This window comes from Phocoena phocoena, chromosome 11 (genome assembly GCF_963924675.1).
Source record: "Phocoena phocoena chromosome 11, mPhoPho1.1, whole genome shotgun sequence".
NCBI lineage: Eukaryota > Metazoa > Chordata > Mammalia > Artiodactyla > Phocoenidae > Phocoena > Phocoena phocoena.
Window position 1 is genome coordinate 49,413,919 of NC_089229.1, and position 72,089 is coordinate 49,486,007.

Sequence of the window (72,089 nt, forward strand, 5' to 3'; positions counted from 1 at the left end):
TTCCAATGTGTTGCATTTTGCAGCCAAAGGCATCAGAGGAGTTTTACTTAATTAACTGGAAAAAAATCAGCTAAAACCAGAATATCCTTTTCCCAAACAGTAAAATGAACTGTTGTCGTTATTGTCCATTTTCCATTTCACAGAAGATTAATTAAGATTTCAAAAACAGATGTGAATCTGGGGTGGCAGTAGTTTGAAAATTGGGATTCAATATTTAAGATAGAGCTAGAATCAACATTTACTGAAAATTTTAAGCTCTTTAATATCAAAATATTTACTAAGCATAATATACCTAGAGATTGGCAGTTAATTTTAACAACTGAAATTTTTGGTAAAATTTTTGATTTGGGCAGAAAATGTTATTTCAACTTCTAAAAAATTGTCAAGTATTTGACATGTGGCTAAACACACCTTACAAGGTTTATTAGTTAACCAGTAAACTGAATTTTTCAGTGACTGAGGATGTTGTATATTTCATCGTTTTAAACTTCAATCATGCCTATATAATCATATTCATATATCTGAGACTGAGCTAGATATAAAGATATCCCTTAAAACTGGTTACATGAGATATGCCCATATGTTATTTCTTTACCATTTACCCAACAAAAGTGTAAAAAAAACAAAAAACATGATTTGGTTACTTATGGTTACATAAAAATTATATAAATATTCAAACATTTGTTGAAGTCTCCATACTCCAATATTTTAAGAATTCTAATTCCCAGGGGTTAAGCAAATTTAGATATCATTAATGAATACATGACCACATTTAAAAAATCATTCAGTGCTACTGATTGAAAATTTTTAGTTTAGTCTTTGCCATAGCAAATTTCCTTTCTGCCTTAGTTTCATAAAATAACCTAACCTAAAAACACAACCCCATACTGAGCTTTAAAAAGAAATTGGGGGGCTTCCCTGGTGGCGCAGTGGTTGAGAGTCTGCCTGCCGATGCAGGGGACACGGGTTTGTGCCCCGGTCCAGGAGGATCCCACGTGCCGCGGAGCGGCCGAGCCCGTGGGCCATGGCCGCTGGGCCTGCTCGTCCGGAGCCTGTGCTCCGCGACGGGAGAGGCCACAGCAGTGAGAGGCCCGCGTACCACAAAAAAATAAAAAATAATAAAAAAATAAAATAAAAAGAAATTGGGTAGATCTAAACAATTTAAACGTTCTCAAGAAAATCAGAGAGCAGCTGTTCTCTTACTATTGTAGATCTCCTGAGGAACCTACATATGCAGAATCGCTAAGCAGAACTTCCTAATATTTAAAAGACCAGTAAGCAGTATGAGTGGCAGATTATGACTGAACGCCACACCTTGCAACTTCCATTCCAATATCAGGACATTACCACTAGAAGTATGAAGTTAATCAGTATGACTCAGCATTTAAAATCTGAGTATCCTACTTTCACTAATTTTGTTATTTATGTGAGTATATACATATAATATGTATTATATATATATAAACACTAAAACCATATCTACTACTAGAAAAGAGCAGAATCTTTCTTTTTTTAGAAGATAGAATTTCAGCTATATTAGAAAAGTTAGCCATTTTGCAAGACTCAAAAAAACAAAAAAAAAAACTGTAAGCCTTTTAGAAGTTAAAGAATGGAGAAATCCAATACATGAAAAGTATATGGATTTAACTTCAGACACTTAACTAAGACATTCACACAACATATGCATGTCAGTCTCCTATACGGTCCTAGAGCCTGCAGTATTGTAATTTATTGTGAAACGATGTAACCAAATACTTAAATATATCCACAACATCTATATCACGGTAATGCATAGTACATAATATACCAACATCTCAAAATAAATTTCTATTACAGTTTTATGCAAATTATGGTATGATTATCACCTGCCACATTCTGAAATGGCACCAGCTTCATGTAATGGTCCATGTCCTAATCAAAATCCTTACTGGTAATGATGTCTTATGCATTATCATCTGAATATCTGAAGTCAAGCTGTTAATCTAATAACCACAGTATGTTACCAATTAAAATCACCGCATATTTGGATGTTAAAGCAGGTTAAGTAATACAGCAGGAAAAATACTTCTAATTCACAGTTTCAAAAATAAAGGGTGCAGTTTTCAAATATCTGAATGCTTAAACTTGGTCACTCAATTTAACAACTGCCTCCTTCAATACATGTAAACTATGTTTGCACAGCATTAGGAGATGTCTTTTATTTCAGAAATTAGTTCTTACTGTTACAGGAGCACCACAAATTTGAAGGAAGAGGCTACAGTGTGAAACGAGCTCACTGAAGGATATGTTAAATAAAATCTTAACTACAATATAAGGTACTGTTTCCCCCAAGCACAGACCCTTTAATCAGGAAAAGTAGTCAACGCTTACCGAATACAATATGTAAATTAGCTCTCCAAGAAAGGGGGAAAATCTAACTCAACTAAAAGAAAATACTATTATTAGCTAACAAACCTGTGACAGCCAGCTTCAGAATTTTCCTAAAAGTAAAATTCAAAAGCATATAGTTATTTGACTCTTTCGATAAGGAATGTAGAGATACAAAGGAAATGAAAGAAAAATCTGGCTTTAAGAATTTCTGAGTGGAAACACACGCACACAAATGGGTAACTGAGAAAAACTGAGTACTTAAATATTCAAATTTTAAATGTATACGAAAATTTATAATAGAAAAAGAAGTGGCGAATTGTTATCATGACTTGACTTGCTGAAAACATCTGCAAATTCACACTGGCATTAAGAAAACCAAAGTTTCAAAAATTTACTCCTCTCTCTTTCTCTCCAGATATGTTTTCTGTGCAAAAATAAATATCTGAAAATTGCACTAATACAATAATACTTATTTTTACTTTTGTTTTATGAATAGTCTGCACATGCTGCCTTACAGACAATACGTATTTGTAAACTTGCTCATGCAAAATTAGTGTGTGCAACAGGGATACTGTCGATCCCCATACCTAAAAAAATGATATTACCTCTTTTAAACTGCCAGCCCCTCCGAAACGTAACAAATCTTACACAGATATTCTTGTCTGCCACAGCTAAAAATCAATTTGTGTTGCTGAAACAAAAAGTTATACAAGAAAAAGAAACATGGTTTTTTTTGTCTTGCAGAATTTTTGATTTTTAAATAAGAGAAAATTTATAAAAGAAAGAAAATTCATGGTCACAAAATTTTAACATTTTAATCCTAAACATTACAGGGTAAATAGATACTGGACCCTATCTCCATCAATCCTAACTTTTAGATGTCATTTTAAATGTTGCCCTAACCACTAAAACATTAGTGGTTTTACAACCTCTGGATTATGGAAATACGTATTTCTGAAATAAATGCTACAAAAACAACAATGGAAGAAAGTCAAACTGTCTCCACGAAGGAAAAAAAAAAAAAGTGGAACATTTTGAAGCTTTACTTCTCTTTCCATGTCTTATGATTAACCTGTCAATTCAGTGCATCATATGGTCAATGTAATGGTCCCCAGGTTGAACCAACATCTAACTAGTGTCCATTGATTCCAAGTTAGTGGATGATGAATCTTTTTGGATACTTTCAAAGATGGCTGCCAGCTCAGGGTTAGAACTGATCTGTGACTGGAATTCACTCATCAGTGGACTCTTCTCTGCTTCTGGAATGGTTAGCAGTGCTGCTACTGCTCTCATGGCAGATCGCTTTAGTTCATCTTGCTTTTCAAACTCCTGCTTTACTGAGTTTGCTTTTACCTGTAACAATGAGTAAATTTATATTACATGCTATAAAAGGCAGTTCTTATACAAACAAACAATTTAAGCACATATAAATAAATTTAAGCACATATAAATAAAGCACAGCTACTCTTTCATAGATCCAAAAGGCACATTATTCTTCAAGCAGAGTTGCTCTGAAACTTCTTTTTAGTAGTAGCTCTGTATCTCCTTTTAAGGGAATATTCTATACAAGGCCCATTATAAAAACCAAGAGTGGGATCTGCTTATTAGCAAGTCCTACTTTGTCCTCTATCAATCAATCAATCAAGAAACTACCCCTCTAGCTACCTTGTTTATTCATTATTCTTCAAACATGTCATGTACTGACATCTCTGTGCCTTAATTCATATAATTATTTTTGTATGAAAAGTCCTGTTTCACCTTCTGGACCTAAAACAATCCTGACTTCTCAAGGTGCATTTTAAATGCTGTCACGTGCATATGAAGCCTTCTGTGACCCCCCCACCCCCTCCTCCACCAGAATTAAACATTTCCTCCTCTTTTGTGGCCCTATCACACTTTAACCCATATCAGTACTTTAAAAATATGTGTCAGATTGTTATAACAAACGTTTGAGAATAGCATTTAACAGTACTAAGCTTTCTAAAACATCCACGTTTGAAGGAAGTGAGGAATAGGAATAATAAGTTAACTTTTGAAACAAACTGCTACATAAGGGTGCTAGCATAGTTAAATTTGGAAAATCACAGTATAGAATCAACTAGGGATCCTGAACATACTAAGTCTGGCCTAAATCAATGACATCAACATTACCTTAGTTGTACATGTAGCACGTAATGGCTCAACAAGTCGGTCCAACCTCTGCAGTACTGCACTTGGACAAAGGGTAGAGAGTCTCACCAACATTAAAAATGTTAGCATCTATTATGAATAAAAGAGACAAAATTTAGATTTTGCATTATTTTCTAAAGACAAATCCCAAATTCTGACAAAGCTTTTGAAAGGAAAATGACTAACCTGTACCATTAAGTTTCATTTTAATGTAATCTGCCATTGGAATCACACAGAATTGCCTCAAATCTTGTCTAAGGAATTTTACCCACAAGTACTAGAGTTACCTTTATCTATCATGATAGATGGTCACGGTCCTAGAGTACAGAACTAAAAGAGTGGTTCTCAATCCTGACCACACAGCACAGCTGGGGAGCTTAACAAATATACGTATTTTTACTTCACTCATCGGGATAGGGCCACAGACTCAGTATTTTTTATAAAGCTCATGTGCACCAGATGGAACAATCAGTGAATAAGAAAATAATTGAACTAGAAGAAAAGCTTTATAAGAAGTTTCTACTGTCTTTGCAAATTTCACTAAAAAAACAAAACAAAAAGCCTGCTTATTCAGATTAATCCATAAAGTCCAGTAACCCATAATCTTTTCTCTTAGACCATAAACTGTAGAAATAAAAGGATCCTATTCTTTCAGGGCTCTTTTCATTGAGTTCCGGAGGGGTCAGGTTATTCCATATTACATTATGGAAACGTGAAAGCTGGAGTTCTGATAGTATGGATGAGTTACTGCTCAACTACCACTTTTGCCCTGCTTGACCAAAGGTCCTGACTAGAAGAAAAAGATTTTTCAAATCACCCTTTTATAGTTGACATTTTAAACGGACTTAAGCAAACAGGAAAACAAAAAGCAGTTATGAGCAAAGTTCATGCTCTAAACCTAAGAAGCATGAAGTATAATTTCTCTATGGCTGCTTTTACAGATTGCTTTGTGTATTTGAAAACAGTTCTTCCTCTTATCCTTTAACGAAACTCTTGATATTGACGTCCTCCTCCAATAAAAAGGTTTCTGGATTTTTCCTGTATGTCAACTGATGTCACACTGCATCGCTATTACTTTTGCATATTAGTTTATAACACACTAAAATCATGACAAGCAAACCAATCTTTCTCACTTAATAACAAGAGTAGATTACAAAGGTGAAAGTCACTAGCGAAGTCTTCTTCTAAAACATTCTATAAACAGGCACAAACATCTTACCTTAATATCATAATGGTCCTTCAAACCATCTTCAACATGATTTAGAAATTCAAAGATATCAAGTCTATCCAGACAACTGTCTAGAAGTGTGTACATACACTCAAAAGCTGCCTTTCTAATATCCAGGCCGTCATCAACTGTATGCTTAAATGGACCCATTTCTACCTGTTGAAATAAAACAAAATACGTAGATACACTAGAAAGTAAAAGACAAGCTTAGGTAAACAGTGCAATCTAACTTACCTCTCTTATAAGCTCCTTTCTAACTTTTGTTTCATTATAAAGATGTGGAAGAACAGTATCTAGAAGATCCCTTATTAATGATGGCTTATTATGTGCTGCTGAGTTGAATGTGACCAAGGCCACTCTTCTTACATTCAAATCTGGGTCTTCCAAAGTTTTTAGGAAATCACCTGAAAAATTGAAAGAGAAGCAACAGAGTTATGGTAAGCTTAAAATATGCATTATATTATTTTCCTAAATTGACAGTTTATTATTGTTCTTCAATGTGGGTCATGGAATATGATGAAATCCTAAGTGAGCTATATAATTTCTTTTGACAACAGGTAAACTATTATGTCTGAATGTGAGTGGACTTAACTGATAAACCTATTCTCAGCACCTTTAAATGCAAAAGGTAAGGAGTGAGAGCCCCAAAAGCTCCCCATTACTTTTATAGATAGTTGATTTAACAGGTGGGTGACATAGAAAAGTGATGGAGCCAGCAACCACAAGAACTAGTAACTTGAATGATTCTCCTTAAAATTCAAAATTAGTACTCGCACTAAAAAAGCACCAACAAAAATGGAATTTTTTTTCACTCATTCAAAAAACATTTATTGAGCATTTATGGCATGAAGCAGTGGGGATACAGCTGTGGACAAGTCAAATAAATTTATGCTCAGATGAAGTTTACATTATATTTACTTTAAATTTTAAATTCCAAAAGTGAAATTTAAAAACCTGAGTTCAAAAGATAAGCAAGGTGGGGACAGATCCACTGCTTGATAAAGATGGAATACTGTTAACAAGTATATAATTTATCAGATGACGGAGAAATGTGCCTCCCAAAGCCTATTTTTATCTTTAACAAGAAATAGATAAGAGGTCTAAGAATACAAAAAGGAAGAAACTGAAACCTACTGTAGGACAAAAAGCTAAAGAAAGCACCTAGCCACTTTAAACACAGATATAAGTCTGGTTGTTCTTCCACACAGGGGAAAGAAATTATAGTGCAAAGATCTTTGGAGTCATACAGACAGTGATCCACACTGCTTCACTTGTCAACTGTATGACCAACTTCTGGCAAGTTACTGTAGGCAAGAGCTTCAGTTTCCCAGTTTATAAAATGAGAATTTTATACGTACATTACTGAACACAGTGTCTGGTACACAGGTGATATTCACACAGAGCTACTCATCATTATGTCATCTCAACCCTACCATAAGCAATCTTTTAGAATACACAGGGGAAAAAAGGTATGAGAAGACTTAAATGTATCACAACAGCAATATGAAGAAATGGGAGGGGGAAAAAAATACTTCAGACACCATAGGTTGGTAAACTCAAGGTTGAACACCACCCAGGAAAGTTCTGACTACAAAAAAGGTTAAGAGGTAGCTTGGGTTCAAAAAGAATTTAAATGTACCAGACTAAACCTCCTCACCTCTGTTTGCTTAGAATTACTATCATGGTGAATTGCTTTCAGTAAAGCACAAACAGTATTGCTATTATGATAGACAAATGGTGACGTGGTCTAGGATCAGTGGTCCCCAACAACTTGGTCTAGGAATTTCAATTTTAAACAAACAGAATGATAATCATCTGACTGAATAACTATACCAATGATGCACACTGGCTGACTGTTGTCAACCTAGAAAGATGTCTCTAAAGATCTGGCACAGGTCTCTTCCTTTGCTGTATCTTGTACAATGACAAAAATGTGAGTAAATATATCAAAGCAAAAAGAGGCGAGGGGAACAAAGGCAAGAATCTTCTGATAGAGACTTTCTTTGAATTAATTCTAGGTCTCAGCGTTGGCACCCATTTATCCCCCATGTCCCCCTTACTCTGAATTGGTAATCCCTTTCGGTAGTTCTTTTCTTTTAGACTGTGTTTTTTAAATGGCATGAAACTGCAAAGCTTCTTTGCCATATCCCTCTATCCTCTCTGCTGGTATCCCCATTCTTGTCTTCAAGAAAACACCAGAGAGTTTAGTTACTAAAAGCTCTAGGAAAACTGATGATGAAAACAACACAGGGAAGTTATAAAATCATGGAAAATAACACTAAAAGCTAATTCTTGTCTTCATAGAAAGAGATGGCCCTTTTCTTTCTTGGATAGCTCCTCTTAGGTTGGTAGAACTAATTACCACAAGAATTATCTTTTTTATTCTTAAATTTCTACCTTAAATTTAAAAGCCTCCAAAGATCCCCTTGGGAGCTGGAGAGATACAAGTAATAACGAAGAACTGGGGCCATCACAAGCTCAAATGTGATTCATTTACAACTGGGAAGAACTTCAGATTAGTCAGATAGATCATATATCTTTTTCCTTTACCCATTAGTTTACTTTACGTCATTCCCAAAATATGATTATCGAATGTGTAAGTTGACTTTAAAGACATCCTAGCATATTTACTAAATTTCAGCTATTTGCAAAATTATTTTTTTTATGAAAGAATTACCAGACCCTTAAAAGCATTTTAGTTCCTTGGTGATATATTTAGCTATTGAAATGATTCGTTTTTTGACAGTTAACTAGTTATTCAGTATATTCATCTTCATTTCCACTTACCTATGCAGTTCTTTAATAGGGGGTCAATAGGCTGTGGATGATCAGAAATAGTAAACTTCACAGCTGTAACCACTGAGCTTCGGGCATATGATGAGCCTAATTAAAAATAAATTTTAAGTCTATTGGTATTTAAGTCAACTAAAATCCACGGACACCTTTATCATTTTCAAACCACTTCAAATAACACCAGGGTCTTTAATTCCTTAAAACTCCCTTTGGTTGGGCTCCCCTGGTGGCGCAGTGCTTAAGAACCTGCCTGCCAATGCAGAGGACACGGGTTCGAGCCCTGGTCCGGGAAGATCCCACATGCCACAGAGCAACCAAGCCCGTGCGCCACAACTACTGAGCCTGTGATCTAGAGCCCGCGAGCCACAGCTACTGAGCCCATGTGCCACAACTACTGAAGCCCGCGTGCCTAGAGCCCGTGCTCCGCAACAAGACAAGCCACCGCAGTGAGAAGCCCGCACACCACAAAGAAGACCCAACAACACAGCCAAAAATAATAAAAAAACAAAAAAAAACCTCTCTTTGGTCAAGAGGGGTATTTCTTATTACTTCCAGGATACTAATGAAGCAAAGTTTACTCATCTTATGAAACGTAATTCCATTAGATTTCAAAAGGAACAATTTCTACCAGGAAGGAGGCAGCCTGCGCGACCAGCAGTCGAGGCTCTATCCCTCACAAAAGGGAACTGGTTAAACCACTACATGACTGTGAAGATTTTTATTAAAAATGAAAGCAATTTCTAAGGATGAATAGCCTTTATTATCTTCTCCTGGGACAACAGGGGTTGACACTGGTAATCTGAAAACTCTTCTAGAATCTTTCATTTGAACCAGGTTAGTTCACCAATTTTAGTACTGTAATTAATTCTAGCAAGCTCCTCTGGCTACATTAATTCAAGAGACATCTGTCCCACGTTAAGACAAGAGTAACATTAAAATACATTAAACACTAGAAACTACAACAGATTTATTTAATCATTATCTAACTACACTCTCTTTATCCTTTTAAACAACAAGGTGTCCTTTGAATATGGCTCCATATCAATAACATAAGGCAATAGGTTCTACATATAACAAGATACAGAAATGTTTTAACTTCAGCATTAGCAATCTTTCCAGGCAACAACTGCTAATAAACAAAATTTTTTTAGATAAGAAAATTTAGGTACCCACCTGATATTAAATACCCCTTAAGCCGTGGAAGGAGAGTTTCTGGATCAATTAGAGTGAGTTTGCCTAGACATTCAGCAACAACATTTCTGGTTCCTTCTTCTGCACACTCACAGTGCTTTAGCAATAAGGCCCAGATGTTTTCAACATATGGTTTAAGGCCCACCACTGATGCAGAGCTAATAATTTCCTTCAAGGAATGAAGCAGTAGATACTGCCTTTTGGGTTGACTGGTTATTTCTTGTAAGACAAATGGTAGATATTCAGGAAGGTTGCCCACACTAATGCTGCCTAATGCATAGGATGCAGCTGATTTGACTTCTTCACTAGGAGATGAGAAGGCTTCTAATATGACAGATTTTAGTTCCAGCTGCCCACTTAAGTCAATATGATGCCCAACTTCTCCAAGAGAAAGTAGAGCTAAGAGGCGAATAGAATCTGTAGACCTCGAGTTCTTGACATCTTGAATAAACTGACCCACTACAGCTGGTCCTTCTTTAGGGCATGCTCGAGTAAGAGCAGCTACACATTTGGCAATGGAATAATAAGACTGCTTATGAGTAAGAGCTGTGCTCTGAGAATAAACTGGACCAGTCAGCATGCGCAACAAATCCATGTATCCTAGATTATTTGTTCCAGTGACAACCAGAGCTTGGAAAAAGTCTAGCATGGCGCTAAGAGCTCCCCCTTGCAATAAAGGTGATCTAACAAGTCCAATAAGTTCATTGAGAATGGATCCACTTATCTTTGAAAGGGAGGAGGGATACACTTTTGCCAGTGTGGTAAGAAAACTGATAGCCATCTGTGAAACATGCATATCACTTTCGCTGATAAGAGGTGGGAGCTCATCTAGAACTGCATCAATCATGGCAGCTGTCAGGCTATCACTATAGTTTTTAATTAGAATATCTAGAGCAGAAAGGGTACCCAGTTTCAAAGCTCTTTGGTTTTTCCTGAGAAATGAAGCAAGGATAGGAACCCCTTCTCCCAGGACGGGCCTCAAATCTATCTTCAAAGGCGACCCAGCAATCAGTGTCAACGCCTTCACTGTAGTTAACCGCGTAATCTCATTCTTCAGTCTCTCCAAGAAAATCTGAAGGGTATTAGGCAAGTCAGAGCCCAAATTGTCTCCAAGGTTGCAAATAATTTGTCCCATACAGGAAATAGCCCTTTCCTTGACTTCCTGATCAATGTCAGCTGCTTTTAACCTCTTAATGGTGCAGGTAAATAGATCTTTGATGTAAGGAGTCGCATCAAACGAGGAAGGCTGATCTAAAGGACGAATTACTTTGACAAGCTGTTGAGTAACAAGAAGCGCTTCAGATGTAATCTTGTAAAATGGATCTCCAACACAAGCCACCACTGGAGGGACCAAAGCTTGAACATGAGGATGGAAGACTTGAGGAGAGTGGTTACAGAGGATTACATACAGACAGGATAAAGCATCAATCTTCAAATTTGATGAGCTTGATTTATCATTCAGTGAGAAAATAATTCCTAAAACCCAACCAAAAAAGAAAAATCCAGTATTTTTATCCATGGCACCTTTATGAATTTAAAGCTAGTTTTAAAATTTAAAACAAATCCCTAAAAGACTGCTGAAGTTCCCACTATATATTATCTCTAAAGCAGTCGAAATTCCACAAGCTATGATAAATATTAAAGTAAAAAATTTTAGGGTACGATTTTAAACTTTTAACTTTAGGTATTCAATGGTTCTGTAAAAAAGTTAGTTACATGTGCAAAGTTGTCACAAATTATCCTTTTCAAGGAGACAATTATTTAAGCTTATCTAAGTCTTAATAAAGTCTATAATAAGTCCCAAAAGTGATTTACTATTTCTTTCATACCTGGTACAAGTACAGGAATGTGTTGTGTTAGGGCCCCAGGTAATACATTTACCAGTTCAGTTAACATGTTAAAACAACACTGTCGGGTCTTCACACTTTTTTCTTTCATCTGTTTGTGCAGAGCTTTAACAATGTTGGGAACCTGTAATTATCAAGTGCTCATTAGCTGGTTCAGCTACTGGTACTTCCTCAGTACACTTAACACAAATTACAGGGGCTGGGGACAAATGGAAGAATTTTTTTGGTCAAATTCCTAATTCCACTAACTGTCAACAATTTGTACAATACAAACTTTGTTGCATCTACTATATATGTTCTCTTGAAACTATATTTGCTTGATACTGATAAATAAGAGAGCAGAGAAAAGCTATCATTAGCTTTCTACAGAGCAACAAAAGTCTTCCTTGATTAATTTTACTTATGAAATGCACAAGACTAAATAGAGATCTAAACAATAAAATAATTTTCAACCAAAACTTTAGGAGCATAATTTATAAATGGTTTTGGAAACTGAAATAGCACATACAAGCAATTAAAGAAAAAAGACAAATTATAGAAAAGAAACCATTAAATGGGTCCTTGTGTTTGCTTTTTGTTGGCTGTTACAATGAAATCAACCTCACTTCAAATGTAGTTACAAGTGGCAGGAACAAGATTCAAAGACATCTGCTTCTAAACTTCCTAATGTCAGTCAGTAAATCCTAAACAGGGAATTTACCAATAAATCTTATGGATGCCAGGATACAGACACATACCATATCGAACAATGATGTGAGAGAACTAGAGGCAAAAGAAAACATCTATCTAATTAATTCACCACAGCATCATCAAAATTTCCTGTGATTTTTATCTGCTTTCCATATACTTAGTCAATTGCTTATGTCCTCCATACACTTTTTCTTTTCCTTCTACAATCAATCTTCAGTGTTCACCTTTAAGTTCACCACAAACTTTTAAAATTTTTACTACTTGAAAACAAGATAGATATGGCATGTACATCCCCTCCTCTGGTTTAGTTGTTTAGTCCCTCTCAACATCTGTTTTGTAATCTACAAAAATGGACAAATATGTACCCCATAGGGCTGCTGTAGAGACTGCATATAAGATAGGAAAATACCTAGCATGTACTAAATATTCAACAAATGGGGGCTATATAGAGCTAACATTTAGGATCTTAGAAAAGATGTCCTCAAGTGAAAAAAATATGCGTTTTATCAATAACAATAGCTGGTATATATAAATACTATGTAGCGGGCTTCACTGTATGTTTACATAGATCATATCATCTCAACCCTGGGTAGACAGTTCTAAGTAAACCCTTACTACAAATGAGAAAAGTGAGCCTTAATAAAATGTCTAAATAACTTGTCCAAGATCACACAGCTAAATTAGGAGGGAAGGAAGCTATGAACACAAGTTGTCTAATTCCACTGCCCTAAGACTTCTCCATTAATCAAAGATAAAGACTACTTCACTGAATCTTAAAGCTCATATTGTTTAGCCAAGAAGAATCAAGAAAACTTCAATCAGAGTAAATTATTTACAAGTAATGTAATATGAGCATCCATAAACTACTATACAAACACATCCCAGAACTGTTTCTCTAAAGCTATTCTGGAACTCGTATTTCCATATAAAAACGCCACTTTAAAAGACCACATTTATTAGCATGACTTTTAAAACACACTTTTAAACTGACCTGACTCTGAAGCATTGTTAAAGGTGTTTCTCCCTGTTCCATTGCATCAGGGTCACACAGCCAACTTTGCACAGGACGAGTTTGCTTCAAAAGAGAAAGGTATGCATGAAAAACATCTGCCTTTACATTCTCTTCACGCTCTTTAAATCTGGATATCAGTGCAGGAGAGACGGTCTTGTAGAATTCTGGAAGCATTTCATGCCTTGTGCTAACTACAGCATCCAAGCACTTAGCAGCTGCACGTCTCACTTTCCAACTCATGTCATCATCGTCACTGTATTCATCATCACTCCCTGAAGAGAAGTTTTCATGTTAACAGGCTATTGATCATAAGAAAAGTTTAATATAGAAAGTGAACTGATATTCATAACTAAGATAGTTTTCTAACTTTCCACTAAGATATACAGCAATAGATAGGCTTAAAAAGAACTAGTACTTAAATCGGAGGCAGAATTTACTTATAAAAATTTACACACAAACAAACCTCTAAAGAAAAATTATCTGATTGCGTTTTTAATTTGTTAAACATTTTCTCATTTATGGGTAATGAGCTGCTTATTAACTCTTTAAAATCATTTATTAACATATTAAACTTCTTCAGATTATAAATATTTGTAAAATCATAAATGTCCCAGCCTTTTAAAATAATGTGAATAGAAGTTCAATTCAAAAGGTTCACTTGACACTACAGGAAAACCAAACAAACAACTGGGGAGTTTATAAGATAAACTATAAAATAAACTTGTGATATAGATGATGTGATAAAAAGAATGATCACCAATCCCAGGTCATGCTGTGAAACTAATTTTTCAGGGGAGAAAAAGAATCCTGACATCAGCTTTCTTTGTGACTACAAGGCTTTTCACTAAATTTGTTGATGGGCTATTAGGAACGAATATGCATATTCTCAACCTTTCAAGATATTATCTTAATACAGCTTAAATAAACTATACTTTCTCAATTATAACAAGAAAATTCTGCCCACATAACAGAGCACCAGCTTCTCCAAACTCCTGTTAAACATTAAAGCAATATTCCAAGCATAAGCATTAACAATTCTCTCTCACTTACTATTCTTGCTAACTTTTGTGTGCGTGAAATCTCCAAAAATTATTTCCTTCTAACAACATCAAGCCGAATCAGTTGGGTAACATGAAGTCAGGAGGATGGCCTACATATTAGCAGTTCTCAGGACAGTCTAAAATTACTAACAATAATTTCGTTATTCTTAGATATAAGAACTATAGTCCTGAAATGATTCCTCAGTGGCAGAAAAAAGATATCATCACTTCTTTGGCTTATATTCCAATTAGCTTAGTGACAGCTAAATGTAGCCAACTATGCCTTGGAAAATTTTCCAATCTCCAGAAGGCTTACTTAATTTCATCTTAGCAGTTTATAGTAAAACCCAACCAAATACTGCTAAACCAAGGCGTTTGATTTATTCACCAATACCTATTTGAAGAAAAATTATAGGGTACTACCAAATAGATTATTTTAAAGCACATAAATAAATGAAAAATTTCCAATGGCAACCCAACTATAGGAATTACTTTACAAAAATATACTTAAAGGTTATAAAAAATTAAACAGCTTAATTACGAAAATTATGTTGGTTTTATAAGTTACAATAACACTATGATAAAAAGATATTTATTAGGTATAATCCATGTACCTGATAAAGCAGCTGAAGGACCTGGTTTGTTATTCAACATTGGTACTTACCACACTAAAAAAACCAACAATCAAAAAATCTGGAACATAAAATGCTACTCCTTTTTTCAAAGGATATTCCTATTATAAGCTAAGGTTTCCCTTCGTTAATATAACACATTTACTGAGTGTCTAATGTGTGTCAAGCACTGTCCTAGGCACTGGGATAAAGCAACTGATAAAGAAAGACTAAAATAAAATCTCTTCCTTCATGAAGCTTACATCCTGGTACGGTAGAAAATAATTTCAGTGTATCAGAAAATGATTAGGTGTAATGAAGAAAATAAAAATGCTGCAAAGGGAGATAGATCTGAGTATGAAGTAAGGGGAAAGCCCTGAGATGGGAGACTGGATGAGGAGGGTGTGTAAAAGAAGCGATCAGGTATAACCCCAAAGTTTTTGGCCTGAAAAACTAAGAAGAATGGAGGTGCCATTCTGAGATGGAGAAGTCTAAAGAAGAAACAGGTTCGGGCAAGCAGTGGGGGAAGGGTGGAGAGAAGATATTTTAGACATCTAAGCAGTAAATCAGTTAAGCAGTTGCATATATGAACCTGGAATTCACAGGAAAGGTCTGGGATAAAGGTAAAATTTGGCTTTTCAGCATATTGATATTAAAGCTAAGAGACTAGATGAAATCAACAAGATCATAAGAACATAACAGAGAAGTCAAGGACTAAGCCCGGAAATACTCCAAAGTATAGTGGTCAGGGTGATGAAGAGGAACCAGCACAGAGACTGAAAAGGAGTAATCACAAAGATAGGAGGGTGTGGTATCCTGGAAGTTAAATACAGAAATGCTGCTGAGAACTGAGGAATAGGCAGACTCAAACATTTGAGGTCACTGGCAATCACTGAAGACTGGATTTAAGAGAAAAGAGGAAAAAAGGAGTTGGAGAGCATTCATTCTTTTGAAGAGTTCTGTTGTAGTGTAGAGAAATTAGGCGGTACCTGCTTGACTCTAAAATGGGATTAAGAGAGGTTTTATCCACCCTTTTTTAAAAAAAAAAGATGGATGAAATTACTACAGACTTTAGAGCAAAGTCATTACCTAAATTCATTCAAAGAATCAAACTTAAAAGTATAACTAACAGGAAATCCACCGATGCATATACCTAATAACTTAAACATTTCTATTATGATTCTTTTAATACTAGCAGAAACAACTAAACATGAGCAACCCTGTGTCCTTGAAGTGCTACTCCTTTCCAGAGTAAATACCACAAATCACAGCACAATGACATCAATCGTACGAGCCTCAGAAATGCTTAAATTATTCATGAAAGTTAAATGGAGCCTCAAACAATATTTAGGATTTCTCATTAAAGTAACTATGTATGAAACCAACCAAACTGCTATGAATGTTATCTATAGGTACAATTTTTAAAATAACATTCATTTCCCTCCTTACAAAAACACTTTGTAGAAAATGTGAAAAATAAAGAACAAAAGTCACTTATAATTGCTTGCCAAGAGAAAAACACTAGTTACATTTTTTTCACCATATTTAATAAAATAAAACTGGGACAGTAATTTTTGCTACCCACTTTTCATTCAACTTATTAACTGCTTTAACAGGAACATGATTTTGGACATGCTGCATAGCAGTTCAATACATGGATGCCCCATAATTTTTTTAATCAATTTGCTCTTGTTGAATATTGTGGTTATTTCCACTTTCACTATCATAAGCAAACAAACAAACAGCACAATCTGGGTAAGAATCACCTCCATCTATAACACTGGGTCTTTCATGAAAATGTAACAAATTCCTTCTACTTAATTTGAAATACCTTGGTCATCATCATCACCACCATCTGCATCCATGGCATTTTCATCTTCATCTTCATCATCATAATTATAATTTGGATCATAAGTAAGATACTTAAGACATATATTTATAATGGTAGAAACATGAGGATATACTTCCTTAGGACATCTGAAGAAAAAAACAAAAGCTGCCTTGAATAATTATACTTTTCTCCTTGATTCAGTATCTGCCAATTTTGCTTTATTGCCAGATATTTTCCCCTTCCCTTTAACATAGTATAGGAAAGTGGTTTCCAGCCCTCAACACCAATGATCCTTCATCTTTCCCTCCCACTGACTTCATGTTTTAAAAAAGATTTACATTTCAAATTACTCTTATTTAATCAATTTTAAGATGAACTCCACACCCCCACACACACTTTAACATCTCTGAAGTCAGATGATTCCTATAATAAATGGTATGACGTAGTTAGTGTGGGGTCACACAGAGAAATCTGTATACGCTCTATCTTCTCAACACACGGCTAGAACACCAAGCCCAGATAAATGTATCTTCAGTAACTAGGATTATTGGTGAAAATGCCAGTGTACATTCATCTAGGCTTGGTCTTCTAACTTTATGTTGAGAAAAGACAGAACATATAATAAATGCCCAACAATAAAGAAATAATTTGTATTTCTCAATTAAAGGGACAGAAATGCATCCCACAATTTCTGATTTTAACAATTTGATATGACTATAAAAGCTCCTTATCAAAAACCATGAGTGGCAAATAACTGCTTATAATTACTGCAAATAACAACAGTGAAGTCTCAAGACACTGTGCTACTACACTGTCAACTCTAGCCAAAAGCAAAAAAAAAAAAAACCCCAAATCTCACTACTTAGCCAGTGTGGCCTTCTTGTACATAAATACAGTTTTTATTATTAGAACCAAGGTTCCAAAACTGAGAATCACTGCCCTAGCAAAATGGCTGTAACACATCTCAAAAACTGTTGAAGGGAGATGAAACTCACTAGTATACATTTCTGACCAGATAATTAATTTATCCTGGTACTCTCTCAGGATAAAGACTACATCATTAAAGTAAACTGAAAGACAATTATAAATACCTTTCCCAAGTTCTTTAAGAAAAGTCCTAACAATAAGAAGGAAACATTTCAAACTAAATGTAAGGATTGTATTTTAAAATAAAGATGATATTCACTTCAAATACTGTATTGGTTATCAGTTATTATTTAATAAAAACTTAATTAAAACACATTTGAAATCCAAAACTCAATCCCAGCTGTCATTAAAACCCATTTCTCAAATGTCATGAAGAACCTAGGGATAAGACAGGAATGGAGGCGCAGACCTACTGGAGAGCGGACTTGGGGATATGGGGAGGGGGAAGGGTGAGTTTTGACAGGGCGAGAGAGAGTCATGGACATATACACACTAACAAACGTGGTGGGGTGGATAGCTGGGGGGAAGCAGCCGCAAGGCACAGGGATATTAGCTCGGGGCTTTGGGACAGCCTGGAGGGGTGGGAGGGGGAGAGTGGGAGGGAGGGAGATGCAGGAGGGAAGACACATGGGAGCACATGTATATGTATAGCTGATTCACTTTGTTATAAATCAGAAACTAACACACCATTGTAAAGCAATTATACCCCAATAAAGATGTTAAAAAAAAAAAAAAAAAAAAAAAAAAAAAAAACCCATTTCTCCTCACCCACCTAATCTACATCTTAATTATTACTCTATTCTTAAGAAAAATTTTTATTTGAAAAATATAGATCTTAAAAACTTGCCTTCTCACAAATGATTCAAAGGCTTGAATGCAGTACTCTCTTAATTCATCGTCATCTACATTACAAAATTTTACCACCAAAGGAATTATCTTCTCAAGGTATTCACCTAAGAAAAGCATATTAGTTCTTATAAACATTCGTTAATATTTTTTAAAGAAAACTTTTCAATACATAAATATTTCTTACCTATTCTATGACCAGCTTGCCTACTAATAGCAGCAATACATTGTATGTAGGTTCTTGTTGTTGACATGGAATCATTTTTGGACAACTCTGACAACAGATGTTCAATAAGATCAACAAAAACTATATTTCCACAGCTCATAACCAGATGGCCAAGAGCAATAATGGTTCTTTTCCTCACTGCAAGTCTAGGGCTGGTCAACTGGGGGAGCAGACAGGTCAGAATTGAAGGATGGAAATTAACAAGAAGTCCTCCTTGCCTTAAAATAAAATAAAAAGAAAACAAATAAATACAAAATGTCCAAGTACTACTGAAATGTCTGCCCTCTGACCACCTCTTGATTACCCCTTCTCCCTATTGTCTTTCCTCTACAAATCTACACACTAAGTTTCAACGATCTTGTTGGTCCAACCCTCTCTTTCAAATCATTTCACATATGCAGTTCAATGACTCAATAGCAGTCAAACGTCTGTGTCCTGCCAGGACAGTGCTAGTGATCAAGTCACACACAGGACAAAAGGTCTAACTGAGGGGCTTCCCTGGTGACGCAGTGGTTGAGGGTCTGCCTGCCAAGGCAGGGGACACGGGTTCGTGCCCTGGTCCAGGAAGATCCCACATGCCGCGGAGCGGCTGGGCCCGTGAGCCATGGCCGCTGAGCCTGCGCGTCCGGAGCCTGTGCTCCGCAATGGGAGAGGCCACAACGGTGAGAGGCCCATGTATCACAAAAAAAAAAAAAACAGGTCTAACTGAATTTTCACTACTTATCAAATTAAGCATAAATTCCTCACCCTCCTCAACAAGACTCCAATGTATCAAAATGATCTCCTACCACTTTTCTATTCATTCTATATTCTGGAAAATTAGAATACAATGTTTCCCAACTCAAGACTACTTACATATTCTGATATATTCTATGTTTAAGCATAGACACCTGTGCCCTACCCACTTTTCAAAACTAAATTCAAATGCCACTGTTTCCATAACAAACTTTCTTGGATCTTTCCATTTTAAACCCCCAAATACACTATACTCTCCGTTAATATTTAGTCCAATTCTGCCTTACATTATAGCCATTTGTGTTCTTACCTCATATAGCAAAGTATAAGCTCTGTGTGGGCTAGGATGATAGCTCTTCACTTTTACTATATATTTGTACCACATGAAGGCACTTGATTATTTTCAAGTTCAAGTGAATTAGCCACAAATAACAGACAAATAATGATGACATATAATGATTATAAGAATCAGGGACAAACTGATACTGACAGGTCTTTTAAGGTTACTTCCCCCTTGGAGTTGCTTAGATCTCTTTCTATATTCCCAAGTTTGACTTCCAGAGGAAAAGAAGAAAAGCAACAAATATATAAAGCCAAGTTCCTTCCACCCTCAAAAGACATGCTCTAAAAAAACATGGCTGCTGAAGAATACCAGCATTATTTTAACTGGAAAACTTGCCACTCCTACCAGCACATCTCCTTATCCAAGTAGATCACTGTATTCAAGAACATCAAAGAGTAAAACAAAATATAAAAACTCTGCTGAAATGTTTAAGTCACAAATTTTATTATTTTTCAAAACTACAAGAAATATGCTTGCTATGCAGTATTACATGATAATATAATTAGTTTTTTCTTCCCTCACTCCTAACCACACACATTTATAAAACAGACACAATTTAAACATGAATAATTTTAGACCAAGTTTTATTATATTTATCCGAAAGGGTTCTTAATAAATGCACAAATATTTGTATTATAAGTAATACAAACAAGTCATGTTTACCTGCTCAACATATCAGCCATAATATCCAAGGCTTCTAGCTGAACAGAGACATCTTCCTGCTTTGCTATTGCACTGGTAAGACGCCCAGTAATCTTTTTACATACATTAGCAGCTAATGCAGAGCCTGCATGAATAAGAAACCGATTATGATTTCAAGGCAAGTATGTTGAATTCCACCTTATATTCATGCTAGTTAGCAAATACTCAGCAACTCTAAACTTGATTTTAAAACTGACTCAAGAGATCCATGTCAGAAAAATATGTTTCAAGGGACTTCCCTGGCGGTCCAGTGGTTAAGACTTCACCTTCCAACGCAGGTGGCGCGGGTTCGATTCCTGGTTGGGGAGCTAAGATCCCACATGCCTCGAGGCCAAAAAACCAAAACATAAAACAGAAGCAATATTGTAAAAAATTCAATAAAAACTTTAAAAATGGTCCACATCAAAAAAAATCTTAAAGAAGAAAAATATGTTTCAAAACAGGTTGTTTTTCAATCAAATAATTTATTAGACATAAGAATCAGACCCCGCTGCAGGAGTACACGACACAGGGAAAACAGTATCGATTCAGTAAAGTCTACTGGACAACTATTTCTGTGCACTGGCACGAATGCCAGCTATGGAGCTAATAGTAACTGTAGTGCTTACACCTCTAGATTGGAAAGCAGTGATGACATTTTTCTCTAAGTCCTCTTTACTAGTAACCTAATAAGATCCTTTCCAATCCAAACAAAGTAGAAATGTTGTTCCAGGAGACTCATCAATAAAGATTATGACTATTTTAAAGTAGATCTGTGTTGTTACTGACCAGGGAGAAAAAAAAGGAAACAAGAAACTGTGAAAGTAAAAATCTGAATGGTTAATAGAATTCTTGTTAGAGCCAGAAATCAGCTAAAAACAAACATGTTTCAATGAGAGGGAAAAAATGAGGAAAATATCAATGTAGCTAATACAACTATAAATAACATACTTCAGAGTTGGTGAAATAAAGTAACATTGGCATGATACAGTGAAAAAAACCATCACCTTTGGATTAAAAGATAATGGGTATGAACCTTCATCCAACCAGGTAATCAAAACTTTGGATGAATTAACTTAATCTCTGAATTTCAGTTCCCTTATCAACAATCTACATTTAAGACCTCCCATATGACTGACATTTTTAGACAGTGAAATAATATACACGCACTATGTAGCACGATACCTAGCATAGAGAATAATAAATATTTATTAAGTAAATGAGTGAAAACTACATACTAAGACTACATTATTACCAATATACCTCTTTCCATGAAAGAGAGTAATTCCACCCCATTTGCAGATGAGACAGTAACTTTAGCCTGAAATTTTAGCCTGTAGCTTAGCAGTCAAGACAAATTCTAAAACTTACATTACATAAACATCTGTCAGAGGTCAAAAGCTAATTACTTGACAAATTCGTTAATTGTAGTTTTAAATTAAAAAAAAATTATAAGTAGCTATAAAAGGCTCAGCCGTAATTAAAGATACTAGTAAATTGAACTCTTTCACAGCTGTCTTAATGGTGCTAAGTTTTACATCATAAATTCTAAAGCAAAGCAAAATTAACACTGAAAATAGAAAGCTAATCAGAAATAACTCATGATTTTGGTTACCTTTTCTCTCATTGCATAGGCTGGCTTAACTCTATTCTGCAAGTCACATTTAATACAATATAAAATCTTATTCCAACATAAAAATCCTTCAGAACTGGTATTCCAAAGAGATACTTAAATTCAATCAAAATAATATTTTTAAGCAAAAATAAGACTCTGGACATTTTTTTACAAAGATCTTTTAGGGATAGATACCTCTCTCCCTCCCTGGTCAGGAGGAAAAAAAAAAAAAACGGTGGAGGAGAAATACCTCCATTTATAAAAGGGAAATAGGAGAAAAAAGCATTCTTGCTTACCACTGGAAGCTGGAGGGAGTTCTCCAATTACTGTTTTAAGGCCAATACTCGAAATATCTCGAAGTTGCTCCTTATCAGAAAGCATGTTAGTGCAGAGGGTATCTACAATTGTCTCTACTTGGTATTCTTTCACTTTACTCACTAAAGGGCCAAGACTGTAACATAAGGAAGAAAAAACATTTTTTTAATTTAGATAAACAGAAAAACAGATAAGTGAAAACATTAACTTTTCTGCCTAGCAACTGTCAACACGAAATAAATGCTGTGCCTGTAACATAGATAGTATATGAATAAGAGTGTTAAAAAATTCTTAATAAGCTCTTTGCAGTTTCCAATTTTTTCCCACTTATTTTCATCACAGTATCATGAAACTCGAAGATGCTTTCACCCTCTCCCGACAAACCCTTCAAATACACACAACATCTTTTAATAATAAGGCTAATTAGGAGTCTGCTCCTAACAAGGATCCTATGATTTACCTGCAATAGAAATTCCATCCAGTGTATCACATTTTCCCAACTGTGACCCTTCCTTCCTACCATCTATCACCAACTCCAACTCATGAACCAAAAAATTTATATTCTTTTTATTTTCTTGTTTAAATTTTGAAAGTATCAAGTAACTGGGAAAAGCTCTTCCACCTGTGTCCTTGCCACAGAATTTAGCACATTGGAGATAATGTTTATTGCATGACTATTCATTGAGGAGCCATTGTATTCAAGACTGTATTGAATAACAAAAGTATGGCCCCTATCTTCAAAACTTTACCATCTGGTTGGTGATGTAAGGAACTCACATAACTACTTTAGAAATGATGCAGGCATTCACTACTCTGCACAATTAAAAAAAAGAAAACAACTTTTAATTTCAATGTTAGTATTTATTTACAGACAGGAGACTGCACCTTGGAGACAGATTTTTAGGTACTTGTATTTATGGGGTATAGTTAGAAAAAAGAGCACTTCAGATGAGAGACTAAAATGAACAGAATACATGCTGAAAGGAATGAGAAGTCAAAAGAATTGCTTGATGCAAAAGGCAGATGAAACACAAAATAGGAAAGGCAAACACCTGGGATATTAAGGAGAATCTTTAAAGTTAGGCCAATGAATTTAAATGTGATGTGGTAAAGTTGAGAGCCAATGCATTTTCTCAAGCATTAGTGACATGATGAAAATAATTTAATTTGATAAATGCTCAGATCGTTGTTTCACATACAGATTCTCAATAAATAACAGCTGACTGCCTGACTAGAAAAGTAGTAGGCAGTATGATCTGGGGAATTACAGGGAATTTTCCTCAACATAATAAAGGCCATATATGACAAACCCACAGCCAACACTGTCCTCGATGGTGAAAACCTGAAACCATTTCCACTAAGATCAGGAACAAGACAAGGTTGCCCACTCTCACCACTATTATTCAACAAAGTTTTGGAAGTTTTAGCCACAGCAATCAGAGAAGAAAAGGAAATAAAAGGAATCCAAATCAGAAAAGAAGAAGTAAAGGTGTCACTGTTTGCAGATGACATGATACTATACATAGAGAATCCTAAAGATGCTACCAGAAAACTACTAGAGCTAATCAATGAATTTGGCAAAGTAGCAGGATACAAAATTAATGCACAGAAATCTCTGGCATTCCTATACACTAAGGATGAAAAATCTGAAAGAGAAATTAAGCAAACACTCCCATTTACCATTGCAACAAAAAGAATAAAATATCTAGGAATAAACCTACCTAAGGAGACAAAAGACCTGTATGCAGAAAATTATAAGACACTGATGAAAGAAATTAAAGATGATACAAATAGATGGAGAGATATACCATGTTCTTGGATCGGAAGAATCAACATTGTGAAAATGACTCAACTACCCAAAACAATCTACAGATTCAATGCAATCCCTATCAAACTACCACTGGCATCTTTCACAGAACTAGAACAAAAAATTTCACAATTTGTATGGAAACACAAAAGACCCCGAATAGCCAAAGCAATCTTCAGAACGAAAAACGGAGCTGGAGGAATCAGGCTCCCTGACTTCAGACTATACTACAAAGCTACAGAAATCAAGACAGTATGCTACTAGCACAAAAAAAGAAAGACAGATCAATGGAACAGGATGGAAAGCCCAGAGATAAACCCACGCACATATGGTCACCTTATCCTTGATAAAGGAGGCAGGAATGTACAGTGGAGAAAGGACAGCCTCTTCAATAAGTGGTGCTGGGAAAACTGGACAGGTACACGTAAAAGTATGAGATTTGATCACTCCCTACCACCATACACAAAAATAAGCTCAAAATGGATTAAAGACCTAAATGTAAGGCCAGAAAATATCAAACTCTTAAGAGGAAAACACAGGCAGAACACTCTATGACATAAATCACAGCAAGATCCTTTTGGACCCACCTCCTAGAGAAATGGAAATAAAAACAAAAATAAACAAATGGGACCTAATGAAACTTCAAAGCTTTTGCACAGCAAAGGAAACCATAAACAAGACCAAAAGACAACCCTCAGAATGGGAGAAAATATTTGCAAATGAAGCAACTGACGAAGGATTAATCTCCAAAATTTATAAGCAGCTCATGCAGCTCAGTAACGAAAAAACAAACAACCCAATCCAAAAATGGGCAGAAGACCTAAATAGACATTTCTCCAAAGAAGACATACAGATTTCCAACAAACACATGAAAGAATGCTCAACATCGTTAATCGTTAGAGAAATGCAAATCAAAACTACAATGAGATATCATCTCACACCAGTCAGAATGGCCATCATCAAAAAATCTACGAACAATAAATGCTGGAGAGGGTGTGGAGAAAAGGGAACACTCTTGCACTGCTGGTGGGAATGTGAATTGGTACAGCCACTATGGAGGTTCCTTAAAAAACTACAAATAGAACTCCCATATGACCCAGCAATCCCACTACTGGGCATATACCCTGAGAAAACCATAATTCAAAAAGAGTCATGTACCAAAATGGTCACTGCAACTCTATTTACAATAGCTCAGATATGGAAACAACCTAAGTGTCCATCATCGGATGAATGGATAAAGAAGATGTGGCACATGTATACAATGGAATATTACTCGGCCATAAAAAGAAACGAAATTGAGCTATTTGTAATGAGGTGGATAGACCTAGAGTCTGTCATACAGAGTGAAGTAAGTCCGTAAGAGAAAGACAAATACCGTATGCTAACACATATATATGGAATTTAAGGGAAAAAAAATGTCATGAAGAACCTAGGGTTAAGAGAGGAATAAAGACACAGACCTACTAGAGAATGGACTTGAGGATATGGGGAGGGGGAAGGGTAAGTGTGACAAAGTGAGAGAGAGGCATGGACATATATACACTACCAAATGTAAGGTATATAGCTAGCGGGAAGCAGCCGCATAGCACAGGGAGATCAGCTCGTGCTTTGTGACCGCCTAGAGGGGTGGGATAGGGAGGGTGGGAGGGAGGGAGACACAAGAGGGAAGAGATATGGGAACATATGTATATGTATAACTGATTCACTTTGTCATAAAGCAGAAACTAACACACAATTGTAAAGCAATTATACTCTAATAAAGATGTAAATGAAGATGTAAATAAATAAAAAATAAATTTAAAAAAAGAAAGAAGAAAAATAAACAGAAAGGTTGGAGAAATCCCAAAACAGCGCAATCCAAATGGATGGAAATGATAATAAGAGACATGGCATATATGCAGAGACCTAATGTGAAACAATATAAATTGGGATTGAAAATAAAAGCAATTCCAAAAATGAATTTAAAGACTTGTAGCTTCTAAAATGGCAAAATAGCTTTGTTGGACTAAACCTCCTGCAGATAACAATTACAAAATCTCTAAAACTCTATTTTAGAAAACAACAATTTGAATGCATAATGATGGAACTAAAAACAGATGGAAAAAAGTGTCTGCCTAGAATTCCATATTCCGTGAAATCACCCTTTAAAAATGTAGAATAATAAAAATTTATATTAAAAACTTCAGATAAAAGCTGAGACTACATGGCAACCAGACCTATACTACAGAAATTGCCAAGGGAAGTTCTTTAGGCTAAAGGTAAATTAAACCAAATGATAACTCAGATTTACAGAAAGGAATAAAGATCACCAGAAATGGTAAATGTGTGTATACCTAAAAGGCTACATTTAAGAGACTATATATTTTTTCTCACAACTATCAATAATACTGTATTATGGACACACACACACAAATTTAAAAAACAATAGTAGCACATAGCCAGGAGGAAGGTAAATGGAAAAATGTTATTTCAAGGTTTATATAATTTATATCAAGTGGTACAATATTAACTTTTAAGACTGTGGTAAATTTAAGATGCAATTTATAATCCATAGCCTAGAGTGACAATTTTTAAAATAACACAAAGATGATGTATCTGAAACGTCAACAGACGAAATCAAAATTAAATATTATAAAACAAGACACTTCCCAACTTTTGGTTTCAGGAACCCTTTTAACAGTTTGAAAATCAATGAAGACACCAAAGAATTTTTCTTTATGTGGGCTGTATGTATCTGTCAATGCTTACCACATTAAAAATTAAAAGTAACGATAATAAAGGCACATGTTAACATAAATTTAACATTTTAAAGGAATAACTATATTTTCCAAAAAAACAAAAAATGAGAAAAATAGCTGTTTCACATTTTTGCAAACTAATGTTTGGGCTTAAAATAACTGGATTCTCACATCTGCTTTTGCATTCAATTTTTTGTGATATAATGTGTCATGTAGCCTGTGGAAATTATACCATATACTTATGGGAAAATGAGCAAATTATACCGTATACTTATGGGAAAATGAGCATCAAAGGGTGAATAACACCTTAGTATTACTCATATTAAGTTTTGAACTTTCGTGGTCACAGATGTCCCAGGGACCCCCAAATCAAACTTTGAGAACTGCTGCTACAAAATATTTGATTAACCCAAAAGAAGGCATGAAAAAAAAACAATTAAAAACAAACTCCCCCCAAAAAAACACACAACAAAAGAAACAAATGGAAAAAAAAAAGTAAAATGTCACACCTAAATCTAACTACATCAATACTTACAATAAACAACAATGGACTAAAACACTCATATCAAAGGGAAGAAATTATGAAACTAAATAGAAGAAAAAAAAGCAAGACCTAACCATCTGCTGTCTACAAGACGCATAATTTTAAAACCAGGACTTCCCTGGTGGCACAAAGGTTAAGAATCCGCCTGCCAATGCAGGGGACACGGGTTCGATCCCTGGTCCAGGAAGATCCCACACGCCGCGGAGCAACTAAACCCGTGCGCCACAACCACTGAGCCTGCTCTCTACAGCCCGTGAGCCACAGCTACTTAGCCCGCGTGCCACAACTACTGAAGCCCGCACACCTAGAGCTGGTGCTCCACAACAAGGGAAGCCACCGCAATGAGAAAGAAGCCGGTGCACCGCAACGAAGAGTAGCCCCCACTCACCTCAACTAGAGAAAGCCCTCGCGAGCAGCAACAAAGACCCAATGCAGCCAAAAAATAAACAAATACAACTAAAAACAGATTAAAAACTGAAATAGAGAAAGATACACTAATCTTAAAAAAAAAAACTGGAGCAGCTATATGAACATAAGAAAAAATATATTCCAAGAAAAAATATATTCCAAATATATTTACAAAGAAACATTTTATACTCATAAAAACATCAAACATTAGGAAGACATAATTATAAATGCGTATGCCCCTAATCATACTTTAAAATACATGAAGCAAAAATTGGCATTAAAGAGAAAAACAGATAAATTGACAATTATAGTTGGAAATTTTAACACTCCTTTCTCGGTATTTAATATTAAGAAAAGAAAAAACAATCACAAAGGATATAAATCTGAACAACACTATCAGCTACCCTGACCTAACATTTATAATATACCATACCCAACTACTGTAGAATACGCTTTCAAGTGGACAGGGAACATCCTCATCCACCAAGACCTATCATATGCTGAACCATAAAACCAATCTCAATGAGTAGACAAAAGAAACCAAAACAAATAAACCTCCCTGAAACCTTAAAGAGTATGGTTCTCTGACCATATGCAATTAAATTAGAAACCATTAAAAATAAAAATAAAGATCTAGATAGTCTCCAAATATTTGAAAATTGCTTCTAAATAATCACAATGGAGATTAAAAATATTTCAAACTGAAATAATAAAAATACCACAATTTACTTAGACGAGAATATATACCTTTAAATGTTTAAGAATTAGAAAGGAAAAAAATGAGTGGAAAGAAAGGAATAATAAAAGAGAAGCAATCAGTTAAATAAGGCAACAGACAATAGGGAAAATAACAAACCCTAAAGTCAGTTCTTTGATAAGATTAGTAAAGTTGGTAAGTCCCTGATTAAATGAATTGAGGGGGGAAAAAAAGAGAAATCACAAATTACCAAAATCAGGATCGAAAGAGGGGGATATTCACTGATGACGATTGTTTAGATAGACTATCCCCAGGAATCAACAAAAATTACTGTAATAATTAAGAGATAGTACAGTTTGCAGTTACGAGATTCAGTATTGTTAATTGTTGATTCTCTCCTAATATTTCTACAGCTTCCACACAATCTGAATCAAAATTTGAGCAAGCTTACTTTTAAAAACAGAAATTAACATTCTAAAATTTACATGGAAATACAGAGAACTTAAAAAATCAAAATACTCTTGAGAAAAGAATGAAGCTAGAGAACTTACACTACCTTACTTCAGACTTCTACAGATCTACACCAGCGTTTCTCAACCAGTGACTTTTGCCCTTCCACAGACATTTGGCAAAGTCTGGAGACATTTTTGGTTGTTCCTACTGGAGGATGAAGGAATGCTACTGGCAAAAATAGTGGGTAAAGGTTCAGATACTGCTAAACATCCAACAACACACGCAATACACAAGATACCTTGCCATAACAAAGAATTATCTGGCCCCAAAACTCAACAGCGCCAAGCCTGAAAAAGCCTGAGCTATGCTAATAAAACTGTATGGTACTGGCATTAGAACAGACAAATAGATCAGCGGAACAGAATAGTCTAGAAATAGACTTACACTTTTATAGTCAACTGACTTTGACAGAGATGTCAAAGCAATTCAGTACCGAAACGAAGATGTTTTCAATAAATTGGTACTTCAACAACTGTATTTCCATATAGAAAAAAAAAACAGCTCAATTCCTACTTCACAAAAATTAATTCTAGATCACAGGACTAAAAATAAAAGCTGAAACTACAAAGCTTTTAGATGAAAACACAAGAGAAAAATCTTTGCAACATAAAGATTTCTTCAGCACAGAAAGCAATAACCATAAAAGTTGAAATTAATTTATAAATTAAATCAAACTAAACTAAATTTTAAATTAAAAACTTAAGATCATCAAATTGGGAGAAAATACTATAAGACATATATGTGCCAAAGGACCTATATCCAGAATATATGAACTCCTATAATTCAATAGTAAAAAGACAGCCTCAATTTTAAAAACAGGGAAAAGTCCACAAAAAACTAAATAAATGGCCAATAGACAAAATGACATTAGACATCATTAGTCATCAGGGTAATGTAAATTAAAACTACACCTATACACCAACTGGAATAGCTAAAATTAAGGAGTGACACAACCGGGATTTCCTTGGTGGTCCAGTGGTTAAGACTACAGGCTTCCACGCCTGGTAGGGGAACTAAGATCCCGCATGCCGCGGCCCAAAAAAAAAAAAGAAGAGTGACACAACCAACTGCTGATGATAATGTGGAACAACTGGTACTTTCACGTAAAATGGTAAAAATACTTTGGCAAACAATTCCACAGTTTCTTAAAAATCTAAATGGACAAAAGCAATTTCACTCTTCCTAAGGAATAAGGACACATGTCCTGAAAAGGACTCACACAAGAGTGTTCACTGTCTCTTTATTCACAATAGCCAAACCTAGGAAGATATCATTGTGCTATCAGTGAACTACTAATCAGTAATAAAAAGTCACAAAACACTAATACATCCAACATAAAACCAGTTTAAGGTGAACAATATTGACCTTAAGTAGGGAAGTTGTGAGGTAAGGACACAATTTTATCTTTTTCAAATGGTTATCCAGTGTTTTGAAAAAAGGTCCAGCTTTTCTCATGATGCCACCAACTGTATCATGTATCGAATATTTTCCATTCTATTTTACACTACTGGTCTATTAATGCCTCACTACCTCACTGCTTTCATTAGATAAACGTAATAGTATGTTTTCGTATCTAGTAGGGCTAGCCAACACACCTCCAACTCCAGAAATTTTCAGGGAATTTTTTGTCTATCTTGAGCAAATACCCTGTCCCTCTTCTCTCCCTTCCACGAAAATATACTTTAGAATCAACTTGTCTAGCTTGTGGGAAAAACTTACTGATTTTTAGAATTAAGTTAGCATTAAAATAACCCGGAGAGAACTGACAACCCTGTTGAGTTATCCTATCCAAGGACCTGAGACGTCTTTCCATTGGTTCCAAGTACACTTTTCTGCGAGTATGTTTTTGTTATTGGTCAAGAGTAAAGTTTTTCTTCTATAAAAGAAAGTTTTTAAAAAGAAAATTGTAACCTTACCTTAAACCATGCAACACCCTCACCCAAAGTCACCACTGTAACATTTCTTGTCACATTTATTGCTAGGCATTTTGTCTTTCTGTTACTATAATAAATGGACATTTGCTTCCATATCTTCTAACTGCTTATTTGCTTATGTGAAGGCTACTTATTTTTGTTCATTAATTTTACATCCAGTTCCTTCATTGAATTCTTACTGTTTACATTATTCTTTTCTTCCTCTGATCTATTAACATGATGGAATAAAAATATTAATAAAGCACATAATATTAAACTGTCCTTATACTCTTGGGATGAATGAACCTCACTTGGTCAAATTATATTATACTTAATGTATTGTTGGATTTTATTTTGAACATTTAAATGAAACGGGTGTGTAGTTTTCTTTTTTAGTGTTGTATTTAGTCAGAATTTATCATCAGTATTTGGTTTAAAAATAAGACTGGAAGGTTTTCATACTTTATGTTCTGAAATAGTTCAAAAACTATCTATACTGGAATTACCTGCTCTTCCAGGTTTCAGAGTTGTGTGAAAGATTTCTGGGCATGAGTTTTTTTTGGGTGATGAGTTCTTTGATAAATTTTCCAATTTCTATCTATTAGGATTTTCCCTCCTCCAAGAATCAGTTCCTGGGTTTTATCACCTAATATATTACTTTTGTTAATATCTTAATTCCTCTCTTATTTTCCTGAATATACGTCATTTTCCCCCCAACCTGTTAAATTTTAAGTATAAAAGATCATCAAAAGCTCAAACGATCAGGTTTCTAACAAGATTCATACTCAAGTGAATAAAGACCTGTGTACCTCTCACCTCTCAATCTGGGACAAAGCCTACATTTTATTATCATTTTTAAAGGCTGCTTATTGCTCAGCACATAATTTGAACCAAACAATTTTGTTTATTAATAAGCACATGGCAAAAGAAACAAAAGATGAAAAATAATTATTTAAGTAAAACTAGACTCGTTCGCATTATTCTGCAACTTACCATTTTTTGAAGATCCATTTGATTTTAAACTTGCTAATGTCCCAAGTTAAAGAAAGTTGTACTACATGTCTAGAAATTCTATGCTGACCAATGATTTCTCATACTTTTGCCTCTTTTTACAGAGGATATGTAAAACCTTAGCCTAAAATAAATGTAAAGCCTTTATAAGAAAATCCAACAAAGGTAATGAGACAATACTTTACTTAAATTGATACCAGATATTATATGCCATACAAAATGACATAAAATTCTATAATTTAATTTTTATATGAAACCAGAAGTTATACTTACTAATAACTTACTTGTAAATTTTTAAGGGTTTCTAATATTTGGTATGCATAAATTAAATAGATGCACTAATACAATTTACCAAGAACTCAAATTCTGTACCTTTAACTAAGAATAAGAGTCCAGTGGTCAATATCACACCTAACAAGATGCTGTCAATGCACCATACACACAAAGGTAACTGGAATTCTCAATTTTTAGGAGATTCTTTGTAACTACTGTATCATCAGTGTCAATTAAACTATGGTTTTAACTGTTGCTATCCTTTATCAAGTCTTATTTTTTACTTCCTTGTCATTGGTTCTTAAAACCACCCCTCCTCCCAGGAATACAGAGATGGATAGGTCTTTTAACCTAGCTAAAAAACCTGGCCAAACAAGTAAGAGAATTACTCTTTCTGGAGTTTCCTACATGTATTTCATAAAAATCAAAATAACATGTCCAGCCAATACAGAAACTACATATAAGGAAATGTGTCTCATGTACCAAGTACAAATACTAAACCAAATCACCTACAAATTCTAAAGAAAAACTCCAGAAAGACATAGTACAAGACTAAGATAATTTACCAGTTATTACACTGAATTTTTTAAAGGAAAGTGAAGGCGGTAGGAAGCAAGTAAAAAACAACTTACCATTTGACAGCTAAATTCTGTACCTCTCCATTTTTATCTTCCAGTAACTTCAAAATCATTTTCACTACCTTCCTTTCACTATCATCATCCAACTTGATGGAATCTTTCTGCAGTTCTGTCATCAAATCATTTGTAGCCATAAACCTGTCAAAAAATTAAAATTTGTTGGTAATTAAAATTTTTTAAGCACTAATAAAAAAATCACAGTTTTCAAATCCAATGCTATCATTCATATCTAAGTCCTGATCTAGTCTTCTAAACAAGGTATCATTGGCTAAAATTATTTTCCCCGGGTTAGTGTTGATTTCAAATTTACTGACCGGACCTTCAATGAATGCTCTTTCATTCTAATAAAGTTGACCATGGAACAACGTGGCGGTCAAGGGGGTCACCCTCCCCCCACCTCGCTAAAAATCCATGTATAACTTTACAGTCACCGTCCACATCTGCACTTCCGCATCTGCAGATTCAACTGACCACAGATCGTGTAGTACATGTAGTACATATTTATTGAAAAAATTTCCCATATAAGTGAACCCGTGCAGATCAAACCCATTGTTCAGGGGTCAGCTGTAATTGCATCACTGCTTTTAGGGGAAGAAAAGCTCCTCTTTACTTTTTCGTTGCATTTGATTTGAATTTTATCTAGGAAGTCTTTAACTAACATTAAGAATACCTTCCTGTGTAATACTGTTGTGTTGGATTGGGAGTTACATATTACAAATCACTAGGAAAATTCCAAAATGCAAATTCTCACCTCCACCCCAACTCCCACAACCAGGATCAAATGTATTTTCAAAACGATGAAGAGGTGATTCCAAAAGTTATTCCAACTGACATCCGGCCCCCTTTCCTTAAGAACCACTACCAAAGGACAAAGTTTTAAACTATGCGCAAGCACAATTCTTATCAAGTCTTATTAAACTGCTTATAAAGAAAAGCATATGTTCAAATTGGGATAATACAAGGTAAATTAAGCATGGGCCTTTTAGAAATTAACATCGTTCTCCTAATTGGAAGCCCCTCCCCATTTTATATGATGACAAAATGAAATTAAAACCACACAATATTCCAGAAAGTTAAAAGAACAACTGAATAGAACACTAATGCAGGCACTTCTACACACAAAGCATGAAAAGCACCTTAACTATTCTACTTAGATAAAATCCATTAAACAACCATATCAGTTAGGACCTCTAAGAACCCCTGAAATGTTAATCATCTGGTTGAAGAGAAAACATAGTGATCATCAATTTAAGTAAAAAAGCATGTAATCCCAATAAAAAAAAAAAAGTTACTTTATAGTTCTGAAGAAACTATACTGGTACACAGATTCCTTCCTTTATTTACCATTTATTTATTCACTGCCTGTTATGATGCTACAAAGGCTGGACTATGAGCAAAGAACAGGTAAGACATAAGTCTCGACTCCTAGCCTCAGAGCTTATACTCTAATAAACAAGTCTACTGATTTTCAAAAATCAATAATTAATGGTTAAACATTTTTTAAAAGTTGAAACGAGCACCGGCAAAATTAGCAACAGATGATATTTTTTAAACTCAGAAAACCTGGATTGAGATAGTATGAGGTTATAAGAAGAACTACTTTTTAATTGTGACCCTGAAACCAGAAAGTTCCTTCTGTTCATGTGTTAAAAGGTTTGCACTATAAATTTTATAAGGAAATTGTTTGACCTGTTTGAAAGCTGTCTATGGAAGATTCAAAAGTCAATTTGTAAAACGTCTCTTAGGCATTTACTGCTTTAGGTATGGGGCTAAGGGCTGAGACGATAAATTTATACTCAGTCCCCTCTTAACTTATTCATCTAACACAGCAGACAGGTAAATGGAAGAATCTCACACAAATTTTCTAAAACACTCAAGGGTGTTTCACAAGGATCACACCAAAGAACCAATAGTTAGTTTGGATCTCAAAGGATTACCAGGGCTTGCATGGGGAAAGCTGGTTCGGGATTTTAAATGTATTTGTGTGCATGATGGTGGTAAGGGGCATAATACCTCAGAGTGAAGCAATTCAGTGTGTCTGAGGCACAGGGAAATAGAAACTTAACAGGAAGATGGAAATGTAGGCTGAGGTCAAGATGGGAAAGGTTGTATATACTCATTCACTATGTACTGAGAACCTTTTATTTGTCAGTTACTGTGCTAGGTACTATGGATACAAGGGCTGGCAAAAGCAAACACAGTTGTTTCCTGCTATCTTGGAACTTACATAACAGCTGAATAGAGGCATACTGATTTTTTAAAACTACATACATGAGTACTTACATATGTAGTTATGACCTGAGATAAATGCTATGAAGGAAAGGAATATGGCATAAAGAAAAGATAATGGGATAACAAAGTAACATGACCTAGAATGGCATGAAAGTTGTGTATCAGGGAGGACTGAGATCCTAAGCATGAAAAGGAAACTGTGTGTGGGGGGTGGGGAGGTTATGGCCAAGTAGGCAGGGGCCAAAAGATTAAAGAGATTTGAAGATCTTACTAGGATTCTAGTCTTTATTCTAAAAGTGATGGGAGGATGGTTCTGAAGAACCTAGGGGCAGGACAAGAATAAAGACGCAGCCGCAGAGAATGGACTTGAGGACACAGGGAGGGGGAAGGGTAAGCTGGGACGAAGTGAGAGAGTAGCATTGACATATATACACTACCAAATGTAAAATAGATAGCTAGTGGGAAGCAGCCACACAGCACAGCGAGATCAGCTTGGTGCTTTGTGACCACCTAGTGGGGTGGGATAAGGAGGGTGGGAGGGAGACGCAAGAGGGAGGGGATATGGGGATATATGTATATGTATAGCTGATTCACTTTGTTATAAAGCAGAAACTAACACATCACTGTAAAGCAATTATACTCCAATAAAGATGTTTTAAAATAAATAAATAAATAAAAGTGATGGGAGGAACTTCCCTGGCAGTCCAGTGGTTAACACTCCACGCTTCCAATGCAGACGGAGCAGGTTCGATCTGGGATCTAAGATCCCACACGCTGCACAGCGTGGCCAGACAATTTTTTAAAATTAAAAAATAATAATAATGATAAAATAAAAGTGATGGAAAGCTACTCATCCGAGGTAGAGATGGGGAGTAAATGGAATGATCAGATTTACATTTCAGAAGTATTACTCCATCTACACTGTGGAAAACAGTTTGAGAGAACCAAACTTCATTTAGCAGACTGGATAGAGAACAGTTAGGAGAGCTATTGCAGCAGTCTAAGTGAGAAATGATGGTAGCCAGAATTAGGGTTATGACAATAAATGGAGATGGAAAAAATGTACACACAGTCAGTTCTCATTATTAGCAGAGTAAAATTTGTTGTAACCCCCAAATCAATTCTCCAGCGCTTTCATGACATGTGCAGACATGTGAAGAACCAGGAAATATTTGAATCACCCAAAGCACACATTCTGCACACACTCCCAGCTGACACTGCACCAGGTGACACTCTGCCTATTTCAGCTCTCATACTGTAAACAAGCACCCTCTTCTCAGTCTATCTGGAGCCACATGTTTTTTTTCGGTTTTTTTTGCATGTTTGTGCTTTCTGTTGGTAATTTTGCTGTTTAAAATGACCCGCAAGCATGGTGTTGAAGTGCTATCTAGTGTTCCTAAATACAAGAGGCCATGATGTGTCTTCCAGAAAAAGTACATGTTAGATAAGTAACTACTGCGAATAATATAATGAGAACAAACCCTATTTGAGATTTACAAGGTTAAAGTTTATAGGTCTTTGAAATGGATTAGATATGGGGATGGTAAAGGATGAGTTAGGAAAAGGACAAAGAAGTAGAAGGGAAACCACAGGACTTGGGTGTTATAGTCAGTATACGTTCTGTCCAGTCTTAGTGTTATTGAATAACCACTGTCACACATTAGACGGTTCAACCACTCATCTTACAACACAGGAAGAGAGATTTAACAAGTCTGGTTCAACTACAGACTATACTGAATGGCCACTCCTCTGATCCTAATCAGCAAAATCCCAACCAAATTGAAGACATCAACAACGTGACTTACTGCCCTGCAGACCAACTTTGTCTGCCCTTGGCCAAAAGTAAGGACTGTCGGCAGGGGCGGGGAGCGGGGGTGACCCAGCAGCCCCTACAGTCCAGGAACTGTTCTAAGGCTCATACCTAAACTTCAATGATAACATCCAAATGAATAACCCAGACAGATCTGATGCTTTCAGGGAAAGCATATTTTTTTCCTGGGCATAAACACACAGAACATCCATTTCAGGTAAGTTCACTTAGCAACATAAAATACCAAACATCCTCCTAACTAAATGAGTGACTGCTACTTCTTTACCAATTATAGCTTTCCCTCTGCTTTACTATGCCCTCCTTATAACATTTATTAAGACGTCAAATGACAAAATTACCCCTTTCTGACATTCACAGAAAGATAGACAAGATGAAAAGGCAGAGGGCTATGTACCAGATGAAGGAACAAGATAAAAACCCCAGAAAAACAACTAAATGAAGTGGAGATAGGCAACCTTCCAGAAAAAGAATTCAGAATGATAGTGAAGATGATCCAGGACCTCAGAAAAACAATGGAGGCAAAGATCGAGAAGATGCAAGAAATATTTAACAAAGACCTAGAAGAATTAAAGAACAAACAAACAGAGATGAACAACACAATAACTGAAGTGAAAACTACACTGGAAGGAATCAATAGCAGAATAACTGAGGCAGAAGAACGGATAAGTGACCTGGAAGACAGAATGGTGGAATTCACTGCTGCATAACAGAATAAAGAAAAAAGAATAAAAAGAAATGAAGACAACCTAAGAGGCCTCTGGGACAACATTAAATGCAACAACGTTCGCGTTACAGGGGTCCCAGAAGGATGAGAGAGAAAGGACCTGAGAAAATATTTAAAGAGATTACAGTCGAAGACTTCCCTAACATGGGAAAGGAAATAGCCACCCAACTCCAGGAAGCACAGTGAGTCCCATACAGGATAAACCCTAGGAGAAACACGCAGAGACACATAGTAATCAAATTGGCAAAAATTAAAGACAAAGAAAAATTACTTAAAGCAGCAAGGGGAAAACGACAAACAACATACAAGGGAACTCCCATGAGGTTAACAGCTGATTTCTCAGCAGAAACTCTACAAGCCAGAGGGAGTGGCATGATATACTTAAAGTGATGAAAGGGAAGAACCTACAACCAAGATTACTCTACCCAGCAAGGATTTCATTCAGATTTGATGGAGAAATCAAAAGCTTTACAGACAAGCAAAAGCTAAGAGAATTCAGCACCACCAAACCAGCTCTACAGCAAATGCTAAAGGAACTTCTCTAAATGGGAAACACAGGAGAAGAAAAGGACCTACAAAAACAAACCCAAAACAATTAGGAAAATGGTCATAGGAACATACATACTGATAATTACCTTAAACGTGAATGGATTAAATGCTCCAACCAAAATACACAGGCTTGCTGAATGGATACAAAAACAAGACCTATATATATGCTGTCTAAAAGAGACCCACTTCAGACCTAGGGATACACACAGACTGAAAGTGAGGGGATGGAAAAAGATATTCCATGCAAATGGAAATCAAAAGAAAGCTGGAGTAGCTATACTCATATCAGATAAAATAGACTTTAAAATAAAGAATGTTACAAGAGACAAAGAAGGACACTACATAATGATCAAGGGATCAATCCAAGAAGAAGACATAACAATTATAAATATATATGCAGCCAACATAGGAGCACCTCAATACATAAGGCAACTGCTAACAGCTATAAAAGAGGAAATTGACAGTAACACAATAATAGTAGGGGACTTTAACACCTCACTTACACCAATGGACAGATCATCCAAAAATACAAGCTTTAAATGACACATTGAACAAGATGGATTTAATTGATATTTATAGGACATTCCATCCAAAAACAGCAGATTACACTTTCTTGTCAAGTGCACACTGAACATTCTCCAGGATACATCACATCTTGGGTCACAAAACAAGCCTCAGTAAATTTAAGAATATTGAAATCATATCAAGCATCTTTTCTGACCACAACACTATGAGATTAGAAATGAACTACAGGGAAAAAAACATTAAAAACACGAACACATGGAGGCTAAACAATACATTACTAAATAACCAAGAGATCACTGAAGAAATCAAAGAGGAAGTCAAAAACTACCTAGAGACAAATGACGATGAAAACACGACAATCCAATTGGGATGCAGCAAAAGGAGTTCTAAGAGGGAAGTTTATAGCTATACAAGCCTACCTCAAGAAACAAGAAATATCTCAAATAAAAAATCTAACCTTACACCTAAAGGAACTAGAGAAAGAAGAACAAACAAAACCAAAAGTTAGCAGAAGGAAAGAAATCATAAAGATCAGAGCAGAAATAAATGAAATACAAACAAAGAAAACAATAATAGCAAAGATCAAAAAAACTAAAAGCTGGTTCTTTGAGAAAATAAACAAAATTGATAATCCATTAGCCAGACTCATCAAGAAAATAAGGGAGAAGACTCAAATCAATAAAATTAGAAATGAAAAAGGAGAAGTTACAACAGACACCGCAGAAATACAAAGCATCATAAGAGACTACTACAAGCAACTCCATGCCAATAAAATGGACAACCTGGGAGAAATGGACAAATTCTTAGAAAGGTATAACATTCCAAGACTGAACCAGGAAGAAATAGAGAATATGAACAGACCAATCACAGGTAATGAAATTGAAACTGTGATTAAAAGTCTTCCCACAAAGAAAAGTCCAGGACCAGATGGCTTCACAGGTGAATTCTATCAAACATTTAGAGAAGAGCTAACACCTATCCTTCTCAAACTCTTCCAAAAAATTGCAGAGGAAGGAATACTCCCAAACTCATTCTATGAGGCCACCATCACCCTAACACCAAAACCAGACAAAGATACTACAAAAAAAGAAAATTACAGACCAATATCACTGATGAATATAGATGAAAAAATCCTCAACTAGGGCTTCTCTGGTGGTGCAGTGGTTGAGAGTCTGCTTGCCGATACAAGGGACACGGGTTCATGCCCCGGTCTGGGAAGATCCCACATGCCGCAGAGTGGCTGAGCCCGTGAGCCATGGCCGCTGAGCCTGCACATCCAGAGCCTGTGCTCCGCAATGGGAGAGGCCACAACAGTGAGAGGCCCACGCATCGCAAAAAAAAAAAAAAAACAAAAAAACCAAAATCCTCAACAAAATAATAGCAAACAGAATCCAACAACACATTACAAGCATCATACACCATGATCAAGTGGGATTTATACCAGGGATGCAAGGATTCTTCAATATACACAAATCAAGCAATGTGATACACCATATTAACGTTTTGAAGAAGAAAAACCATATGATCATCTCAAAAGATGCAGAAAAAGCTTTTAACAAAATTCAACACCCATTTATGATAAAAACTCTCCAGAAAGTGGGCATAGAAGGAACCTACCTCAACATAGCAAAAGCCATATACGGCAAACCCACAGCAAACATTCTCAATGGAGAAAAACTGAAAGCATTTCCTCTAAGATCAGGAACAAGACAAGGATGTCCACTCTCACCACTATTATTCACCATAGTCTTGGAAATCCTAGCCACAGCAATCAAAGAAGAAAAAGAAATAAAAGGAATACAAATTGGAAAAGAAGAAGTAAAACGGTCACTGTTTGCAGATGACATGATACTATAAATAGAGAATCCTAAAAATGCCACCAGAAAACTACTAGAGCTAATCAATGAATTTGGTAAAGTTGCAGGATACAAAAATAATGCACAGAAATCTCTTGCATTCCTATACACTAATGATGAAAAATCTGAAAGAGAAATTAAGCAAACACTCCCATTTACCATTGCAACAAAAAGAATAAAATACCTAGGAATAAACGTACCTAGGAGACAAAAGACCTGTATGCAGAAAATTATAAGACACTGATAAAAGAAATTAAAGATGATACAAATAGATGGAGAGATATACCATGTTCTTGGATTGGAAGAATCAACATTGTGAAAATGACTCTACTACCCAAAGCAATCTACAGATTCAATGCAATCCCTATCAAACTACCACTGGCATTTTTCACAGAACTAGAACAAAAAATTTCACAATTTGTATGGAAACACAAAAGACCCCAAATAGCCAAAGCAGTCTTGAGGGAATAAAATGGACCTGGAGGAATGAGACTCCCTGACTTCAGACTATATTACAAAGCTACAGTAATCAAGACAATATGATACTGGCACAAAAAGAGAAACACAGATCAGTGGAACAAGATAGAAAGCCCAAAGATAAACCCACACACCTATGGTCAACTAATGTATGACAAAGGAGGCAAGGATATACAAGGGAGAAAAAGACAGTCTCTTCAATAAGTGGTGCTGGGAAAACTGGACAGCTACGTGTAAATGAATGAAATTAGAACACTCCCTAACACCATACACAAAAATAAACTCAAAATAGATTCCAGACCTCAATGTAAGACCGAACACTATAAAATTCTTAGAGGAAAGCATAGGAAGAACACTCTGACATAAATCACAGCAAGATCTTTTTTTGATCCACCTCCTAGAATAATGGAAATGAAAACAAACAAATGGGACCTAATGAAACTTCAAAGCTTTTGCACAGCAAAGGAAACCATAAATAAGACGAAAAGACAACCCTCAGAATGGGAGAAAATATTTGCAAACCAATCAAGGGAGAAAGGATTAATCTCCAAAATATATAAACAGCTCATGCAGCTCAATATTAAAGAAACAAACAACCCAATCCAAAAATGGGCAGAAGACCTAAATAGACATTTCTCCAAAGAAGACATACAGATGGCCAAGAAGCACATGAAAAGCTAGCTGCTCAACATCACTAATTATTAGAGAAATGCAAATCAAAACTACAATGAGGTATCACCTCACACCAGTTAGAATGGGCATCATCAGAAAATCTACAAACAACAAATGCTGGAGAGGGTGTGGAGAAAATGGAACCCTCTTGCACTGTTAGTGGGAATGTAAATTGATACAGCCACTATGGAGAACAGTATGGAGGTTCTTTTAAAAACTAAAAATAGAATTACCATATGATCCAGCAATCTCACTAGTGGGCATATACCCAGAGAAAACCGTAATTCAAAAAGACACACGCACCCCAATGTTCACTGCAGCGCTATTTACAATAGCCAGGTCATGGAAGCAACCTAAATGCCCATCAACAGATGAATGGATAAAAAAGATGTGGTACATATATACAATGGAATATTACTCAGCCATAAAAAGGAACGAAATTGAGTCATTTTTTGTGAAGTGGATGGACCTAGAGACTGTCATACAGAGTGAAGTAAGAAAGAGAAAAAAATATATCATATATTAACGCATGTATCTGGAACCTAGAAAAATGGTACAGATGAACCAGTTTGCAGGGCAGAAGTTAAGACACAGATGTAGAGCACAAACATATGGACACCAAGGTGGGAAAACCCCGGCGGGGTAGGGATGGTGGTGTACTGAATTGGGCGATTGGGATTGACATGTATACACTGATATGTATAAAACTGATGACTAATAAGAATCTGCTGTATAAAAAGTAATAATAAAATAAACAACATTGGATAACAACATCCAATCTAAAGCAAACCTCTGCTTCCTTCCCAAAATTACCCAAATAGGTCCTAACACCCTCTTACTGAGATATCCCATAGTATGTGTTCTCCCTCACTACATGGTAACAAACCAAACCTGTGAGGGACATCTATACATATAAGAGAATATCAAGAAGAAAAAAGTGGTAAACAGTGTTTACATTACATATCAAATAAAAGAGCAAAGAAAACACCCACTAAATTAGTTACCTGGAGATTGTGAGGGATTTGAGGGAGAGTAATTTCAATAAGCCTAGGAGGGCAACCTCTAAGTTTAGAGTTTATCTCGTAGTCTATGGGAATTAGTGCAGAAGGCAACAATCAGCTGTGATATTTAGAAAGAAAATTCTAATGGAAAAATTACCAAAAGACTGGATTAAAAAGAGGCCTGAGAGAGACTAATTTGAGAAATACTCATCAGGGAACTAAGGCAAAGAGGAAAGGGTGACATCAAGCTTTCCAACTGGGACATTTGGTGGATGGTAATATAACACAACAAAATAAGAATAAAAAAGGTTTAAGGTGGGAGAGGAGGAAGTTACGCTGTTAACTTTCAGACTTTTATGGGAGTCCCAGGTGGATTAACCTACAGGCAGTGCCATCTCGTTGATTTATTCAAGTATTTTGGAGGTACCATCATTAGAAACTGCGCCAGGCTCTGCAAAAACTTATGAGCAAGACAGTCAGACTGCAACACACACACTTGGCGACTGAAAGTTCACTGAGGACAGAACTTATTCATCTTTAGTAAATCCAATTAGAGAAGCAAAAATAATGGTAAAATGAGCGAAGATGGCGGAAGAGTAAGTCGCGGAGATCACCTTCCTCCCCACGGATACACCAGAAATACATCTACACATGGGACAACTCCTACAGAACACCTACTGAACGCTGGCAGAAGACCTCAGACCTCCCAAAAGGCAAGAAACCCCCCACGTACCTGGGTAGGGCAAAAGAAAAAAGAATAAACAGAGACAAAAGGATAGGGACGGGACCTGCACCAGTGGGAGGGAGCTGTGAAGGAGGAAAGCTTTCCATACACTAGGAAGCCCCTTCACGGGCGGGGACTGCGGGTGGCACAGGGGGAAAGCTTCAGAGCCGTGGAGGAGAGCACAGCAACAGGGGTGCGGGGGGCAAAGCGGAGAGATTCCCACACAGAGGATCGGTGCCGACCAGCACTCACCAGCCCAGAGGCTTGTCTGCTCCCCCGCCGGGGCGGGCGGGGCTGGGAGCTGAGGCTCGGGCTTCGGTCGGAGCACCGGGGGAGGACTGGGGTTAGGGGCTTGAACACAGCATGCAGGGGGTTAGTGCGCCACGGCTAGTCGGGAGGGAGTCCGGGGGAAAAGTCTGGACCTGCCGAAGAGGCAAGAGACTTTTTCTTACCTCTTTGTTTCCTGGTGCGCGAGGAGAGGGGATTAAGAGCGCTGCTTAAAGGAGCTCCAGAGACGGCGCGAGCTGCGGCTAAAAGCATGGACCCCAGAGACGGGCATGAGATGCTAAGGCTGCTGCTGCCGCCACCAAGAAGCCTGTGTGCGTGCACAGGTCACTATCCACACCCCCTTCCGGGGAGCCTGTGCAGCCCGCCACTACCAGGTTCCCGGGATCCAGGGACAACTCCCCAGGGAGAACGCACGGTGCGCCTTAGGCTGGTGCAACGTCACGCTGGCCTCTGCCGCCGCAGGCTCGCCCCGCACTCTGTGCCCCTCCCTCCCACCCCCCCCACCCCCCCCACCCCCCCCACCCCCCACCCCCCCGCCTGAGTGAGCCAGAGCCCTGGAATCAGCTGCTCCTTTAACCCCATCCTGTCTGAGCGAAAAAACAGACGCCCTCCAGCGACCTACATGCAGAGGCGGGGCCAAATCCAAAGCTGAGCCCCTGGGAGCTGTGAGAACAAAGAAGAGAAAGGGAAATCTCTCCCAGCAGCCTCAGAAGCAGTGGATTAAAGCTCCACAATCAATTTGATGTACCCTGCATCTGTGGAATACATGAATAGACAACGAATCATACCAAATTTAGGAGGTGGACTTTGAGAGCAAGATTTATGATTTTTTCCCCTTTTCTTTTTTTTTGTGAGTGTGTATGTGTATGCTTCTGAGATTTTGTCTGTATAGCTTTGCTTCCATCATTTGTCCTAGGGTTCTATCCGTCTGTATTTTGTTTTTTGAAAAATTTTTTTCTTAATAATTACTTTTTATTTTAATAACTTTATTTTATTTTACTTTATCTTCGTTCTTTCTTTCCTTCCTTCCCTCCTTTAGACAACGAATCATCACAAATTGAGGAGGTGGACTTTGAGAGCAAGATTTATGATTTTTTTCCCCTTTCCCTCTTTTTGTGAGTGTGTATGTGTATGCTTCTATGTGAGATTTTGTCTGTATAGCTTTGCTTCCACCATTTGTCCTAGGGCTCTAACCGTCCGGTTTTTTTTTTGTTTTGTTTTTTCTCTTAATAATTATTTTTTTATTTTAATAACTTTATTATACTTTATCTTATTTTATTTTACTTTATCTTCCTTTCTTTTTTCCTTCCTTCCCTCCTTCCCTCCTCCCTCCCTCCCTCCCTCCTTTCTTTCTTCCTTCCTTCCTTTCTTTCTTTCTTTCCTTTTTTTCTTTCTTCTACTAATTCTTTCTTTCTACTTTTTCTCCCTTTTATTCTGAGCCGTGTGGATGAAAGGCTCTTGGTGCTGCAGCCAGGAGTCAATGCTGTGCCTCTGAGGTGGGAGAGCCAACTTCAGGACAAGGGTCCACAAGAGACCTCCCAGCTCCACATAATACCAAATGGCGAAAATCTCCCAGAGATCTCCATCTCAACACCAGCATGCAGCTTCACTCAACGACCAGCAAGCTACAGTGCTGGACACCCTATGCCAAACAACTAGCAAGACAGGAACACAACCCCACCCATTAGCAGAGAGGCTGGCTAAAATCATAATAAGTCCAAAGACACCCCAAAACACACCACCAGAGGGGGACCTGCCCACCAGAAGGACAAGATCCAGCCTCATCCACCAGAACACAGGCACTAGACTCCTGCACCAGGAAGCCTACACAACCCACTGAACCAACCTTAGCCACTGGGGAGAGACACCAAAAACAACGGGAACTACGAACCTGCAGCCTGCAAAAAGGAGATCCCAAACACAGTAAGATAAGCAAAATGAGAAGACAGAAAAACACACAGCAGATGAAGGAGCAAGATAAAAAACCACCAGACCTAACAAATGAAGAGGAAATAGGCAGTCTAGCTGAAAAAGAATTCAGAATAATGATAGTATAGATGATCCAAAATCTTGGAAATAGAATAGACAAAATGCAAGAAACATTTAATAAGGACCTAGAAGAACTAAAGATGAAACAAACAACGATGAACAACACAATAAATGAAATGAAGATGGGATCAATTGCAGAATAACTGAAGCAGAAGAATGGATAAGTGACCTGGAAGATAAAATAGTGGAAATAACTACTGCAGAGCAGAATAAAAAAAAAAGAATGAAAAGAACTGAGGACAGTCTCAAGAGACCTCTGGGACAACATTAAATGCACCATTTGAATTATAGGGATTCCAGAAGAAGAAGAGAAAAAGAAAGGAACTGAGAAAATATTTGAAGAGATTATAGTTGAAAACTTCCCTAATATGGGAAAGGAAATAGTTAATCAAGTCTAGGAAGCACAGAGTCCCATACAGGATAAATCCCAGGAGAAATACGCCAAGACACATATTAATCAAACTGTCAAAAATTAAATACAAAGAAAACATATTAAAAGCAGCAAGGGAAAAATAACACACACGGGAATCCCCATAAGGTTAACAGCTGATCTTTCAGCAGAAACTCTGCAAGCCAGAAGGGACTGGCAGGACATATTTAAAGTGATGAAGGAGAAAAACCTGCAACCAAGATTACTCTACCCAGCAAGGATCTCATTCAGATTTGATGGAGAAATTAAAACCTTTACAGACAAGCAAAAGCTGAGAGAGTTCAGCACCACCAAACCAGCTCTACAACAACTGCTAAAGGAACTTCTCTAGGCAAGAAACACAAGAGAAGGAAAAGACCTATAATAACGAACCCAAAACAATTAAGAAAATGGGAATAGGAACATACATATCAATAATTACCTTAAATGTAAATGGACTAAATGCTCCCACCAAAAGACACAGATTGGCTGAATGGATACTAAACAAGACCCATATATTTGCTGTCTACAAGAGACCCACTTCAGACCTAGAGACACATACAGACTGAAAGTAAGGGGATGGAAAAAGATATTTCATGCAAATGGAAACCAAAAGAAAGCGGGAGTAGCAATTCTCATATCAGACAAAATAGAATTTAAAATAAAGACTATTAAAAGAGACAAATAAGGACACTACATAATGATCAAGGGATCAATCCAAGAAGAAGATATAACAATTGTAAATATTTATGCACTCAACATAGGAGCACCTCAATACATAAGGCAAATACTAACAGTCATAAAAGGGGAAATGGACAGTAACACATTCATAGTAGGGGACTTTAACACCCCACTTTCACCAACTGACAGATCATCCAAAATGAAAATAAATAAGGAAACACAAGCTTTAAATGATACACTGAACAAGATGAACTTAATTGATATTTATAGGACATTCCATCCAAAAACAACAGAATACACATTTTTCTCTAGTGCTCATGGAACATTCTCCAGGATAGATCACATCTTGGGTCACAAATCAAGCCTTGGTATATTTAAGAAAACTGAAATTGTATCAAGTATCTTTTCCAACTACAACGCTATGAGACTAGATATCAATTACAGGAAAAGATCTGTAAAAAATACAAACACATGGAGGCTAAACAATACACTACTTAATAACGAAGTGATCACCGAAGAAATCAAAGAGGAAATCAAAAAATACCTAGAAACAAATGACAATGGAGACATGACGACTCAAAATCTATGGGATGCAGCAAAAGCAGTTCTAAGAGGGAAGTTTATAGCAATACAATCCTACCTTAAGAAACAGGAAACATCTGGAATAAACAACCTAACCTTGCACCTAAAGCAACTGGAGAAAGAAGAACAAAAAAACCCCAAAGTTAGCAGAAGGCAAGAAATCATAAAAGTCAGATCAGAAATAAATGAAAAAGAATTGAAGAAAATGATAGCAAAGATCAATAAAACTAAAAGCTGGTTCTTTGAGAAGATGAACAAAATTGATAAGCCATTAGCCAGACTCATCAAGAAAATAAAGGAGAAGACTCAAATCAACAGAATTAGAAATGAAAAAGAAGTAACAACTGACACTGCAGAAATACAAAAGATCATGAGAGATTACTACAAGCAACTGTATGCCAATAAAATGGACAACCTGGAAGAAATGGACAAATTCTTAGAAATGCAAAACCTGCCAAGACTGAACCAGGAAGAAATAGAAAATATGAACAGACCAATCACAAGCACTGAAATTGAAACTGTGATTAAAAATCTTCCAACAAACAAAAGCCCAGGACCAGAGGACTTCACAAGGGAATTCTATCAAACATTTAGAGAAGAGCTAACACCTATCCTTATCAAACTCCTCCAAAATATAGCAGAGGGAGGAACACTCCCAAACTCATTCTACAAGGCCACCATCACCCTGATACCAAAACCAGACAAGGATGTCACAAACAAAGAAAACTACAGGGCAATATCACTGATGAACACAGATGCAAATATCCTCAACAAAATACTAGCAAACAGAATCCAACATCACATTAAACGGATCATACACCATGATCAAGTGGGGTTTATTCCAGGAATGCAAGGATTCTTCAATATACACAAATCAATCAACGTGATACACCATATTAACAAACTGAAGGAGAAAAACCATATGATCATCTCAAAAGATGCAGAGAAAGCTTTCGACAAAATTCAACACCCATTTATGATAAAAAAAAAACCTGCAGAAAGTAGCCATAGAGGGAACTTTCCTCAACATAATAAAGGCCATATATGACAAACCCACAGCCAACATCGTCCTCAATGGTGAAAAACTGAAACCGTTTCCACTAAGATCAGGAACAAGACAAGATTGCCCACTCTCACCACTCTTATTCAACATAGTCTTGGAAGTTTTAGCCACAGCAATCAGAGAAGAAAAGGAAATAAAAGGAATCCAAATCAGAAAAGAAGTAAAGGTGTCACTGTTTGCAGATGACATGATACTATACATAGAGAATCCTAAAGATGCTACCAGAAAACTACTAGAGCTAATCAATGAATTTGGCAAAGTAGCAGGATACAAAATTAATGCACAGAAATCTCTGGCATTCCTATACACTAAGGATGAAAAATCTGAAAGTGAAATCAAGAAAACACTCCCATTTACCACTGCAACAAAAAGAATAAAATATCTAGGAATAAACCTACCTAAGGAGACAAAAGACCTGTATGCAGAAAATTATAAGACACTGATAAAAGAAATTAAAGATGATACAAATAGATGGAGAGATATACCATGTTCTTGGATTGGAAGAATCAACATTGTGAAAATGACTCTACTACCCAAAGCAATCTACAGATTCAATGCAATCCCTATCAAACTACCACTGGCATTTTTCACAGAACTAGAACAAAAAAATTTCACAATTTGAATGGAAACACAAAAGACCCCGAATAGCCAAAGCAATCTTGAGAACAAAAAACGGAGCTGGAGGAATCAGGCTGCCTGACTTCAGACTATACTACAAAGCTACAGTAACCAAGACAGTATGGTTCTGGCACAAAAACAGAAAGATAGATCAATGGAACAGGATAGAAAGCCCAGAGATAAACCCACACACATATGGTCACCTTATCTTTGATAAAGGAGGCAGGAATGTACAGTGGAGAAAGGACAACCTCTTCAATAAGTGGTGCTGGGAAAACTGGACAGGTACACATAAAAGTATGAGATTTGATCACTCCCTAACACCATACACAAAAATAAGCTCAAAATGGATTACAGACCTAAATGTAAGGCCAGAAACTATCAAACTCTTAGAGGAAAATATAGGCAGGACACTCTATGACATAAATCACAGCAAGATCCTTTTTGACCCACCTCCTAGAGAAATGGAAATAAAAATAAACAAATGGGACCTAATGAAACTTCAAAGCTTTTGCACAGCAAAGGAAACCATAAACAAGACGAAAAGACAACCCTCAGAATGGGAGAAAATATTTGCAAATGAAGCAACTGACAAAGGATTAATTTCTAAAATTTATAAGCAGCTCATGCAGCTTAATAACAAAAAAACAAACAACCCAATCCAAAAATGGGCAGAAGACCTAAATAGACATTTCTCCAAAGAAGATATATAGACTGCCAACAAACACATGAAAGAATGTTCAACATCACTAATCATTAGAGAAATGCAAATCAAAACTACAATGAGATATCATCTCACACCAGTCAGAATGGCCATCATCAAAAAATCTACAAACAGTAAACGCTGGAGAGGGTGTGGAGAAAATGGAACCCTCTTGCACTGTTGGTGGGAATGTAAATTGATACAGTCACTGTGGAGAACAGTATGGAGGTTCCTTAAAAAACTACAAATAGAACTCCCATATGACCCAGCAATCCCACTACTGGGCATATACCCTGAGAAAACCATAATTCAAAAAGAGTCATGTACCAAAATGGTCATTGCAGCTCTATTTACAATAGTCCGGAGATGGAAACAACCTAAGTGTCCATCATCGGATGAACGGATAAAGAAGATGTGGCACATATATACAATGGAATATTACTCAGCCATAAAAAGAAACGAAATTGAATTATTTGTAATGAGGTGGATAGACCCTAGAGTCTGTCATACATTGTGAAGTAAGTCAGAAAGAGAGGGACAAATACCGTATGCTAACACATATACATGGAATTTAAGAAAAAAAATGTCATGAAGAACCTAGGGTAAGACAGGAATAAAGACACAGACCTACTAAAGAATGGACTTGAGGATATGGGGAGGGGGAAGGGTAAGCTGTGACAAAGCGAGGGAGAGGCATGGACATATATACACTACCAAACGTAAGGTAGATAGCTAGTGGGAAGCAGCCGCATAGCACAGGGAGCTCAGCTGGGTGCTTTGTGACCACCTGGAGGGGTGGGATAGGGAGGGTGGGAGGGAGGGAGACGCAAGAGGGAAGAGATATGGGAACATATGTGTATATATAACTGATTCATTTTGTTGTAAAGCAGAAACTAACACACCATTGTAAAGCAGTTTTACTCCAATCAAGATGTTAAAAAAAAAAATAATGGTAGAAATAGATCCTTTGTACTGCACAATGAGTGGTTTCCAAAACCCTTCCCTTAATATATAAACACAATTTTACCCTTGTTTCCAACAGAAATCTAAATGCTATGGGCCAACTGCATCACCCAGTGAGCCAATTATCTTTCATATATCTTGTACACACCACACTGCTGTCTCATTTATTCTCTTAGAGTTATGAATTAACTTGGGACAGTCTTAATATCGTTCACGTAAATAAAACTAATTTTTAGTCATCTTTCTTCTTCAGTTTCCTCAATGAGGTCCCTTTCTCCTCTTTTTCAGTAGTGAGCCCTAATCATTGCTGATAATGAGCATTAGCAGTACTATACCTGTATCCCTCCCCACCAAATCACAAGTGAAATTGTGTAACTTAATGCCATCAATGTACAAAGAACTTAGAAAATGCTCAGAAATCACCTTCTTAATCTCTGCAAATCTTTTTCTTCGGATTAAACTTACTTTTCTTCAAGCACAAGCAGTCCAGATAATGTAGTCTTTCCTGTTTCATTATTGTAAATGCCCACACAGTACTTTCAGCTATGTTATGGGATCTCTAAGCTCCCTTCCAACTCTGAAAACTGATGATTCTGTAACAGGCCCGAGATTTTTATTAGCATTTTAAACAGTTTCCAAGGGCAAATGCCTTCCAATAGTCAAAACACATAAATATATTTGGTGACATAAACCATAATCAAGCTAGGAAATTCTACAATGTAGTGAATTATTTTAAGATTGTATCAAATGGTATTTAAAAATAATAGATTGGTAGATTTTACAATGACTTCTTAAACTTCCCCAATCCTTACATGCTTTTTTAACTCTGGAATTTAAAACAAGTTATCTATTGAGAACCCACATGGCCAAGGCACTGAATAAAGTGGAGGATCCAGTTCAGTAAGACAAGGTCCCTACCCGTTCCTATCCCCACCCCAAGAGTGCTGTTTGTATTGTGTGCTTTCACACCTACCTAGAACTTCAAGACCTAGCTCAGATCACTCCTTGAACATGAATGAATCTCCTTGCTTTCATCTTCTCTGCCACTTAAGCCTGAACACTACATACTGCCCTGGGTTATTTATGTTTTTACAAATGCCTTAACCACTCAACAAGCATGCAGAGAATACTGAAGGCAAGCACTATCTTCAACTTTTTGTCGTCCCTCTCAGGGAATTATTTAATCTTCTAGCACAAAATACTCCCTAAGCCTAACTTAGAGGGAACTGAAATTTAAGGTCTTACTCTTAATGTCCCCTAGTCAAAATCTTGCAGAAGTAGAATATGGTAGTTTAGAGTTCATGCTCTGGGGGCATCTGGAAATCCCTAATCTACTACTGTTTAACTGGCCTTGGGCAAGCACTCAGCATCACCAGATTGAAGTTTCCTCAGCTGAAACAGAGATTGCTAGTATCCACTTTACTAAAGTTGTAAGGATCAAGTGTATAAAGTCCACAGTGAGCCTTAACAATTATGTACAGAGAAATAAAAGAACGGTAAAAAAAATTTTTTTAGCTCTTGATTCCTTGGAATACTGGAATTCAGCTGGTGATGAAGCATATGAAAATAAAAGCAGAACCTTATTAGTTACCTCAACCCACTGAATATTCAGTATTAATATTTATAGGTGCAGCATTCACTTTGTTTATACACATTAAAGTTTTCATTCTGTTATCTACAGAGTCACTACTTACTGCCACTAAACCACAGTATCCTACCTTCGAAGAACAATAAAACATGAAAGAAATAAGGACACTAGGTTTTTTCCCCCCAATAAATTGCGCCTATAATTTAAGTCCTACCAAAAAAAAAAAATCTTTAAAAACGTTGACATTCCAAAATTTTGAAGTCTGCATCCATTTCTTTACCTTCTTTACATTAAAAATCTATTTAGTTATTCAGAGACCTGAAAATTTGGGCCTATAAGGGACCTTTTGTAATTACCCATGTACAAGTCTCTCAAAAGTGAATTTAATCCCAAACTAAGTAGCCTGTCCAAGATATCAGATAGTACACAGCAAAGAATCCTACAGGACTAGAACCCATATTTGTAACTGGTAGGTCATATTCCCTTTGGATTCCACCATGAGAAAAATGTTTTTTTCTTCCTTTTGGAAGTAATATCTTCTCCCCTTAGCACAAGGTAGAGTGGTCTGCAATGTTAGATTTTCTATAACGTTAATCTTGTCCTCAAAATCCTTCTAGCACTAGGTATTTTAAAACATGTAACAATAACTATGATATTTACAGCAAAATAAACAAGTAAATAAATTTCTAATGAGAAATTAGAAAGCATCATTTAAAAATAGAACACATGTATTCAAATACGGAAAAATCTTCAAAACACTTGACCGCAAACGTTATTTTAATTAATCTCTTAAGTGTCAGTAATTTAATATATATAGTGCTTTGGTTCCCAAGACTTGTCTATTACTGAATGGTCTGAGCGTAATAAGTCTTAAAAACTTAGTTGTTAAAAATATCTTAATGACAAATTACTGGAAGTCACTTACTGTTCTTAGGCATATCTTCTATAATATTCACCAACTATTAAAAATATTATCAGTATCACATTTTTAGGAGTAATCCTCCAAGCAATGTTTTAACTTATTCAAGCCCAAATTGGTAGATAATCCTTATCAAGTTCAACACTAGTATACCTTAACATCAGAGCATTACTCTTCCATATAATTAGAAAAAACAAAAAACTCAAGCATGTACGTATTACCTTTCTTTTAGAGGAAATGTAAGAAAGAAAGCTTCAGTCAATAATCACATATGCAGTATTATCACATGACTTAACTTCTTTATTCTAAACATATTATCCACACACAAGTCTGACTAGTGGAACAAAACTGTACTATTATAGGGAAAGTCCTATCTTTAGACTAAAACTGAACACAATCAGAATGAAAGTCAGTACTTTTACAGAATGAGCCAAACTGACAGAAATGGCAGGGGGTAAAAATCACACCACACTTTCTACCTACTTAAAGTTTTTTATGTATGTTCCATTCAAATGTTTATTTAAATTTTAATGGCTTGCATTGGGAGCAAGCAAAGCTCCAAAGGGAAGTAAACAGCATTCTAATCCTTTAAAAAACAAACAAAACCTTTTATTTATTTTAATCTTGATTTTGACCCTAGAACTCACAAATCTAAAAATATTAATGCCCAAGATAAACACGTCTCTTCCAAAAACGAACACTCGAACCTTTATTATTAGCAAACTAATTTTAAAACTTTTGAATACAATACTTAAAAACTCCCTAGATAGCAAAACTTTTTGAGAATCATTTCTGGCTATGAAGTCACAGAACCAAAATGTATTTCATTGGCTATTTTAATATGCCAGCATATTAATCTAATTAGGAACAGATTATTACATTTTTCTTGGTTCTCCTTTCACAAATCAAAAAATATTTCCCCAGTACATAAGGTTTGCGCGTGTTTTCAGGTGTTAAAACGTACCGTTCATACAAAAAAAACAAATAAGCCCGTCAGCCACAATTTAAATTGAAGACTATTTTTTTCTTCCCGTTAAAATGCACAGAAAATAAAACCACTAGAGAACAAAACAAGTATCCAAGCTATAAAAAGCTAATTAGATCGGGAGTTGATTGATTTTGTGATGGGACAGAAGGCGGGAAGGAAAGAATGTAACAATTACTGTAGTGCAAAAAGAAGGAGAGAAACCAAGATTACCCGTGAAAATATAACAATTCTTCAATATGCATGTGACCAAGGTTTGGAACCAACCGTACAAGTCTCCTGGAACGGAACTTTGTAACAAACCTTCACATTCACCATCCCCATATTAGAAAACTCCTTTCAACAAGACCCATTTGCTTGTTGCACCTTTTTGTTTCAGGTTTAGTAATTCACCTTTCTGGCAGTAATTTTGGATATAAAGAAATGAGACTGAAACCCCGAGATCCTGCTTGGGTTTTTGCCTGACGAGGGAAAATGACAAGAAATGCTGGCGGGAAAACCCTACGAGTCAAGTTTCCACCCTCCTGGCTCCCCCTCCACCTTCTTCCCACCTTGACGAAAGGGATAATCCAAAGAAAGTTTATAGCCCAATCCCCGAAGGGCTGGAAAAGAAAGCAAATCGTTCGAGCTGAATGCACCTAGGCCCGCTCACATCTGCGAAAAAGGAGGCGGCAGCTGGGACCCCGAGTGGGCAGCAGCAGCAGCTCTGGCCCCGGGAGCAGGGCGGCCTAGCGCCTCGGGCAGGCCGGCGGGTAGGCCTGGCCTCCGGGTCTCCAAGCGTAGAGCGACTCCCTTGCTCACAATGGTGCGTGATCTCGCTCCTTCACGCTACCTGGGACGCGAAAGTCACGTCCTGGGAGGGCAGAACATGCGGTGGGGGACGCAGAAGAGGCCTAGGACCAGAGACGGGCAACGGCCTAGAGGAAAGAATGGGGGAAGGGGGTTAGAAGGTGGGCGAGGAAAGGGACCTGCCGGATCGGGGAGCGGAGGGTGGCCTGGAGACCTCCGCAAAGCCGAGCAACCAGTTAAGGCCAAAGGGGTGGGGCAAGGCCTGTGTGAGGGCCAGGGCCGCGGATGGGGGACCCCGAGGGGAGCTGAGGGTCGGATTTCGGCCTCACCTGAAGTCCTTGTCGCTGGATGTCATTTTTTCCAGCAAATTGGAAATGTGGTACGAGGCGCTCGCCATGTTGCCGGCCTCGATCCCGCCCGCCGGCGCTGCTCGTGCTGCTGCCCGCCGCCGCCGCCGCTGGGGCTCCTCCTCTCGCTCGCCGCCGCGGCTCCCGCTTCCAGGGTCGCAGCGCGACGCAGACGCTGACAAGGGAGGCGCCTGGACGGGCTGCCCCCTCCCCGGCGAGGCGTGGGCCTGTCCCGGGGGAAGCAGAGGCTACGGTGCCGGCCTAACGACGGCGCTGCTCGCCGGAAAACGAGTTCATGAGCAGCGAGGAGTACAGCAGGCTCTCTCCGGAGAGGCAGCCACTTCCACTCGGGGCAGTCCCACTCCCACTCCCTCCGCACTCGCTCCCTAAGGCAAGAGGCCAAAACCCGCCTCCTTCGCTCCGGGGGAGGGCGCGGCAGACGCGGGACGCTACGGAAAGCTGAGGTCAGGGTTCAAGGAAGTCTCCCCACGCACGCTGCTGAGACGCTAGGTAAATGACAATCCTGTTGGCTGAAGCCTGTGTCAATCTTCGCGTGACCCGCCCTTCAGGAGGCATGACAACGGCCAAAAGGGGCTGTTCTCGCGAGACGTGAAAGCGGCGGTTAAAGGATTGGGGGCCACTGGGAGGAGGATACCTTCATCCGAAAATAACTTGTTTTTCCTGTACGACAGTAAGAGAAAAAGATTACGATTTTTAAGGTGCATAAGGCCTAGGAGTAAAGTTAATTAACTGGTTAGACTCGGGGCGAACAGAAGAGTTATTAGAAGGAGCTTTCGTTCTGAATCGGTCGCGTGGCCTGCTTTGCCTTAACCACGATGGTGCAAGTTGCCACGTGAAAACCACAAATCCCAGAATTCAGTCCGCACGTTACACTGGGTCAAGATATGATTGGCTGAAGGAACCTGTAGCTTCCTCATTGGCTCCATGGGAGGCCTGAATGCTGGGATTTGTAGTCTGGCGAGGCAGCTGTGTTGAGTAAATCCTTCGGAGTACGGTGGATTAGATTTCTGCAGCAGATTCGAATTTTCTCTTACAGTTGTTTTTGGCTGTTGTGGGGTGTGTGCAGAGCTAGGCTGCTGCGGTCTGGGCAGGCGCATTGCGGATGAGTTGATGTTCTTGGCAGAGGCCTAGTAGCGGCTTCCTAGCACTAATCCATGAGAGTGATGGTCGCCTCATCCTCTGAAGGCAGCTGAGCCTCTTCTGGGCACTCCCAACGTGCATTGAAGAGCCAGCCCCCTAAAGCAATAAGGACCATAGTAAGACCAAGGGCCGATGACCGATGATTGTATTCAGGGCTTATTCCTTTTATCTGGAATAGCTAAATGATTACTCTCTGTATTCAGCATTTGTGGAATTAATAATCCTGCAGCTATTTTATTGTTCCCTAAAACATACACAGACAGCAATCGGAGATACCGAATCATGTGTTTCAGTATCCATGTTTTTATCTCCTTCATTCGAATTGGAGCTGGCCTTCCTAAAAATAAAATTTAAAAAGAGAGAGAGAGAGAGAGAGAAAGCCCAGTTAAGAGACGAGGAAAATTCAGTCTAAATCTGTTATTGCTCTAGTTGGGGGAAAAAAGAATTTAAATAGCTCCTTTCTCCAGGTATTAAATCTCAACATTTCTTTGTTCTTTCCTATATTCACCAAATGTTATTTAGTGTCTTAGAAAAGACAGGCATAGTTATAGGCAATAACAAAGTAGATGAAACACTTTCTGACCTAATAATTCATATTTAAATTTCCCCTCATTACTCGTTTACCCACATGTATCCTGTACTTTACCCAAGTTAGCTATTATTAGGTTCCATGAGTGCTTCAGCCACAATTCCATTCTGCTCTGAACAACCTTTTCACAGTATTTAATATAAACTATACACACACACACACACCCCAGACACATCACACACAAACAAGCCAGTCATTTATCTTGTGTGAACCCCAAGGCCTAAAATCTCAATCATCTAGTGATAACCCTTTTTTTTAGCCTGAATCTAATGAGAACCAAGTCATGTTTTTTCCTTTTGTATGTACAAATCTTTCATTTATCAATTTCCAACTGAACTATAATATTTGTAGTTAGCTTAAATATAAATTCTGTTTACTGCCACTTATTAGCTGTCGTAGGCAATTCATTTTAAGCTCTCTGAACCTCTCTTTCTTCATGGGTAACACAATGATCATCAGAGTATTTCCCCATAGAGCTGTTTTAAGAGTCAAATTAGCTATTGTCTTAGTCCGCCAGTTTTGCCATAACAAAATACCACGGATTGGGTGGCTTAAACAACAGAAATTTATTTTCTCACTTGAGGCTGGTGGTCCAGGGTCAGTGAGCTAGCAAGGTGGGTTTCCCCTGAGGCCTTGGCTTGCAGACAGCCACCTTTTCCTTTGTTCTCACAAAGCCTTTTCTCTATGCACCCACAGCCTGCTATCTCTTTCTCTTCTTATAAGGACACCAATCATACTGGATTAGGACCCCACCTTTTTAACCTCATTTAGCCTTTATTGTGTCCTCATGTAACCTTAATTACCTCTTTAAAGGCCCTATCTCCAAATAGTGTCATACTGGAGTTTAGGGCTTCAATATATGAATGGGGGGGCGGGAATGACAGTCCGTAACAGATATCCCATATAAAGTGCTCAGCACATTGTCCAGAACATAATAATAATATTTATAACTAATTTTTTTGCATACTTACAAAGGTCATGGAACACATCTAATAAAAGTTGGCTATTGTTATTATTACTACATTCTCAGTCTTGTCCCTATCCCAAACCATCCTACATAGCCAGTTTAGAGTTTCCCAAAACATTCTTTTTATAGGGCTACTCACCAGTTTTAAAAGTTCAGCAGGTTTCTGCTACTAAATAAAGTCCAAATATTTGCAATCAGTTGCAATCAGTGACCTCCTTCATCTGTCCCTAACCCTTTCTGATCTTTCTCCCACTATTCTAATACAGTATAGGAATTGCTCGGGTCAATTTTTTTGAGTACCTCAAAGACCCAGCTCCAAGTTTTTGTACATCATTACGGTCATCATAATAATAAGCACTTACTTATAGGTGAGGTGTTGCATTAACTAATTTAATCTGCTTTTTAAGTATGAGAGGCACAGACTGGTTATGTAACTTGCCAAAGATCAGCAGTAAAGAGCAGTCAGGATGAAAACCCAGGCAGTGTTGCTTCAGAGCCCATACTCCATACCTCTGTACTGGAATGCCTCTCCCTACCTGGAATGCCTCTCACCTCCCCTATCTCACTTTCTAAGATCTTGACCAATCATAGTGTTTATATGCTAGCCTCCAACTGCAGTGTAAGTTCCTTAAGAGCTTATACCAACTTGAAATCACTTCTGCTTCTTTCAAGTACTTAGCCCTTGCCAAGTTCGTAATAGGCACTCAATAGTACTTAATTTTATTTTGTATTCTTGACCACTTAGAAATTTGATTTGTGTATCACTGAATATAGCTTGTTGCTAAACAGTGGGAAAATGTTTTCCTTTAAGGATCTGTAAATGCTAAATTAATGTTAAGTGCAAAAGGAAATAAGTCTAGATAAGGTTATCCTCTAAGATTTTCTTTCTGTTTAGTGGTTATAATGCAAAACTGAGATAAGAAATTTGATAAAAGTAAAAAAAATAAAAATAGAGTCTTTCAAGCTGTTGGGAGGTTCTTCAAATATCAACCAGTAGTTTAACTTGTTTCTCATTTATTGTCTACACTGTGCCAAGCACACCCTCCTGTCTATATCAGGACCACCATGGGAAGAGAGGATTCTAAGAGAAATTTGGTCATTAGTTGGCAGAGTGCTCAGTGCTGGGTCTTTCCTTCCCTTCCCACTCAAAAAAAAAAAAAAAAAAAAAACCAAAACAAACAAAAAACCCCACCACTCAGAGGAAATGAGAATCCCTATAGGAAGAGAAGGACCTGGAAAGCTTTGAGGTTTGCCCAAGATGTTATTCTGGGTGAAGGAAAATATTTGACGGAGTGTGTTAGAAAGCAGTAATTGGAAAACAAAACAACAAAAAAATATTTCACGTTGGTACCCTCAAAACTTCAGATTATTCATCCCTTGGCTGGCCACCTACTGATTTGTGCCCATTTGAGGAGGGAAGAAGAGAAATGGAGGATAGAGAGGGGTACTGAACTGTAGCAGCTGCACTCCCTCCTACTTTTAAAGACACACACCAAGGGAGGTGCCAATCACCCCATTTAGAAATGACTTGTTACCGTCGTACTACCAACTCCCTCCATTTAGTGTGGCAAGGATGCATGAGTCTCCAGCGGGCAAAGTAGATAACTCCCTCCAAAGTAAGTTCGGTTTGAGTGTCCCCCCCCAACCCCCGCTTCCCTCTGCCATATGAAGACACAGAAAGAAGGCAACCATCTGAAAGCCAGGAAGAGAACTCTATGGTATTTTGTTATGGCAGCCCAAGCTGACTAATACAAGTGTGCCGCTACCTGACATATTCAAGTGTAGGATTTTTTAAGGTCCTACCTATTACCATCTCAAGGGATGAGAGTACCATAAAACATAATTTGGAAATCACTGTTCCATTGGTAATATTTTTTTTTTCTAAACTGAATGATGAATGGGTGGTGTGGAGGAGGAGAGTCTTGGTAGAAAATAAGTTTATTTGACATTCATTTTAGCACAACCTTATGCCAAGTAAATGTGGACTGTGCTTACTTCATACATTTGCTATAAATTGAGTTAAAGGAAATAAAGAAAATAGAGCTATTTATTCAACTAGTTATTAGTTTCTGAAACATAGTTCTTTGTTGAATGTCAAAGCTGATATGTTAACGAGAGAGGAAAAGGGCAGCTCTGATTTGCATTTCAGTGTAGACAGCTTTGCACACAAATAAACAGACACAAAATGCTTCCTGTTACAGACCATTTGTCAACACTGAATTCAACTTAGATGCAAAAGGAAGTAAATGCTATATAACACTAATCTTAAGAAGATTTCCATTTGATTGAAAACAGCCCAGCAACTAGAGTTTTTCTATGATTTACTCTCTTCTAAACAACTGCTAGAAGCTCTTGGTTAATTTTTAGTGGCACTCTAAATCAAATTTAATTGTTACTCTATGAAGGAATTATTTTTTTAGAGTTAGAAATACATTTGCATCATATTAGTGAAAATTACAAAGACTAAGTCACAAAATTGCTTCATTTAGAATATCTTCCATTTCATTCTCACTTTTGACTTTTATAGTAGTATTAACCATCATCTGCCATTTTAAAATCGTAACATTTTCCAATATGAATTTATAAAAGCACTGTCCAGGATTTCCAAGCAACTAAAAATATAACTTTACATATGTAAAGCTGGTTATCAGTTTTGGCAGAAGGAGGCAGAAGAAAAGGCTAGAATTCAGCAAATGCTTCATTTTGCTTTAAATACAGATGTTTGCTGATGACTTGAAGCACTGCTTAAAAAGATATTCTGCTTACCACCAAGTGAAAGTTTTGATTTGGGGGAAAAAAAGGTGTGAAAGACTAATTAAAGAGAAATTATTAGCCCACAGGATCAGGGATTGGAAAAAATTGAAAAAAAATGAGGTGGGGGAAAAATACTAACTTTAGTGAAAAGAAATTTAATGAAGTGGTACTGAGATTCCCTCAGCAATGAATATTTATACAATGAAATAAGTCCATCATTATTATTTATACTATTAGATAAAGTGGTAAAAATATCACATTCTAGAAAAAAGTTGCCAATTATGTAAAATGTGTTTTTGCTCTATTTATATCATTTTGGAAAATACAGAATTTTCTATATGATCAGGTAAACTCTTTTTACTTCATGGAGAATGCAATAATATTTTTCCATCAATTTCTAAATGTGAGAGTTTTGTTATAATGGATGTAGTTATTAACGCTTAAGATATGTTGCAGCCTAGAATTGGTTTAGAAGAAAATGTTTATTGATAGGGGCAAACTATTTCTTTTAACAGTACAACCAAGGCTTAACACAGGAAAAATATATTTGTAGAACATATATTTGACAAAGGACTTTTATTCAGAACTTATATAACTCCGTAATAAGAAGACAGAAATCCCTGCTTAAAAATGAGCAAGATTTGACCAGACACTTCACAGAAGAAGCTACAGGATGACAAATGAAAAGGCACTCAATATCACTAGTATCAGGGAAAGATAATTTAAAGCTGCATGAGACACTACTACATCAGAATAGTTAAAATCAAAAAGGGTGATCATACCAAGTGTTGGTATACATGCACCCCTGTGTTCATAGCAGCACTATTCACAATAGGCAAGACATGGCAACAACTTAAGTGTCCATCAACAGATGAATGAATAAAGAAGATGTGGTACCTATATGCAGTGGAATACTACTCAGCCATAAAAAATGAAATAATGCCATTTTCAGCAAAATGAATGGACCTAGAGATTATCATACTAAGTGAAGTTTGCCTACCACCACATTAAGTCAGAAAGAGAAAGACAAACACCATATGATATCACTTGTATGTGGAATCTAAAATATGACACAAATGAACCTTTATGAGACAGAAACAGACTCATAGACATAGAGAACAGGCTTGTGGTTGCCAAGGGGGAGGGGGTGGGGGAGGGATGGATTGGGAGGCTGGGGTTAGTAGATGTAAGCTATTATACATAGAATGGGTAAACAACAAGGTCCTACTGTATAGCACAGGGAACTGTATTCAATGCCCTGTGATAAACCATAATGCAAAAGAATACAAAAAAGAATGTATATATATGTATAACTGAATCACTTTGCTGTACAGCAGAAATTAACATTATAAATGTTATAAACATTATAAATCAGCTATACTTCAATTAAATAAGTAAATAAATAAATAAAAGGACTTAGTAGATATATTTATAAACTATTAGTTACCTGAACATATAATCCAATCATTTTGCCTGTGTTCTACTCCCATATTTCCAACTGTTCTGGCATTTTTCTGCTTAGATATTACAAAGTCACCTTACACTCACTGTGTGATACTGTATAGCCAGGTGATTCAGAGTGCAGGCTCTAACTCACAAAGACCTAGGTTCACATCCTGGCTATACCACTTATTCCATCTGGAAAACTTCTCTAAAATAGAATAATGCTAATAGAACCTAGGATTGTACGAGGTTTCAATGAGATGAATGTAAAATGCTTGGCACACATACTTTATAAATAATACCTATTATTAAAAACCAAAATTATTTTTCTACAAAAAAATGAGCCCTCTTGCCTACCACCACATTTCTTTTCATAGGTCCTACAAATCTCCTAGACTGAAAATCTTGGGAAATATTTGAATTTTGTATTTATCTACATTCTATATTCATTATCTATATTCACTTTAATACCAATTCTTCCTTAAAATGTCACTTAGGTTTTCCCTTTCTAATAAATTCCCAGTGCAATTAGTCTCTTCAGGCCGTCAATTCATTACTATATAGTAATTCAGTAAACTCTAGCCACACTAGATGCTAGCTGGGTGATTTAGGCAAGTTAGTTAACCTTATTAAACTTCAGTTTTCTCCACTGTAAATTGGGGATGACTGTATAATGCACTAAAAGTCCTTTTTACTGTGCCTGATACAAGAGTAATTGCCTGACAAGTGGGTGCTACTTTTACGATTTCCTAATTCTGTTCAATATTTATAACTTACGTCATTTTAGCTTTTTTTTTTTTTTTTTTTTTTTTGCGGTACGCGGGCCTCTCACTGCTGTGGCCTCTCCCGTTGTGGAGCACTGGCCCCGGACGCACAGGCTCAGCGGCATGGCTCACGGGCCCAGCCGCTCCGCGGCATGTGGGATCCTCCCGGACCGGGGCACGAACCCGTGTCCCCTGCATCGGCAGGCGGACTCTCAACCCCTGCGCCACCAGGGAAGCCCCATTTTAGCTTTTTAAGTTGCCGCATCTCGCCATTGATTGCTTCATTGATTTTACGGTCCACAGAATCCTCTAGAGATTTCCATACTTGCACTGGACTGTGGTTATACCACTTACCACGCCCTCCTCATCTTTCATAGTTAGTGTATCCCAAGTGAGTCTTAGCTCTGGCTGAACTTAGAATCAACTGGAATGCCTCTGAAAATTATTGATGCTCAGGCTGCACCCAAGACCAATTAAATAATAATCTCTAATTCTAATGTGCAACTGGCATTGAGAACCACAATTTTGTTTTGCTTGTTTGCTTTTGGTTTTGTTTGTTCATGTTTTGCTTAGTTTTGTTTGGGATCTAATTGTAGGATTTGCGTCAGGTTCTGAAGATCTTATTTGGATCTTGATTTTACCATGAGACATGCTAGGTACCCCTTGCTGCTACTGAGTTTCTGCAACTTTAGGTATCGTGCAGCAATATCCTTAACCGAATCATTTGTGTGTGTGTGTGTGTGTGTGTGTGTGTGAGAGAGAGAGAGAGAGAGAGAGAGAGAGAGAGAGAGGGAAATAGTAACATACTCCTGGAGAATTCTCCATAGCTTGGCATTAATTCATTAGTCAGCACTTTGGAGAGTATCGTTAATCAAGTACTTTAATTACAAATCCACATAACTGCACTGATGATACTTCCTAATCTGCAAACATCATCCCTTCTAAATCTTCTACAAAGGATATTTTGAGAGAACCTATCAAAGGATTTTCTAAAATCAAGTTATATATTATAATGCTATCTAAAACTGATATGAGGTTTTATCTGGTATGATTTTCTTAATAAACCTATTCTCCTGATCGCAAGTTTCCTTCCTCAGTTCTTAAAGACTCAACAATTTATTGTACAGTTTTACTGGGAGTCATAGCAAACTCTCAGTCCCATAGTTTGCAGCTCTTTTTTTTTTTTAATGAGACTTTTAATCTAACTCTACATTTTAAGCACATTTTTCAGTTCTCTCCAAATTCCTGAAGATTACCAATAGCTTTTTGGTAGATTGAGATGATGATATCTTTTTGGAATCTGGAGATATTGTTCACCCAAGCCCGAGGTAAACTAGAGTAGATGGGTATTTTTCACTATTTTACTCTGTTAATCTCCATTTCTTCTTATTACTATTAATTTTGTTCTTCTCAGATGATGATAAATCTTCATATAAAAGATAGAAACTAAAAAAAAAAAAAAAAAAAAAAAAAAGATAGAAACTTCCTTAGGGAGGTAGTAGAGTTAGAGTTGAGTAATGAGCTGAATTTTCTCTCTTAGTAGCATTGTGCCATTCACACAGGTGGTAGCCTTATACACCATTCTTGTTTCCTTAACTTATAAACAAGAGTCATTTTTCTTGCTGTTTATAGTTGCCACAAGCTTCAGAATCTTCTGAGCTTTTAGCCTCACTGACATTTCCATACACTTCCTGCTACTTCTCCAAATTATTTCTTCCTCTCCTTCTCCTTATGAACCTTTCCCTCATATTTCTTTTCACATTTTTCCAAGAGTCTTAAATATGAATTCATGAACTCACTGGAGAATTCTCTATGCATTCATATTCATCACTTTATATTCCTCCCCTTTTCTTCTTCATCACTGTCAATCAGAGATTGGCAAACCTTTTCTGTAAAGACACAGTAAATATTTTAGGCTTTGTGGGCCTGCAGTCTCTTGCATTAACTCTGTCATGGCAGAACAAAAGCAGCCATAGAAAATACACAAATAAATGAGTGACTGTGTTCCAATAGAACAGTATTTGTGGGCACCTATCTTGGGATTTTATATTCATTTCACATGTTATAAAATATTCTTCTTTTGATTTGTTTAAAATCATTTAAAAATCTATTTTCAGCTGATGAGTCTATCAAAACAAGTGGTTGGGTGGAATTCACGTGTAGGCTGTAATTTGTCAGCCCCTGCCAGAGAGGGGTCAAAATATATAATACACATTACAGTCAGTAGGGAAAAATGATAATAATAAAAATAATCATGTAAATAAGTAAACTCAACATCTCTTAAACTCACATTTCTGTTGGGAACTGTTGTGGGTTGAATTATATCCCCCCAAAAGATATGTTCAAGTACTAATATCTAGTACTTATGAAATATAATGACTAGATTTGGGTCCCCAAAGGCCTGGCATGGTATTGCAACTTCTAGCATAGGACCTTGTACAAAATGAGGAATCACAAATGTTTGGTAATTTGAAATGATAAATGCAAAAAAAAAAAAAAACTTTGAATATATATATTCAAATTATATGTATTAATGTATAATTTAATAAATCATTGCATTGGCACTTAAAACTCATATGGTTCCTTAAATATACTTGTGTTAGTTTTTTCTTTTGCCTGCATTGGGTCTTCGTTGCTCTGCACGGGCTTTCTCTAGTTGCGGTACGCAGGGGCTACTCTTCGTTGCGGTGCACGGGCTTCTCATTGCGGTGGTTTCTCTTGTTGCAGAGCACAGGCTCTAGGGCGCGTGGGCTTCAATAGTTGTGGCACATGGGCTCAGTAGTTGTGGCTCACGGGCTCTAGAGCGCAGGCTCAGTAGTTGCAGCGCACGGGCTTAGTTGCTCTGCAGCATGGGATCTTCCCAGACCAGAGATCAAACCCGTGTCCCCTGCATTGGCAGGCAGTTTCTTAACCACTGTGCCACCAGGGACACCCTTTTTAGTTTTTTAAGGGAAAGAATGTGGAAAGGAATATGGGGAGAAAATCAGTGGATTACAATAATGTACTATTCTAAAGGAAAAGATTAGGAAACAAGGGAATACAATTTAGATGGGGAGATACTGAAAAGAAAATAAGTTCATTACTTGAGAGAATGGGCTCATTTTACAACCTATGTCTAAAATTTTTGTTCTTCTTTGACTCTTCCCAATTCACAGTAGATGGTTAATGATACATTAGTGGTTAGATGGTCAGATGCTGCAATACTACCATGCCAGGCCTTTGAGGATCCCAGTATAGTCGCTGTACTTCATAAGATGCTGTATGCAGAGGGGTTTGGCCTCTGCAGTCACATAGACTTGAGCTCTTCTTAGATCTGTCATTTACAAACTATGATCTTGAGCAAAATAGCTGATATTATTCAGGCTGATGATGAAAAGCACCACAATATGCAACATGTGGACTAGAGGGAAGTGACTAGTTCTGACTATAGTGAGGAGTGATTTCAAAGTACTTGATAAAGAAATAAAATTAGAGGGGAACTTTGAAACATGGCTACGACTACAGAAGGTGGAACTGCAGCAGGGCCAGGAGAAAAACAATATTGTTTGGTTTATGAATAAAACACTCAAAGTTTAAAAATATTTATGCCTTATTATTTGACTTAAACATTTAAATAATATAAATGTTATTTTATGACTACATATATATATAAATCTGCTTTTTTACTGTTTATATTTTGTGAAATATCCGAATGAATATGCTATGAAAAAGTTATGATCTGATATAACCCAAAATACATACATTTTAAACTCACTATAATATATAATTAGCCAAAAATTACTTTTAAAGTAAAAACTGAGGATTTCCACACCTTAGTCCCATCTGTATCCAGTAGATTCTTTTTACTAAACTTGTATTAAAATCTTGTATAGCCCTGAATGTGTTTTACTGGCTGCCCTCAAACTGGCTTTAACTCTGTTTTGAGCAGAATGTTTCACAATGTGACCAATAGCTTAGATACCAGGGAAATTCTTTTTCACCATGGCACACAGTCTCTAGAAATGTTGTTCCTGAATAAATAAGTGTGGTAATTTTTTCAAATGTTGCTTCCTATTGTTCTTAACAATTAAAGCCATCAAGATAGTTGCTAATCGGGGAACTCGTAGTTTTGAAAGAAAGGACAGACCAGCCTGTACTTGTCCCATCCAGGCCAGCGGTGCACACAGTGGGAGGAGGGTGGGTGTGTGCACTCCAGGGATTGCTGAAAACAACCCATTGAGATACAGCCGGAAAATAGGAGAAATTTGGTTTACGTATTTTTATTAAAAAATTCTATTTGTATAAGTTTTATTATGTGCATCATTTATTAGTATAGTAACGTATGTATACAATTTGTAAATAAATACATCTACCTATGTTGGGGGGATGTGCTCAATCATTTTTACATGTTAGAGATATGCAATTAAAAACACTGGATGGGGGGTGAAATGGAGAAACATCACACCCCCTTCTTCCCATTTTGCAGATGCAGCATCAGGTCCAAGAGAGCCTGGATTGCCTCATTCTGTGGGCTGTGGGCACCACCCCTGTGCTCCTGTCAGAAGCTGCTGCGGTCCTGAAACACTGCACAAGGAGAATTAGTGCCTTTTGAATCTTGTGCTCTGGGGACTATGCCAGGGTTGGTTACACAGCAGGAAAAAGCCAGACCCACGATGTCATTCAACGTATCTTCTGTCAGAGACTAGATACACTTGTGAGATTTGGACTTTTGTACTTGCTTCACGGGTGTAGGTGTTTTGCTGTTTTGTTTTGCTTTGTTTTGTTTTAAACCACAAAAGTACTCTGTATCCCATGGCCCTGGTTTTAGTAAATATCCTTGTACTGTTTTGATTTATCAGCTTGAGATCGTCAATAACAAGTAATTAATAGTAGCTTCATAATGAAACAAAGTACACTGTTGTTGCTTATTGAATAATTTTGGATCTCATGGAAAATATAATGGATCACAGTGGTAGGCTTCTTTTACCTGCCTTGGCTCCAGAAGAGGAGGACTTTAATCTCGAATGTAGAAACCATTTGTTAACTCTTCCTGTGGGAAGCCCCAGACCACCAACACCACCCCTCCCCCACCCACCACCCTTGCCCCGCCACCCCCCCCCCCAAAAAAAAAGAAGGCTGTTAATGAGAGATCCTCTCAATTGGGGGAATGAAGGATGCTCTCGTTGATTTTTTTCCCAGAATAAATTTTGGTTAATCTAAAAAAAATGCTTTTTAACCAATGCTTGTATTAAAAATAACTTCAATAAACCTGACCAAGGAGGTGAAAGATTTATGCACTGAGAACTATAAAACATTAATAAAGGAAGTTGAAGATGATTTAAAGAAATGGAAAAATATCCCATGCTCTTGGATTGGAAGAATATTGTTAAAATGGCCGTACTACCCAAAGCAATCTACAGATTTAATGCAATCCCTATCAAATTACCCATGACATTTTTTCACAGAACTAGAACAAATAATTCTAAAATTTGTATGGAACCGTAAAAGACCCAGAATTGCCAAAGCAATCCTGAGGAAAAAAGACAAAGCAGGAGGCATAACCCTCCCAGACTTCAGACAATACTACAAAGCTACAGTAATCAAAACAGCATGTTATTGGCATAAAAACAGACATATGGATCAATGGAATAGAATAGAGAGCCCAGAAATAAACCCACACACCTGTGGACTTCGACAAAAGAGTCAAGAATGTACAATGAGAAAAAGTCTCTTCAGCAAGTTGTGTTGGGAAAGCTGGATAGCCACATGTAAATCATTGAGGTGAGAACACACCCTCACACCACACACAAAAATAAACTCAAAATGGCTTAAAGACTTAAATATAAGACATGACACCATAAAACTCTTAGAAGAGAACATAGGCAAAACATTTTCTGACATAAATTGTACCAATGTGTTCTTAGGTCAGTCTCCCAAGGCAATAGAAATAAAAGCAAAAATAAATGGGACCTAGTCAAACTTATAAGCTTTTGTAAATCAACGGAAACCACAAAATTTGGCTTAATTTCCAAAATATACAAACAGCTTATACAACTCAATAACACAAAAAAATAACCCAATCAAAAAATGTACATTAGACCTAAATAGACATTTCTCCAAAGAAGATACACAGATGGCCAATAGGCCCATGAAAAGATGCTCAGCATCACTAATTATTAGAGAAATGCAAGTCAGAATTACAATGAGGTACCACCTCACACTGGTCAGAATGGCCATAATTAAAAAGTCTACAAATAACAAATGCTAGAGAGGGTGTGGAGAAAAGGGAACCCTCCTACACTGTTGGTGGGAATGTAAGTTGGTGAAGTCATTATGGAAAACAGTATGGAGGTTCCTCAAAAAACTAAAACACAGTTGCCATGTGATCCAGCAATCCCACTCCTGGGCATATATCTGAACAAAACTACAATTCAGAGAGTTACATGCACCCCTATGTCCATAGCAGCACTGTTTACAATAGCCAAGACATGGAAACAACCTAAATGTCCATTGACAGATGAATGGATAAAGAAGATATGTGTGTGTACACACACACACACACACACACACACACACACACACACACACAAACGGAATATTACTCAGCCATTAAAAGGAATGAAATAATGTAATTTGCAGGAACATGATTAGACCTGGAGATTATCATACTAAGTAAGCCAGAAAGAGAAAGACAAATACCATATGATATCACTAATATTTGGAATATAAAATATGACTTAAATGAACCTATCTAGGAAACAGAAACAGACTCACAGACACAGAGAACAGACTCATGGTTGCCAACCCGGAAGTGGGGTGGAAGAGGGATGGATTGGGAGCTTGGGGTTAGCAGATGCAAGCTATTATATATAGATAATATATAAACAACAACGTCCTACAGGGAACTATATTCAATATCCTGTGATAAACCATAATGGAAAAGAATATGTAAAAGACTATATATACATATAACTGAATCACTTTGCTGTACAGCAGAACTAACACAACATTGTAAATCAACTATACTTCAATAAAAAAATGATTTCAAGATGTTATAGCATACTTCATTACAGTAAAGATGACTAAATCTCTCTCTCTCTCTTTTTTCCTGATAAAGTATTTTGTAAGGATTCAGGATTACCATTCTTGATACCAAGTTTCAATCCCTAGAAGTATAGCAGTAGGAGAATAAACAGTGTGTACTGACCTCAAGGAGACACCTGACATTTAGGGATTTTTTTCACAAAATACTTAAATTGACATCCTGTTCTTATCATCTACCCCTTTCTCTGAAAATATGTCACTGTCAGACTGTTATGGTTAAACTGAGACTCTGGTCAATTGGGGTGGGGATCTATTACGTCTAGTTTTACTTTAAGCATTCTTTTGAGTGACCAGTACCTTAAAAAATAAATCTTAGGAGAATACTCATGTAGCCTAATGAAACATTTAACACTCTTTCTGATCCTGTTTTCTGACTTTTCAAATACTTGACTTTTGAAAGTATACTTGAGAGTATACTTTGAGAGTATTTCTCGTGTTATTTTTTTTTTCATCAGGAAGGATAAGAATTCTCTAATATAAAAAAATAGAGAGGGCTTCCCCGGTGGCGCAGTGGTTGAGAATCTGCCTGCCAATGCAGGGGACACGGGTTCGAGCCCTGGTCTGGGAAGATCCCACATGCCGCAGAGCAACTGGACCTGTGAGCCACAATTACTGAGCCTGCGCGTCTGGAGCCTGTGCTCCGCAGCAAGAGAGGCCGCGACAGTGAGAGGCCAGCGCACCGCGATGAAGAGTGGCCCCCGCTTGCCACAACTAGAGAAAGCCCTCACACAGAAACGAAGACCCAACACAGCCATAAATAAATAAATAAAAATATTTATAAAAAAAAAAAAAAAAAAAAAATAGAGAAAGATCCTACAACCACATGCATTTGGAATTTTTAGGTATAAAGGTAACTGCTTTTCTTCTTGGTTTTCAGTTTCTGCCAACACATGCTATCAAGTTTGTTTTACATAATGAGCTCATTGCTGAGTACACATAATCTCAGAGATGAAAGGGTTTATCATCCACCCTACAAGAAATAAGACACGCAGTACTTGTTTATGCTGGGTCCTCTCTAGTGGTGAGCCTACACTTGCTTCTAGTCTTTTCAGAAAGAAACATTTTCACCTTAAAAGGTGAACTCAGGGCTTCCCTGGTGGCGCAGTGGTTGAGAATATGCCTGCTAATGCAGGGGACACGGGTTCGAGCCCTGGTCTGGGAGGATCCCACATGCTGCGGAGCAACGAGGCCCATGAGCCACAACTACTGAGCCTGCGCGTCTGGAGCCTGTGCTCCGCAACAAGAGAAGCCGCGACAGTGAGAGGCCCGCGCAACACAGGGAAGACTGGCCCCCACATGCCACAACTAGAGAAAGCCCTCACACAGAAACGACGACCCAACACAGCAAAAATAAATAAATAAATTACTAAACTCCTACCCCCAACATCTTCTTTTAAAAAAAAAAAAAAGTGAACTCAAAGGATATAATTTCTGTACCGGTCATGACACTGAGTGTTGTTGAACAGCAGTCTCTCCTAAAATTAGTGCTTGAAGAGTAAGCAAAAAGTTCAGCATGAAAAAAGTCACCTAATAATTTTTTTTCAATAATTTTTTTCTAACAGTTTGTTAGAATATGAGGTACCTAATAAAATTTTTGAATAATAATGTAAAATGTTACATCAATTTGTACAGCTTATAAATAATAGCTATGTGTACAGGATGGCCTTCCAACAAATACATAATTATATAGAGGCAGTTTATGGTTTTTAGATATAAATATCATCTTGCCTTTAAGTTACTT

General features: G+C 37.1%; 1 protein-coding gene across 1 annotated transcript; it reads right to left on the reverse strand.

Moving 5' to 3' along the window:
• Nucleotides 1-3,161: 3,161 nt before the first annotated feature.
• Nucleotides 3,162-55,929, reverse strand: CAND1 (cullin associated and neddylation dissociated 1). The gene is made up of 15 exons (XM_065886796.1): nt 55,570-55,929; nt 33,007-33,150; nt 22,452-22,606; nt 20,523-20,646; nt 18,743-18,999; nt 18,557-18,662; nt 16,783-16,928; nt 13,280-13,572; nt 11,581-11,722; nt 9,734-11,227; nt 8,555-8,650; nt 6,002-6,171; nt 5,759-5,923; nt 4,522-4,629; nt 3,162-3,723 (listed from the first exon to the last, which is right to left on the reverse strand). Exons 1-15 carry the CDS (start codon nt 55,635-55,637, stop codon nt 3,499-3,501), a joined length of 3,693 nt encoding a protein of 1,230 aa, XP_065742868.1. The 5' UTR covers nt 55,638-55,929; the 3' UTR covers nt 3,162-3,498.
• Nucleotides 55,930-72,089: the final 16,160 nt, after the last annotated feature.

Coding starts and splice junctions, on each gene's coding strand:
- CAND1 (XM_065886796.1), bottom strand. CDS start 55,637: ATGGCGAGCGCCTCGTACCACATTTCCAATTTGCTGGAAAAAATGACA. Junction 5,924..6,001: donor GAAAGGAGCTTATAAGAGAG/GTAAGTTAGATT, acceptor TTATTTCAACAG/GTAGAAATGGGTCCATTTAA. Junction 4,630..5,758: donor AGGACCATTATGATATTAAG/GTAAGATGTTTG, acceptor TATTCATAATAG/ATGCTAACATTTTTAATGTT.